This window comes from Trichosurus vulpecula, chromosome 3 (genome assembly GCF_011100635.1).
Source record: "Trichosurus vulpecula isolate mTriVul1 chromosome 3, mTriVul1.pri, whole genome shotgun sequence".
NCBI lineage: Eukaryota > Metazoa > Chordata > Mammalia > Diprotodontia > Phalangeridae > Trichosurus > Trichosurus vulpecula.
In genome coordinates, this window is record NC_050575.1 from 237,670,337 (window position 1) to 237,742,425 (window position 72,089).

General features: G+C 38.2%; 1 protein-coding gene across 1 annotated transcript; it reads right to left on the reverse strand.

Annotated features, from left to right (window-relative positions):
- Window positions 1–31,282: 31,282 nt before the first annotated feature.
- On the reverse strand, window positions 31,283–32,644 carry SOX11 (SRY-box transcription factor 11). Its single transcript, XM_036751881.1, has one exon. It carries the CDS (start codon window positions 32,642–32,644, stop codon window positions 31,283–31,285), a length of 1,362 nt encoding a protein of 453 aa, XP_036607776.1.
- Between the last annotated feature and the right edge of the window lie 39,445 nt (window positions 32,645–72,089).

Consider the following 72,089-nt stretch of genomic DNA (forward strand, 5'->3'; position numbering starts at 1 on the left):
TCTGTAACTTATCATTAACCTTTTTTGGAAGTGATGGCTTATGGGTAGGAAGAAAGGAAGGATATATTCAAAGATGAAGAGGATATAAAAACAAAAGATAATTTTAAAAACCCATAAAATCCTATATAAACACCAGCTATTCATCAGTTAAATTACCTTTGTGTTAATAGTACTGATGTTTCTCAATTTATTTTCCCTCTTAAGAGGTTCCAGGTCTCTGAAAAAACACCTTGGAGTAATTAAATGAGAGAAAATTTTATAAAGGTTAGATTTCTGCATACTTAAATTGGCCCTTTGATGGATTTGCAGTTTTGTCAGTGTATGTACTCCCTTAACTAATCCAGGTCACTATCCATCTTCACCTTCTCATGCTAAGACATTGTAATCCATATATCACCTTGTATGATTTCTAATACATTACATGCCCCACTGATTTTTTCTGTGTTCCCTTAATTAGTAGCCACACTTATAACAAAGAAAATTTGAGGAAAACAACCAATGAAATGACCATTTCGAACATTACACATAATATCCTGTACTTTAGTTTCTCAATTCTCTACTGAGAGATTCAAGTTTCCTCCTCTTTTCTCTGAGATCAAAACTGGTCATTACAATTAACTTGAATATGACACCATTTTATTGTTGTTTCTTCTTTTGTTTTCAGAGACATTGTTCTTTTGATCCTATACTCTATGCTCTGCATTAGTACATGTTTCTTTGAATTCCTCTTATTCATCATTTCTCATGACACAATGATATTCTATTAGATTCATATAATAATTTGTTAAGCTATTTAACAATTAATGGACACTCATTTTATTGACTTTATTTTCCATTCTTTTTCTTATCCAAAGTATGATATTATAAACATATATATGTATACATATATATAAACTTTGTTTTTCTCATTGACTTTTTTAGAGTATACATTTTTAGACTTATTTGGAGTATATATAGTGAGCTGGCTAATCAAAGGATATAAATACTTAAGTGACTTTTCTCGTTCAATTCCAAATTCAGTTATTTGGAAGATTTTAATTTGGTTATTGATAGCTTACATTCCTTTTTTTTGAGAAATGCTTGTTCATACTTAAGAGTGCCTGCTATGTACCAGGCACTATGCCAAGCATTCACATCCTTTGGCGATTTGTCTATGGGAGAAGGGCTCTAAGTTTTATATATTTGTGTCCATTCCCTAAATATCTTACATATCACAGCTTTATTAGAGATATTTGATGTAGAGGTTTTTTCCCCATCAGCAGCCTTCAAGACTCTCTCATAAATCGTAGATACAGAAGGGACCTTAAAGGTCAAGTCCAGACCCTTCATTTTGCAGTTGAGGAAACTGAAGCCCAAGGAGATAGGTGACTTGTTCAAAGTTGCACCATAAGGTAGCAGATCAGCAGATTTAAACCCAAGTCTTCAATTAAAGGTTCAATATATTGATTGTCAGTGAAATGAAATTTGGGAAGCAATGTTTCATTTTGATTTTTTTTCCCTCCTGAAATTCATTCCTTACTTTATTTCTGTACTCTTGTTTATTAAGGCTAATCTGGCTATTGCCCATTTTTTCTGGTGTAGTAGGAAGACTGAGGAACCAGCCTCACAGTTAAGAAGACCTCTGTTCAAGTCTTACTTCAGACATATAATGTCCACGTGACTCTTAGCAAATCACTTCTTCTTTCAGTGTTGTAGGCAACTTCTTAAGTCTACTGAAAAAAAAAACCCAAAATGAATAACTTTCTCTCTCTCTCTCTCTCTCTCTCTCTCTCTCTCTCTCTCTCTCTCTCTCTGTCTCTCGCCCTGTCTCTCCCTGTGTCTCTGTGTCTCTGTCTCTATCTCTCTCTCTCTCTCACTCTCTCTCTCTCTCTCTCTCCTCCACCCTAACTTAGAAAGAAAAAACAAAGCCCTTGTAATAAATATGTACATCAAGCAACATCAAGCAATATTATCAATTGCAGAAGAGCTGATCTTCATTCTTGCATCAGTGAAATCATGTCTCCTCCCTCAAAAAAGAAAAAAAAGGCAGAAAAAGTTCTAAAAACCCAAGTACCAGCTCAGCTTTTTGTCACTCAGTAACTAGTTCCAAGATTTTAGGCAAGTCATTTAAAGTCTTTAAGCCGTGCCCTCTTCATCTATAAATGAAGGATAATCATCTTTGCTCTACTGATCTCACTGAGTTATATTCTTTATTATATTGCCCCAGATGGTTAATAAGTATTCATAGAACTGAAGTGAATCAAATACGATAGCAAATGTAATCCATTTTATAGCTATGGAATTCGTCATTTCATTCTTCATCAACCCCATTTTTAAGTGCGTATTATGTGCAAAGCATTACGACAGGCTCTAGAGGACATTTAAAAACATTACTAACTGGTGTCTACTCTCATGGAGCTTAAAATCTAGGAAGGGAGAATACATATTTGTACATATGGAACAAAATGAAGCCATTCTATAGTGCAGAATATATAAGGTTATAGATTTGGAGCTGGAAGGTATTTTAGAATGAAACTAAGGCCTAGAAATTGGAAGGCACTTTTGAAGCCAAGGAAGCCCAGGATTCAAATCCAGTTCCTCCAACTTAAAAATCTGACCTTTTACTCCACCATGTTACCTCTCTTAAATACGATCATTTAATAAGTCCAAAATGCTGGATGAGGTTGGAAAAAGACACAATCACTTCTGTCTGGGTATAAAAGACAAATTTCATAGAAGTAATATTTGAGCTAAAATTAAAAGGAATTATCTGAAGAAGATAACAGGAGTAAAGAGGTGAGTTGTGCCAGGGAAGTAAGGACCCTTCTAGCCAGAGCGAGTAACATGAGCAAAGGCAAGTAGTCCAAGACGTGAGTGCATTTTAGAGAAAGAAGAATGAAATAAGGCTTGAAAGGTAAGGAGGTCCCAGGTCATGCAAACTGCATCCAGTTGTCAACAAGCATTTATTATGCTGGACCTTGAATCCTAGGCTAAGGAATTTAGATTTTTTATTGAGATGATTAGGTGCCATGGGAGGTTTCACATCTTTTTTTTCCCCAGACCTCAGTTTTTTTTTTTCATCTGTGAAATGGGGCTAATGAAATCTACCTATTTTGTAAAGCTGTTCTTTTGAAATATCAGCTATCATTAAGTAAGTTGATGTACCTATTTTAGAGGAAACTTGACAGAGCCCAGCTATACTCATCTACAATATCCACTTTGCACTATGGAGTTGCAGGTGTTAACGCCAACAGAAAGTTGACAGGATATGAATTTTCTTTTCTCACTTCTCAATATGCTTCACCTATTATCTTGGGGGCAGAGGGGGACAGGAGGCAAACATCCAGAAGAAGAATTATAAATATGAAAACTATGTTCATATGATCTCATAAATCCCATAGCAAAATATCTGTCAACACTGATTGAAGTTTTAAGACAAGTTAATACATCATAAGGGATATGATTCCAGCTGTTCCTGCTACCAGTTCTTTATATTGTTGAATGATTTATTTACGGTGCAAATCTAATCTCTCCTGTAGATGATGTCAGCTTTCTGTGCATGTTTCTTTCCTGGGGAGCAGTCAGTAGTGCCTGCCTTAGCATTCAGCCCCTTCTCTCACACTTCAATCTATCCTTTCGTCTCTACCCTGTATACAAACCGTTCCTTCAGACATTTCAGTTGTCACTCTGGATAGACATCATCTTTGAAAAAATGCACATGAGATGAGGCAGGAAGGAGAATTATCTGACACTGGTTTTAGGTTGCCCTTCAGTCTATCCTTTGCCATTTCATGGATATGACAAACTAAACTGTATGATAACCCTCAGAGCTAGTCTCTGCTCAGCAGATTTCCAGAGCACTTCCAAAATCTTGAAACAATTCACTGGAAGATGTTGATTCATCAGCAGCTGATTGGTGAGGTAGCATCTAATCATAACTATAGGACAATTGCATAATGCATTTGAAATGAAAGTCAGGAAGACAAAACCCCTCAATTGTATCCCAAACCAAGCATAAAAAGAGTGCGTATGACTTGCACATACCAGAAAATTTCAATTTCTATAGTTTTTAGTTTCTTGTCTATGCATGTATCCCTTTGCCGTTCCTATGATGGACTAAAATTACCATCCCCAGAAAAAATGATAGGTGTGAAAAGCATGTGGGTGCTTAGTCTGAGGTCTTCCGATAATCTTTTTTTTTTTGCCTTTCCCAGCCATAGTGCTCACATTGACCCGATTAGGCTTGCTACATTTTAATACCCTCATTGGAGTATTAAATTGGGGGTGAGGGTGGCAGGGTTAGGGAGTTTTGCCTAGGTAAAAGGGAAATAGTTCCAGGGTGACATATAATGTTTAGCATCAGAAAAACAGGAATGATGGGCTCAGAGATGATTGCTGTATATACAACCACTAAAACTAGGCTTTGCACATAGTAAGTGCTTAATCCATATTCACTGAATGGAAGGCAATGACTTACACACTAGAGCTAGTGATGTTGATTGTTTGCTCTGCAAATTTTGATAGCTCTATAGGTGACTATAGTGTCAGTCCTCTTCTCTCTTTGAATGACTGCTTAATTCTTCCTTAAGTATATTTGGTTAGGTCTTCCTTTCCCTCCCTTACTAAAGCAATTGATACTTCCTATCTTCTCTGTTCTCAAAAGATGCTCTGAAGAGAATAATCACCTACATTTCTATAGTTATAATGTTTTTTTATTAATACTTTATCTCACTTGATCCTCACAACAGTATAAGTTGAAAAGGTATGACTACTCCATTTTTCCTTCTTGATATTTCTGAATCATTTGATTCAGTCAGCTATCATCTCTTGTATCCTCTGCTCTTTGGGTTTTTTGTCAACGTTCTCCCTTGGTTCTTCTCCTACCCGACCATCCTTTCTTAGTGTCTTCTGATGTATTGTCATCCATATCATGCCTCTAAATGTGAGTGTACCCCTAGGCTCTGTACTGGGTCCTCTTGTCTTTTTCTGTCTCTGTGACCTCATCAATTAACATAAATTAAATTATAATCTCTATGCTGTTGGCTCTCAAATCTATAAATCCATCTCTAACCTCTCTCCTGACCACCAACTCCCCATCACCTATTGCTTACTGGACATTTTGAACTGAATGTCCCATGAAACTCAACATTTTTAAAATAGCACTCACTATCTTCCCATTTCTCTTTTGAACTTCCCTATTTATGTCAAAGACACCACAATCTCTCCAGAAACCTATAGTCACAATCACAGGGTCAGCCTCACTCCTCACATGGATTCACTGCTGGTATCCAAACAGTTCTCAATTCTTTCTCTGTGTGTGTGTGTGTGTGTATTCTCTTTTCTCCACCCACGTGGACACTACCCTAAGTCAGTACCTCACTTCACTTCCTTTTACCTGGACTACCCCAATTATCTTCTAATTGGTCTCCCTGTCCCAATTCTTTTTTTTTTTCACTCTAATCCACACTCCACTCAGCTGCCAAAGTGATTTTCCTAAAGTCAAGGTCTGATCATGTCACTGCTTTATTTAGCAAATTCCAGTGACTCCCTATTATCTCTAAGATCAAAAGTAAACTCCTCTTTTTGGCACTCAAAGTCCTTCATAACCAGGCCCCAACCTATTTTTTTCTGACTTTTTATGTATCTTCTGCATTCACATACACTAGGGTTCAGTCAAACTGATTTCCTTCTATTGCCCACACTCAACACTCCATTTCCTGTCTCAGTGCCTTTATACCAGCTGTTTCCATGCTTGGAATGCTTGCTGTCATTACCTCTACTTTGTAGAAACCCCAATTTGCCTCAAGGCAGGGACCCTTTCACTTTTGTCTTTGTACCCACAGCACTTAATCCAGTGCCTGGCACACAATAGGTGCTTGAGATATAAATATAAATATAAATATATATATATATATACATATATATATATATATACACACATACACATACATATATATACACACACATACATATATATACACACACATACATATGCACATATACATGTATATACACACAAATATACATGTATATGTATATATACACACATACGTACACGTATATGTTTATACATATATACCTATATACACACAGAAATATATGCATGTGTGTGTATATATATATATACATACATACATACATACATACATACATACATACTTACATACACACATATACTTGTTGCCTTCCCGATTAGAATGTAAGCTCCTTGAGGGCAGGGATTCTGAACTTTTTTCTTTCTATCCCTAACTCTTACTATGCTATCTGACCCACAGCTGCTCATCAATAAATTCTTATTGGTTCAATGATTAGGTGATTTGCCCAAGATCAAAGATTTACTTTGTGGTGTTGCTGCGCCATTACCCAAAAATAGAATCTGCCTGTCAGCTTCCACAGCCTGTGGAAGATTGACTGAGCTGAGAGTTTTTATGGAGAGACACAAGAGGAATGTTGATCATCTATATCAATTTTGAGGATTTAAAAGCAATACGTTAAGGATTTTGAGCTAGGAGGGACCTTTTAGATCATCTTACTCAACTACCATTTCACAGAAAAGGAAACTGAGTTTTAGAGAGGAAAAGTGAGAAGCCTACAGTCACTCAAGTAGCAGAACTAGGTCATCTTATTATGATCTCACATTTCTATAATACTTAAAGGCTTACGAAGAGCTTTCCTCACAACAATCCTAGGAGGTAGATAGTGTAAGTGTCCCATCCTCATTTCATGGTTGAGGAAACAGGTTCATCAGAGAGATTAAGTGACTTGCCTGGAATCAAACCACTAGGTCTAAAAGTCAGGTTTTGAATCCAGGTCTCAACAATTGTGATAAATCTGGGGTTATTTGAAAATTTTGCTTATGTCCTATGGAATCAGAAGTTCTCAGAGGGTAATGCTTTATCTTCGTTTAAAGGTAAATTGGAGGTGGTAGAAAGAGAAACATTTGCGGGCAGGTATAAAGCATGAGTTAAGCATTCAACACACATCACAAAATTTTTAAAAACACACTAAATTTATGTATTTATCTTATGCGAGAAAGAAAAAAAAACAACTCCCCCCAAATTACTAAAGACCCAAACAATATGCCATCACTTTTCAATGTTGCCCTTTAATATGAAAACCAGTGAAGTTATGAATATCGTGATGAGAGTATACGCTACATTGTAATTCTTGAACTGACTTTGATTTTTACACTGGAATGTGTGTTCAAGAAAATTATAAATACACACTATACATGAAAATTACTTGTTCAGGCTTTAAATTAATGTATAACTTTTCTGTTTGGGAAGCCTGGATCCATTATAGAACTCAGCTATTAGGTCACAAAAAGTAATAGCCAATAAATATTTTATCATTATTCTTCAAATCTGACTAATGGGGAAGCCAACTAAACATAAAGCAGTAGAAGTCTGAATGCAATTTCAGATCATTTCTCAATGGATATTATCTCCTCCTTCATACAAAAGGACTTTAGGAGTGATAATTAGAGGTCAGAGAAATCTAGTTGGTCACCATGAAGATTTTTATTTTGCTCCTTTGTAACCCCATCTTTTTGCTTTTTATCAGTTTGATTATCTACATTATATGTTCGACACTAACTTCCCAAATCTAAAAGTCAATTTATGGCTATGTTCCTGTTAATATTTCTCCAACTTATAAATGAAATGAATGATTTTCACAAATTTTGTTCAAGAACTATTAATATGAAAAACATCAGATATAATAAGACTTGCTAGAGGGTATCCTTCATCTGAAAGACTATTAAAGAACTGTACAGATTTTAAAAATGAACAATGTATAATTTGACACAGACGTATAATGGTTTTACCTATCAGCCATTTGGAAATCTTACTTCTAGGAAAGGAAGTAATCAGAGTATAGAGGAAAGAAGTATGAAAAAAAATCTATGTAGCTATTCATAAGGTTTTTAAATTGTATTGTCTTTTATTTTTGTTGTTCAGTTATTTCAATGTCTGACTTCATTACCCCATTTTGGAGTTTCCTTGGCAAAGATATTAGTGTTTTGCCATTTTCTTCTCCAGCTCATTTTATAGATGGGGAACTGAAGTGTCAAGTGACTTGCCCAGGGTCACACAGATAGTAAGTATCTGAGGCCAGATTTAAACTCAGGGAAGATGAGTCTTTCTGACTCTAAGCACAACACTCTATCCACTGGGATACCTACTTGCACATATTGTCTCTTTACCAATGTGCTCGAAACTGACTGTGATAACCAAGTGTATGACTCAGACAGAATGAGGCAAAGAGTCATCATGGGTGCATTTCCCAGTTGACAGGCAGAGACTGGTATTCCTACTGTCAAATATTCAATATAGCCAGAAAATGTCTTTAAGATAGATCATCAAGTATAAGCTCCTCATTTAATTTATCACTCCCATCCAGAAGAATTAAGTGAAGTGAAACCCATGGTCATATGGCTAGTAAGTCATAGAAATAGGATTTGAATCTAGAATAGTCCCACAGAAAGACTTCCAGATTTGGAGTTAAAGAACCTGAATTAAATCCCAGCATTGCCTCTTCGTACCTATATTGCCTTGAACAAGTTGCTTCATCTGGGAGTGGGAGGGCACTCAAATTCCCTACTGGCAAAATGAGGGGGTTGGATTAGAAAATTTCTAAGGTACCTTAGAGCTCAAGGCTATGATCCTGTGACATTCTAATTCTAAGTCCAATGCTCTTTTCAATACACTACACTTAAGCTTAAGAATTTTTCAAAGTTTTTTGTCTACTGAAATAAGAGATTTTAAAACAATGCAATTACAGTAATAGTATCATCAGATGGAGACAGGTTCTGCCTCCTCTTTCTCACCCAACTGTGTTTCAAAGTACAGTTTTCTTGCCATCCTTTACATGGAGACTTACCCAGCTATTAGTCATTGAATGGGCAAGACCCAACACACTCAGACCTGGGAAAGACTTTAATTTAGAAAGATCAAGGTCACCAGTGGAATCTTAGATCATCACCAGTCATCTTGACCTTTGTCTTGTTGCTGGATTTTGATGACTCTGGAGGAGAGAGTGAGGCAGAAAACTTTGCACAGCTCTGCCTCACTCATATCCAGTTCATTCACAAGTCAAGACACCTCTTGACCAAGACATTGGTCCTCTTCAAGAATGAAGGAGGAACAACAATAATAATACTTGGAGACTGCATCTCTTATCTCCGTGCCTTTGCCCAGGCTGTCTTACATGTCTTCATTGAGTACTACCTCATACATTAGGCTTTTCTGCAGCTCAAGCTGTTAGTGTCTCCCCACAAAAATGGGGAGACAGTTTGCTTAGCCTTATATTACATAGCCTTACATTTATTTTATATATATTTATTTTGTGTATGCTTTCATGCATTTATGCTGTCTCCTTTGACAAAATGTAAGATATATGAAGGCAAGAACTTGGATTTTTGTTCCCATAACACCTAGACAGCACAGAATAGAGTTTGTGGACTGAACGTATGGTATAGCATTGATTAAGACAGTTCTGTTTTAGTTTTTCTTACAAAAGATAAAAGGCTGAAAATGGAATTCATCATCACCAAAATAATGTAATTAGTCTGTATTCAAATCTACATTAAACAAAAAGGATTTTAGCAGGGAAAGAGGAAAAAGAAGAAAGTTGAGTAGTAATGTCCTCTTGATTACCAGTATCTATGTGACCTCAGGAAACTCATTTAACCTCTCTGAATTTCTCTGTATTCATCAGTAAAATGAGGGGTTTGGACTAGATGGCCTTTATGACCTCCTTTCAACTCTAAATTCTATAAGATACTGAGTACTTCCTGATAATATCATAATTATGCCTTAAAGGTGCTGAGACTTCCTTCTATACTAGAGCTTATTCAGCACAGCAATAGCCCAGGCTTTGGAGTCAGAAGATCTTGTTTTTAAGTCCCAGCATGGCTGCTTAGTGTCTTGGTGACATTAGGCAATCACTACACCCCTCTGTGACTCAGGGACTTGGATTAAGTGGCTTCTAAGATCTCTTCCACCTCTAAATCTATGATCTTATGTGAAAAGTGAATCTTCAGGCTCAAAGGATCATACATGGATTTAGAGCTGGAAGGGTCCTAAGGCATAATCTAATACAACCCAGTGATTATATGGATGAGGAGACTGAAATCGAAAGAGATTAAATAACATGTCCAAGTTTACATAGGTAGCAAGTAGCAGAGTTATGATGGAGGAAAATATTGTCCTTCTATTCATATCCTTTATATAATATAGGTCTTTCTCAGGCTATGGAAGGATTATTTTATAGCTAAATTGTCTAAAAAGAAAAAGTGTTATAGATAGAAATTAATTCAAGTGGAAAACAAAGATCTACCACATTCAATATTGAGGCTTCTGAGCTGCCTCAGGGTCCTCTAAAAATAACAGTAGTAGGTAACTGGGCACCAGAGCTTTTGGTGCTAATCCGGGATGAATCTACCATGTGTTGAAGAATGTCACGTCATTTCAGGGATGAAATGGGTCCATGGGACCATCTAGTCCAACCACCACCAGACAAAGTATCCATTATATAATATCCCTGACAAATGATCATCAAGCCTCTGCTTGAAGACTTCGAAGGAGGTGGGATTCATTCCTCCCCAGCTTCTACTTTTGACTCTCTGGACCTTCCCTGTCATTCCCAGCCTCATTACCCTGTAAGTCCACTCTGCCACCTGGATTTGTCACACTGGAAGTATATTTTGCCCCTGCAGCCCCTTCTTCCCAAAACTTCCATTGTAAGGGGAAAACTCAGGCCATTCATGTCTTCATCCCTCTTCCAGTTCCAACTGTGACTGCAGAGTTTCTCCGCCATGACTCCCTCCGTCCTCCAGTTTCCTTTTATGTGTTGTCTTGCCCTATTAGCATGTAAGCTCATCTGCTTGTATTTGTATTTCCGATGTTTAGCACAGTGCCTGGAAAAATAGTGAGAGCGTAATAAATGCTTCTTGATTTGACCTTAGAAGGCATTCTACTTTGGAATACCTCTAATCATTAAGAAGTTGTCCCTTACATTTTCCTGAATTCATCCTTTCTTGGAGCCAAGGAGAACAAATCTATTTCCTCTTTTCTATGATGGTCCCTCAAACACTTGTAGAGAGATAACATGTCACCCTTAAGCCTTCTCTTTTCCATCTTAATCATCTCCAATTCCTTTAACTGAACTTCATATGACACAACCTCTAGTTCTCTCCAAAATACTAGCAAAAACAGAGTAGCAGCCATTAGATACATCTCTAATTCTAATTTTCCTGTGATTTTCTGTAAATAAATAAGTGCCTGGAGTTTTCTCAATCTTTCCACTAAGTGAAAGTTAACAATCACAGTAGATAAAGGATTCCTGTGAACTCCTTGAGAGCAGCTCCTTTTGTTTTTTCCAATCCTCTGCATTATCTATTATGCTCCTTTAGTTTTATTCTTTGTCTTCTCTTAAAAAACATCTCTATCTCCTGTTTTATTTATATATATATTTGTGTAAATATACATATATATATATACACACACACACACACACACACACACACACACATATATATATATATATATATATATATATATATATATATATATATATATATATGTATGTATGTAATACACAGACTGGATTAAAAAGAGCCTCTCTTTTCCTCCCTTTTTTGTTACCAGTCAGTTTTGCCTTTCTATATACTCCTAGAACTTAGCATATAATAGGCTTTCAATAAATGTTTATTGACTGACCAACTGATCCATGTTTAATTTAAGGTAATAGTCTGACTTTGATAGGTCACTTAACTTCTATGGGCATTGGTTTCTTCATTTTTAAATGAAATGACTAGCTCAGATCTGATTGAAATCTATGATCCCCTAATTCTATTTTCACTCAGCTTTGGTCTAAGTGGATTGTTAGAAGGCTCTCATTGCAATTTCTCCTTTGTTTTTCATTCTTCTTTTTCTACTCTGAAAAATTTAATTCTTGGTCTTCACAGTCAAATTGATTGTCAATCATTTTGATGTACAGTATTATCTCTCAGCTTAAAATACAGATCTAGTCTTTTCTTTCTTATCTCTTTTATATATCTGTATTGACATCCCACTTCTGAGAAGTCTTCCATCAGATACCAGTTACAGCCTGAAGGTAAGAATTTCCTGTATTTACATGGTAACTAGATCTTTCTCTTGGTTTCTTCCAGTCCTTTGGTGGTATCTATTATGCTCCTTTGGTTTTATTCTTTGTGTTCTCTTGTAGAACATCTCTATTTTCTGTTTTATTTATATGTTAAAACATAGAATACCCTGCCGGAATTAAAGAGAACCTCCTTTTCCCTCCCTTTCTGTTACCAACCAGTTTAAAGGCTTCATATCATGCTCTGCCAGTTTTTATACCAGTTAATTTAAATCAGTAGGTCTCAAAAAGCTTTACAAATGTTAATTAATTAAGCATTAGAACACTCTTATGAAGCAAAGATTATTATCCCTGTTTTACAGGTGGGTAAAAAAAAGAAGCAAAATAAAGAATGGCTGGGTGATATTGTTACTTGACTCTTTTTTTTGAAAATTGTAGTCAGATTTTTGTTTTGTTTTGTTTTGACTGCCTATGAATTACAACAGCTCCATGACGTGACAACGTCATTATTAGTATCCCATTTTTCAGATGAGAAAATGTACCTAAGTGTTGAGATTTATTCAGTATCATGTCTCAGTGCTTCAAAAGATCAGTGATTTCACTAGTGGGAGTATTCCTTCCACTGACATGGATCACAGTGTCTCCTCTCCTTAGGAGATGGGCTTCATCAATTTCTGTGGCCGTAAAATGCATTACCTGGTGGCTTACCTTCTGGTGAAGACCTCCTCCAAATTTAGCTGTGCTGGCTTTCAGAGGACAGCTTTCCCATTTGCAAAAGCTAACACTATGCTGGGAAGCTTTTACGAACCCAATGTACCATCATCATACCATGATGAAGCCTTAAACAAAGATTTCAGTGGCCATGTCAGTATTTAATATAGCAAGTCAAAAATAGAACTAGGGCACAAATTCTGAAATGCCTATCTTCCAGATGTGCTACCTTGATTCCTGGTTGCCAATGCCATAACGGTCCTCAATAAATCACTAGAAGTTAGGGTAAATTAGATTTGAGGGTAAATAGGATGAAAAGTTGATAGGATCATAGATCTAGATCTAAAAAGGACTTTGGAGATCATTAATGTCAATGCCTCCATTTTACAGTTGAAAAAGCTGAGGTCCAGGAAAATTAAGTGACTTCTCCAAGGTCACTTTGTTCTTACCATAACTAACCCTCTAGACTTCACCTCCTTAGCAACAACCTTCCACTCTCCCCTTCTAGTTACTCTTTATATGTTGTTATCCCCTTATTAAAATGTAAGCTCCTTATGGGTAGGAATTGTCTAGTTTGCTCGTATTTATTTCCCTGGTGCTTAGCACAGTGCCTGCACTTAATTGCTTAATCTGTGTTCTTTTTATCTATTTATCTATCTACCTACCTATCTGTCACATAGAAACAGGTGGTATTTGAACCCATGTCCTCTCACTCTTCCTACAGTGCCATGTTAAAAGTGATCTGGATCATATGAGTTCTCACATTCAGACCACAAAAAAGTTCAATTAAGGTCTGATAGTTGGAATATGGATGCAAAGTCAGGACTGGGGCCATGAGGAGAAAGAATCATAGAAGCTTGGACTAGAAGCAACAGAAGGGGACCTATTATTTTTTCCTTTCCATTTGTGACACCATACATGTATTACTTTTGTCTTCTTATGATTCCCACTTGAATGCAAAAAGGTTTCATTTTTAAGGTAATATGCATTTGGAAAAGGACATCACATAGATTTTTAAGTATGTGACTAACTCCAATTTGTGCTTATGTAATCATTTTATTTAAAATTTCTCAATAAACTGATACACATTTTGCAAAGTAAGGTAGAGCTAAAAAGTTCACAAAACCATCTGAAAATAATTACATCAATATGATTTTAGTAAAAAAAAATTGCTGATTTTATATAGGCCTTTAAGATTTGTAAAGAGCTTTACATATTATCTCACTTGAATGTCACAATAAAACTGTGAGGCAAGGACTAAAAGGACTAGTATAGAAATCGTTATTTCCTCCAAATCTCCCCCTCTTCCAAATGTCCATATTATTATTAAGGGCATGACCCCAATAACCTCGGTTCCCAATCTTAGTGTCATCTCCAATTCCTCACTCTCACTCATACCATATGTCCATTCCATTGTCAAATCTTGTCACTTCTACCTCCACTGTATCTCTCACATGTTTTTCCCCTTCTCTCCCTTCATGCAAACACCATTCTAGGTCAGGTTCTTAACACTTCTCTCCTGGATATTGCAACTGCCTTCTAATCGGTCTCATTCTTTCCAGTCTTTTCCTTCTCCAATTCATTCTCTAAACAGCTGCCAAATTGAAATTCTTAAAACGCAGATCTGATCTTGCCACCCCCTTAACTGAAAGTCTTCAGTGGCTCCCTATTGCCTCTAGGATAAAACACAAAGTTCTCAGTTTGGCATTGAAATTCCTCTACAATCTATCTCCCACATATTTTTCTATTCATATTTCTTATGATCTCACTTTGTTTATTCTCTGTTCCAGCCAAACTGACCTACTAGCTTTTACCCACTCATGACATTATATTCCCTGCTCCTGTTCCTTTTAAAGTCACTTTCCAATTATGAAATGTTCTCTTTCTTCATCTCAAACTCAAAGAATACCAAAATGCTTTCAAAGCACAGTGTGGGTGCCAATTACTCTATGAGGCCTTCCTTTACACCTCCCAGTTAGTGCTTCTGATTTCTTCAGACTACTTTGTATAACTATGTATAAAATTTGTATTGACTTACCTATTTATGTATAGTACATCCTTCCCAGTTGAGTTCAGGGTTCTTTGGGATTGTTTCATTTTTTCTTTTTATTCCTAATATCCAGTATAGAGGCTTCCTGGTACTTAATTTTAAAGCCATTGAATTTTACAGATGGAAAACTGAAGCCCACAGAGATTAAGTGACATATATAAGACCACACTACTTGTAAGCATCAGAAATGGGATTCAAGCCCAAATGACTCCTTACTCCAAGCATAGTACTTTATGATATAGTAATTGATTTTTAAAATTAATTTTATTTTTAATTTAAGGAATAAAATAAGCACTTTCATGACAGTATAATTTTTTTAAAAAGATGACTTGTACATGAAACTATAAATCATTTGCTTTTCCTTTTAAATATATAATAAAGTCATCATGTAAATTTCTTTTTTTCTCTTTTTTCTTCCCTCCTCCCACCCTAGAGATGGCTACCATTAGACAAAAATATATGTATGTATGTATGTATGTGTGTAGGTATGTGTATATATGTATATATATATATATACAGATGTACACACATTATATATATATATATATATATATATATATATATATATATATAAAATCATTCTATTTTCTAGAACATACTTTTATAGAATATACTTCTATTTACCAGTTATTTCTCTTGATGAAGATAGCATCTTCCTTCATAGGTCTTTTGTAATCAATTTCTGTATTTATAATAATCAGAGTGACTTATTTGCTCAAAACTGTTCACAAAACAATATTGCTGTTTCTATATACGACATTCTCGTTTCTGCTCGTTTTACTCTTCATTATTTTGTGCAAGTCTATCCAAGTTTTTCTACAATCATCGAGCTCATCATTTCTTAAAGCACAGCAATATCCCATCACAATAATATACCACAATTCAACGAGCAATTGGCTACAGATTCAAAAGGAATGATGTAGATTTTGCCGAGTTTTCCACTCCAAACGCCTCAGAACACTATTAATGTCCAATACATTCGACTAGAGCAAAGTAGCTAAACTGCAGGTGGACTATTCACAAAGAAGTCCATACAACCTTAGGTCTAAGACTTAAAAATTAGAGGCAACATTGCAGAGTGGAAAGAATATTATACCTTTAAGAGGGATCTGGTTTTTGATTCCTACCTCTGTATGGCCACACACAGGACACAAGTGAAACACTATTCTCAGAGCTGGGGCTAAAATGTCAAAAAAAAAAAAAAAAAAAGAATTCAGTCCTCAAGGAGCTCGCTTCTATTGGGTAAAAAATAACATGTGCAAAGATTAAATACAAGATACAGAGGACAAAGTTACCAAGTAATTTCAGGGGGTGTGGTACTAGCAACTGGGGGATCAGGATAGGCCTCCTAAAGAAGGTGGCCCTTGAGCTTAATTAACTTTGAAGGAGGCCAGGGAATGCATTCCAGGCAAAGAGTAGGCCCACGGATGGGAATGGGAATGTCTCTGCATTTCATTTGCTTCCTTGTCTTCTTTGACCTGTGCACTCTGTCTTCCTCTTTTGCTAGATCCTCAATCATGTGCTCTCCTCAAGTCCTGTCTCATTAATTATAGTCCAGGCCTAAATTTGGCACCCCTTAGTTTTCTTCTTATTTAAGTTCCTCTTCCATACAGATTCTACAACAGGACTTTAAACTTTGTCTCATGAACATTCCTTTGCCAAGTCTGGTGAAACCTGCGGACCAAGCCTTCTCAGTATACTGTTTCAAAATCTATAAAATATGACATATAGGATTACAAAGGAAGCCAATTATATTAACATGCAGGAGAGAGTGAGGGGGGAGGGAGGGAGAGAGAGAGATAGAGAGAGAGAGAGAGAGAGAGAGAGAGAGAGAGAGAGAGTTCACAGAAGACCTGTGCTAAATGACTTTTTTTATATTGTTTTTAGCACGCACCTTTTCTGCTCAATAGCCTACATATCAAATCTAAGCTCCTTAAACCAGAGCTAGTAATCATTCTTCACCTTGCTTCTGTAGCTGTAATGCTGAATTGGCTCAGAATTCCCAGACTATGATTCCCACTTCCCTGTATAGGCACATTCCATATATTCTGCCTGGTATGACCTCCTCCTTTCCATCATTTCCTTTACCTCACCTCCTTTATAATAAGGCAAATGGAAAAACAAAAACAACTTTCAGGGACTTTTTCAGGAAGCTTCACCTAAACATTCTTCCTGACAGTTCACCTTTTTATTTGACAGTTAATTGACACTTAGTTGCTGTTTTCCCCCAGTGTCTTGTGACACAGTGTCACACTTGCTGATTTGTTACTATAAAAAGTGTCCTTCACTTGCTTCATATGAAAGCTCTCCAGCCTCCTGGCCTCTTCAGACTTACTCCCCCATTGCTCTTCTTCATACCCTCTGTATTCCCATACAACAGGCCTGCTTGAACATCCCTAAACTTGTCCTGTCTCCATGCCTTTACGTGGGCCTAGAATGTATTTCTTCCTCACCTCCACCTCTCAGAAGGCTTGATCTCCCTTGCCTTATTACCTCTTCAAATTGTCTAACCTATTTACCTACATTTTTACACATTTTATAAAAATAAATCAGAATTGTTATAATGACTGCTCCTTGAGAGGGGGGGTTAATTTTTTTTCCTTCTTTTTTCCTTCATGTAACTAGGGCCTAATATAGTGCCTGGCACATAGTAAATGCTTAATAAATTAAATTAAACACACTTAATTTCTTTTGCCCACCCGACACCTATTACAATGAGGGGAAATCTGCATTTATTAAGTGCCTACTATGTGCCAGGTGCTTTACAAATATTATCACACTTAGGCCTACCAACACCACTGGGAGGTAGGTGCTATTGTTTGGTTGTGTCATTTGAGTCTGACTCTTTGTGATGCCATTTGATGTTTTTACTGGCAAAGATATTGGAGTGATTTGCCATTTCCTTCTACAACTCACTTTATAGATGAGGAAACTGAAGCAAATAGTGATTTGCCCAGGGTCACAGAGATAGTAACTGAGGCTGTATTTGAACTTAGGTCCTCCTGACTCTAGGCCTGGCACTCTATTTGATGCCCCACCTAGCTGCCCTGTAGGTGCTATTATGATTCCTATTTTACAGTGTGGGAAACTGAGGCAGAAAGCGGTTAAATGACTTGTCCAGGGTCATACTACCTGAAATTATCTCAGGACACAAATGAACTTAAGTATCTCTGACTACAGGCCTACTGGGCCTCCAGACACTCTATCCACGGCACCATCTCATTGTCTTGCTGGGAACATCTCAACTCTCTGTCATTGCTAGGCAATGATCTATTCTGCCTGAGTGAATTCTCTTCAAGTAATATACAGTTTGGACGTAAATCTTTCCCTATCTTCTTAGGCAGAATTTGCTGAAGATAAACTTAACCTGTTCTTGATGACCAAGGCTCATCATTAAGAACATCATCTTCTATCTTAAGCAATGATACCTTCAAAGGCTACTGAAACATCTAAAGCCATCTGCCTTTATCCACAAAAGGTTCTCAAACTGCTATGATTTTTGTTTTTCAGTTTCTTGGATCTACTTTTTACAGCTTTTATATTCTTCATTCTATTGTTACACTGTGAGGACTGTCCACTGACATTCCTGGCTACTGTCAATGTGGCTCACTTTAACATCTTCCACTTATGATGCAGATTTGAAGCTTCTGATCTGCTATAGGTTGGGAAAGCAGATAACCACATTGTTCAAATACAATTCCATTCCCCAAACACTTATTAACAGCTGACAACAGGGAGGGTACTATGCTGCTGCTCTAGATACAAAGACAAAATCAAAAGGGTTGCTGCATTATAGTAACTTAATTCTATCAGGATACAACGCAGAGAGGAGCATGCACTGCATAAGTTGAAAATCATAACGGCATATAGAGTAAATAGATTATGAGTAAGAAGATAGAAATTGCTCCTAGGAGCTTTAGTGCATGTGTTGTTTTTGTGACATCCTCTTTGACTGGTTGTAGTTTCCTTCTCTCTTCACAGTTGTGCTCTAGGTAGTTGAGATTGATACTGATTTCCAGATAAATGGGGTATTATAGAAATAGATATACATGAAGATATAGATAGAGAATCTTAGTAGGAATTGCTTTTGTGTATGGGCCCAACTAGATAGCTACTAAGGTCTCTTCCAACTCTAAACATAAATTTTGTATCATACATTATCCTTAAAATAGCGATATTGTAGCAGTGACATGTTTGATCAGGTCTGGACTGCTGTTTAAAGGGGAGCCATTTGGTTTCCTTGCTATCTGAGGCATTTTTTAACCTTATGAAAAGTAAAGTTGAACTCGGTGAATTCTTTGGTTCACAAATTCCTCAGAGCACTCTAACCCCAAGCCTGAATCACTGAACTGGTCTGAGGAATCTAGAGTTGGCCTGGAATAAGTGAGAACTCAGTTAGACCGATGGATTGACTGGCAGAGGCACACAGGGATGGGGTGGGGTGGCCAGTGCCTGGCCCTTAATTATGGCTGTTCTCTTCCTGTTTTTCCTTTTGACCCCACTGCCTACTCTCCCTTTCTTGATACCTAGAGTTTTACAGAAGAGGCTCTTCAAGGGGATGGAAGACCACTTCTTTAAAGGGGCAAGTAAGATACTTGGCAGGGAACATATAAAAAGGTCTAGCTTTGGTGCAAGGGTAGTTTTTAGAGGCATCAACCCAAGCTCTTGATGCCTTCTGGGAATATTTTCCTGATCTAGCTCTTTGTTGTTCTGATTCTACAGGAAGAATAGAATAGTTTGTATTTTGATCTTGTATCTTTTAAAATTGGTTCTTTGATCTATTACCAAATTTTTTTAAAGTTGCATTTTATGATCCCGAAAATTCATCTTAATACATTTTAACCCTGAAGTCAGAAATTACAGGACTATTCCAGTTTAGACTTGTCCAGAACAAATGATATTGGAGAGTAATACTCTATTTGGAATTGGAAGATTACGGGTTTCAATCCTAGTTCTTACACAGGCCACAGTCACTTCACTGAGTCTCAGATTCCTCATCTGTTAAAAAGAAGATAATACTTCTACTTTCCTCCTCATGGGGCTGCTTTGAGTAAAGTTTTGTGTAGGACCCATAAATTTAGAAGGATCAGAATTTAAGAATAGTTCAAAGGACAAGCTTAATCCACTGACACTGCATTTGCACAGTTGAAATTCATAGTAGAGCGAAAATTTTTATTTCCAGATAAAATCATAATGTTGTTGTTGAGTTGTATAGAACTCTTTGCGAACCCATTTTATAGATGAGGAAACTGAGGCAAACCGATTTAAATGACTTGCCCAAGGTCACGTCCTAGTGTCTTGAGGCTACATTTGAACTCAGGTCTTCCTGACTCCAGGCTTGGTGCTCTATCCACTGCAGCACAACCTAGTTGTCCCAAACTATAATATCTACTTGCAATTATTTGTGTTTAAAGTGTATTTGCATAGATATGAGAAATTAGAGTGAAATAATTTTTAAGAAATATTTTTAAATTGTCTGTTGACACAATTGACAAGCCTGAGCCTTCCAGAAGTTACAGAAAACAAGTACTTTCTCCTTTTTGCTCTCACAGAACAAGTAATCCAGCTACTCTAGCCTCTCTTTTCCTATGGACAGAGGGGTGATGCATAAGGTGGGTTGAGCATAAGGGGCTGTGGGACCCCTGAAGGGAACAAGGATTGAAAGGGATTTAAAAATAACCTGCTATAAACAAAAGAAGCTTCATTGTTTACCTAGTGAAACTTCAAGGGTCATCTAACACCAAGTGTATTATAGTAGCTCAATTTGCAGGCATGAATAACCTGTGGGAAGCTCTCCATCCAAATGAAAGTAGTAGAATCTCTTGCACACAGCAAAAGGCATTCCCAGCTAGAATGTCACCTGAGAAACTAGCAATGCTAATGGATCTAGGGGTGGGGGGGAAGGAAATTTTTTTCCACTTTAATTTCTCAGTGTTTAGTGGTGAAATCTAACATATTTTTATCTGTTTAAACTCTTGCAAAGTATATTTTGGGGGATTTTCTAGAAAAAATCTAAAAGCAGCTTTTAAAAAATTCCCTAACCTTTTCATATCTGCTCAACAATAATGTTAATTACTCTGAGCAACATAAACTTCTCCTTTCACACCCCCCTTGATGCTCTCCTTTGTATAGTTCTTGTCCTTTTGCTCATTATAGGCTTGGAAATTAAGGCAAATCAGAAAATGGAGGGAGGGATGGGCTGGGACAGAAGGCTAGCCTCACCTTTTGCCTATCCTGTACTCCTACATGAATTCTCAAGTACGAAATATATTACATCTTCTAATTGTGATGCAATTAAGGTTTGTGATCTGGCCAATTCTTACTAGAGGGAGAAAAAAATAAATTTTCTATTATTTTCAAGTTCCATGAGTAGGTTATTGTATAAATACCATATCTCAAGTAGAAACATTTTCCTTTAATACATTAATTTGAAAGTCTATGATCTTCATCAGTATAGTTATTATATTTCATATGTTGTTATTAAATAACAGAACAAGAGGAAGTGTTCTCTAAATGCATACACTGTTCACTTAAAGATGCATATGTCACATCCTGTAGTATATGAACATTCCATTCAGGACACTGGAACACATTGCATAAGAAATTCCACTTAAACTTCGGAAGACTAAGATTCTTAGCAGACCATTGTATAAGTGGACATTTTTGCTGCAGTGTAATAACATGTCTGTCACTTTGTTAGACCTAAACAGCAAATGACATATCAATAAGGTATTCTATAACTTGTAATCATAGGGCACTAGAAGTAAATACAATGGTTTTATAATTTAATGATATTTAATCCATCCTTTTATATATAGTAAATAAAATCTGTGTGGTTGATATTAATATTATACTATAAAATGGTTCAGATTCTAAAATGTCTATATAATACAGAGTTGTACTAGCAATAACTTTGGTCTTTAAATGTTTCTTAGCAATTTTGATGATTTAATAATGCAATTTTTCATGTATACATGTTTAATATCATATGGAAACAAGGAGGAATGTTATTGTTACATTAATGTAGCATCCAAGTCTACAGCTAAGCAGTCATGACACAATAGTATTTGAATACGAAATTTGTGAGGTTTCCAAATTTTAATTTTATTCAATTCTAGAGAGCAATGTTTTAAAAGTGAAGAACCATATCAGTGATCTCAGTGAAAAGAGATTTACTTTGAGAACATCAAAATATGTGTTTGCGTTATACATGCACACGTGTATATGTGTGTGTGTATACATGTATATAAGTGTGTGTGTATGTATACGACCAAGACTAAGTGGTTTAATTCATTTATCCAACAAATATTTATTGACTCTTCTGTTTTCAAATGCATTTAACTAATGAATTAATACATTTTTCCCCATCAAAACAAGGTATTACTAAAAAGCAAATCATTCCATTCATTAATGTAAAAGCTGTCACTGCCAATGCTGGAGATGGGATGGGATGAGAGGTGAAGGGGATCAATGTAAGGCTTTTTTGTCACATGAAACCTGGAGGATAAAAAGGGGCTATTTTAAATGTTATTCAAAAGCTTCAAAAACAAATCCTATGGAGGTAAAATAGACCCTGAAATATTAAGGTATATAGCTGAAACTCTGAAGTTAGAACATAATTAAACAAAATTTGCCTTAGAAGACAAGTATTAAATTTGTTCTTTGGTGTGTAAGGAAACATTGCAAATACTTGCCCAAGAGTCTAAAAGTGTTTCTGGGGGTTGTGTCAATGTGCACTTTGAAATTTGTGACAATACAACACAAACGTTTCTACAAAACCAAATTTAATATACAACAAACACTCACCATGTAAACACATTTTTAAAAAAATCTTATTATAATATTCCAAGAATCACTTACAGGCTTTCATAAAAGCATTTTATATCAAGAATCTTAATACAGAATGATTTCTATGTCAAAATACATTTACACTGTAAATTGTTTATAGAAAAAAGACACAGAGAAATGGAGTTTGCTGGCATTGAATTCAATAGCAGCAACTGCCCCTGATATTTTTCCTTCATTTTCTACTTTAAACATTGTCTGAAAAAAAATCTCCATCATAATCTACACTTCTATAGTTTGCCTATGCGTTTGTTCATTATGTTTGCCAAAAAAACATAGTGAGAAATTACCATGATTATTCCATTTCAAGATCTATCTATCACATATGCCCAGGACAGCATTCAGGACCTCACCTCAAGGCTGGCAGCCATGTTTGTTTTGAGAGACACAGCACTTACAAAGCCTGTCAGTAACATCAGTTTGGAGACAACACTTGAGGAATTAAACAGTAGTTACCAAATGCAAAACTGGAAAAAATGCACATAAAAACCACAAGTGCAGATTGATCACACAATTTTATTAGAGTCTTTTGAACAAATGTATTCCTCTGTTTAAAAATTCTTGCCAAAGAGACATTGGAGTGTACGATTTTCAACCCTGAGCATTAACACTGCATACCAAGTACGGTAGGAAAGAAGCTGGTTAAAGATTGGAGCACTAGCACAAGCCACTGTGATATTCTCTATGTGATCAGGTTTTTACAAAAAAATACATAGTTTTCAATAAATAATGCTTAATTTTACAACTTTGATACAGCAATGTCATACACTGTTTTAACACACACTAAACTCTGCATGCTATATAGTCTACTAGAAGACAAAACTTTGCCATGCATTATCTTTTTTTTTCCCTAGTGCTATTAAACATTTCTTCCTCCAGTGCATTGCCTTAGGCAGCTTTACCCTCTCTCTGTTTCACAGCAATAGGCCATGCACTGGCATGCAAAACCTAAAAAGGTTTCCCCCCCACAAACCACTCAGACTTCTAAACAAAAGTATTTTTCAGCTTTTCCGCTCCTAGACCTAGAGTGGCTATGAAAGTAAATTTCACGTGACCTTGGAAATTACATTTTTTTTAAAGTGTCATGCTGAAAAACTGCTTTAAAACATCAGATGCTCCTGCCCAGTCACCACACAGCATTTCAGAGTACCACACAGGAAAAAGAGGCCTCAGTTTTAAAACAGCCTATTTAAAAAAAAGTGTCACAGATCTAAAGTAGAGACTCCAAACCCACAATATATGTACAAGAATAAAAATAGATAGAATCACAAATTAATTAATAATGGCATGTTTTGTTTTTTCTCCCTGTGTGAATCAAGGGATGAGGAAAGTTGTTTTTGGACATAAGCTTAATGAAAAAAGAAAATAAGTTTGTGACAGAGGGTCCTGTGTCATTATTTTTTGATCAAATTTCCTATGGTTGTATTTTACGGTTTTTTGTCTTTTTTTGTTGTTATTGTTATGTGGACATTGGAATAATGGAATAGTCAGATGGAAAATCACTTCAGGACCCTGGAGTAATTTTTTTTTTCACACACTTTAGCAGTTTTTGTCATATTGCTTTATTCTGTCAGTCTTCACAGCATGGAAAATCCAGGTTTAAGTGACTACAAAAAAGAAGTTTGATCAAACAATAAGACTGGAGCCTCCACCTTTGCACTTCCAGGTTTGCTAAAGTTGATCTTTTTTTCTCATTGAAAACCACTCAACCCAACCCGATCCTATTGCTTTAGTGGTTTGCCTTGCTTTATAGAGAAGCCATTCATTTGCAATTGCAGTCAATCAAAACTTTCTAAGAACATTTAAAATATTCCTTTCTTTGCACTGGCAGAGGTATTGGATCTTTTCAGAGTATCTCTACCCAATAAAATTATTACTTTTATACATGGAATATTATGAACTTTTGTTTCCCTTTTGTAAGTCATTTTACATTTTCTGCACCTTTGTGCTTCTATTGAGTATAAAAATAGGTCTCCTTTAAAATTCTGTTTACTTTAAGTTCACTAAAAAACTACTTGCTTGTGAAATTCTCTTACAAACTCACTGCATCCACATAAAGTAGATAAAACTAATTAGGCAGCTAATTGATATAGGTAGTGTTAAAAAAAATCAGGCTACAATGGAGAAAAAAGGGAAAAGATACTAGCATTCAAAGGAAAGGCCTGAAGTAAGTAAAATGGAAGAGAGCCCAATCTAAAGAATCTCCTTTTGATCTCTATGATGATTGAAGACTAGGGCTGACTCTAGGAAAAGAACTTAGTTGACATCAAATAGCAGAATCTGTCAGGTCATCAAATGTGAAGGGAATGTGGGTGGAAGAAACTGAATGACTTGTGAGGAATAATCAAGATTAAAAAAAATGAACTGACTATGAACAAAACATTGAAATAATTTTTTTCTATGGAGATAGTTGCTAAATTCCTGGTTTGGATCTATAAGGCTCAGTCTTATTTTTCTCAAGGGGCTCGGGCTGGACAAGGGACATTGGAAACTCAGATTCTTAATGGATGTTTTCTAAAACTGGGGACTAAAGACATATATTGGAAACCTTCCCTGATGCTGTACTAAAGAAAACTGCTCTTTTACAGATAAAATGATGAATTACTCAGTAAATTGCTTTCAACTTTCTACTTTAAGAAAAAAAAGAGTTTATATGTACCATGGAGAAGCATTAACACCAAGGTACCTGTTAAAATCAGGGGAACCAGTGGAAACAGGTTATAAAGGTACTACAAATGGGAGAGCAAAATAAAAAGCCCTCTCCAAATAGTTAATAGTATTACATATGCACAAAATTAAAACTTCATAATATATACACATATATTTCATTAATCATATCTGTGACCAGTAAATAAAAATGTTGAAATTGACCAAACAGTCAAGTTGAGTGACAACTTTAAAATTGATCAAGTTATCTGCTTCAACCATCAGTTTTACTGGACAAAAAAAAATAAATTCTAAAATAGGGGGAAATAACCAACAGATTTTCTTGTACTGTACCTGATATAAAAATGTTCAGTGTATATATGTATATATATATATATATATATATATGTGTGCGTATGTATACATATGCATATATATGTATACACACACACAATTTCCTCCCCAAAGCAAGAAAAAGGCAAACTCCAATCTTTTGACAGTATTGTTTCCTTTTACTGAAAAACAATAAAATTTTACCTGACTCTGCCATGCATGCATCTTTAAATCACTTCCCCTTGATTAATATTAAACAGAACATCTCCTCCAAGAGTCATTTTTCCCCTAGTTAGACAAGAATCATCATACTAATAATTCACCCTCTGACCACAGCCATTCTTAAGTTACAAATTCTTTTCAAAGCACAGTCTTTAAGTAAACTGCCTTTATTTTTTTTTAATAAAGGGGATGCATATCAGAGGGAAAGGACTGGATTAATACTTCCACACATCCTCTAGCAACAATTTAAAGAATCACTAAGAGAATTCTGGCTCAGTTTTTTGTTTTAAAGATGGAAACCTGGTCAAGCAATGCCATCATCATAATCTGTGAACTAGTTATAAACAGCAGGACACCCATTGGCTAGACTGCAGTGCACTCCAGTATACATTTCCCACCCCCCCCACACACACCCCCTCAGGAGAAATAAATGTTAAGATTTTAACCTACTTTGTCAATGCTTAGTTGGAAAAAAAATGACTTATAATGTATGAGACCAAAAAAATGAAAATACAAGAAACTTTTATTGAAAACTATCCAGTGCTAAGGATACCTTATTAGTCGTACTTATGTTTTAGACATTCAGAAAAGAATTAAGAATGATTTTTCACAATGCAATCATCAAAACAGTATCATCTAATAGTAGTTAATAGGGCTCACATGTGCCTCACATGGCTCTGTCCTGAGCTCTAGCTGACCATGATTTGGATTTCCAATATAGTATTTCTAAGTTTACTAGCAAGAACTTAGGATAAAACAGCTTTTATTTAGAACAATGAGTATGCCTCCCCCCCTCCCTTTTTTGATAATGAGAGCAAATTATTTACTTCACTAATTTAGAGCAGATATTTCACCACAGAAAAATCCTAGAGTCATCTTTGTTTGAAATCTAAAATACATGCAATGTATTGGTTCAAAATATTACATTTCATATGCCTTACAAATTTGGATGCAGGATTCCTGTTTTCAGCAAGAGTTTAAAACTGTAGCAGTGGGACTGCCACTAAAAATTACCAGCACAGTGAATTGTCATTGTAAACCGCTGGCTCATTTACTTGTGGACTGACCAATGACTACATTAGTCTATCATTTGGCAAAAAAAAAAAAAAAAAAAAAAAAAAGTAAACATTTTAAGAAATACAGTTCTATCTTGAGAACCATGTTCACACTATCAGTCTTTTCTTCTTCCGTGTATACTACTGAACTCTGACGGCTCATAGAAAGAAAATCTACGAGGAAGGGAAATGGAGGGAATCTTTTTTTTTTCCTCCCTGCTCCTCCCAGGGGAATGGAGGGTGAGAGATGGAGGAGGGGCGCGAGAGAGGCCAGCACACAACACCGACTGTAAAGCACGGGGGGGGGGGGGGGGGGGGAAGCGAAGCCCCTTTGGTATAGCAGCTCCTGGTTGGATTTGGACGCCTCTATTTAGTCTAGCCAAGTTTCAATAAACCTGGAAGGAGACACATTTTGGAATGATTTTTTAAATTTTTAAAAAAGAAAACCTTCTCTTAGGATGAAGGATGTTGCACTGGGTTTCAAAAAATCGTTTAAAATTTCCCTTATTCAAATCATCAGAGCTTGAGGCACAGCACTGGTAGGTTTAGCTATGCAGAGACCTAGTCTTTGCTCATGCAGTCCTCCCGAAAACACAGCCATCAAGAAAAAGCGGGAGGAGCCAAGCAGCCCCTGGTGGACCAAGTATCTATTTCTAACGAAGGCCCTGCCCACCCCAAACCCCAAGAGCTAAGGGGTGGTCAGTCAGGGTGCAGCCCCAGAAGCAGAGACTTAGGTCTAAGAAAGAAAGAAAAAAATCATAGCCAACCTTCCCTGCCCCGGTCCTCCGGCTGCAGTTTGCCATGTGGGCTGCGGAAAGCTGAGCGGAGAGCTGGGCGGGCCACGCAGGTCCCCTTAACCAAAGCAAGGACAGAGCAAAGGTGATGGGGAGGGAGGAAAAAGAAAAAAATCGCATCCGAGATGCAGCTCCTCCTGCCCTCCCCCATTCTTCCCAGAGACACAAATGCAAATATCCAGAGAAGAAACGGTTTTTCCCTAGGTTCACAGAAATAAAGGAATCTGCCTAATTTTTTTTTTAAAAGAGAGAACAGACTTAAGCAAATCTCCTTCCCTCCACGTCCTCCGTTATCACCCTCCCCTCCGGGGCCCCGAAGGTCGGTTCCCTTGGGGGGGGAAGGGGGGAGTTAGGAGCCACAGGCAAGCTCCTTCCTCCTACCAGAACCTCCACGCCTCCAGCACAGGTCTGGGGAGTTTATCTCCCCTTTTTCCTATATGTTTTTTTCTCCTCCGTTTACTCCACCTCACAGCCAACGCACAAACTGTCGCGAACCCCCCCCCCCCTCCCGGCAGCCCCACCCCTTAGAGCAAATGGTTAGCCCAACGCATCCATCCCCTGAAGCAGGATGGATGCTCCAAAGGAAGGAGGGAAGAAGGAGGCGGCCCAGCCTTACATCAGGAGTAATATCCCTCCTGCCTTTTTGAAAATTCTAAGCAGGGAGTGGAAAAAGAGGGAGGAGCTGGTTTGGTTTCTGGCCCTAGCTTTCCCCCTCCCCAGGCCGATAGCCACTGAAATTCCTCATCCATAGTCTCCTTCCCTGAAGGCCTCCTCTTCTTACCCAGAACACTAACCCTCTCTCTCCAACCCTCCAAAGATACAGCTGTGTAGAGACATTTGGTGGCTGGTTCTAAATAAACGGCGGCCGTTCTCTACTGATTTCAGATTCCAATGCTTTTCGCATTCATCCTTCTTCCTTAATTCCTCTTTCCTCCTCTGCCTAGCTCAACGCTGCCCGGTCTAATCCAGGCTCCAGCAAATGCACCAAGACCCCAGGATGCGCGCCCGCTACGGGCCACAGCCACACCCCCTCCATCTCCCAAGAGCGCTTGGGCACATTCCACCTCCCCTCCATTTTAAGGGCCGAGCCTGGGATCAGGCTACCTCCCCACCGCACCCCACCTCCCTCCCTCCCCCGCCCCAGCTCCGCTCCTAGCCGCCTTCCCAACCCTGGGCCCTAGGAGACGATAAAAGAACCGGACACCTAGAAAATGCTTTCCCTTCCCTTCCCTCCCCACCACCACCACCACCAACCACCACCACCGCCCCACAGGCAAAGAACTGCAATAAGCGGATCCCGCCGGCACCCACGTCCCTTTGCAGGGGAAAAAAATAAACTGCAAACTGAGCGCCCCACCCTGGCGGGCAAGCCTGCGGGAGGCAGCGCGAGTGGAGGGCAGGTAAATTGCTGCGCGCCCAGACTAAATCCCCACAGCCAGCTCTACCCCCCACCCCCCACTTAACAAACCTCGGGAAGTCAAGGAACGCGTCCCTCGCTCCCTCCGGCCCCAAGAAAAATACATACATCCTAATGCGCAGATAAGATCAAAATAACGTGCACAAATCGAGTCCGCTCAAAATTCGCCCCTCCCCCGCCATTTTTCAGAGCCTCGGGTGCACTTGGGTTGGATGGGTCTGGGGAGGGGGGAGAAGGCGGGAGAGCGGAGAGAAAAAGGAGAATGGGAAAGAGGTGAGAAAAGGGAGGCGGGGAGAGGGAGATAAAGAATACTACTAGGTCATTTTCTAATAAGTAGCCGAAGGAAGATGATAAAGAAACCCGGATATTATTCTCTCTCGTCAATTTAGCATTTTAAGTCTGTACCATCATCAAAAATGTATAGCCCTCGCCGCTCCCTCCCCCTTCCTTTCCCTCCCCAGGGTTCTCTACAAGCACAGAGCCACCTCTCTAGATCTCTGCTTCTCTTCGCGAGTTAGGGGCGGACAATACGTGACACTCTCCAGCTTCACTTCCATAGAGACTATTGGCGATACGAGTTTCTATCAGTTCCAGCTGATTTATTAAAATTGTCAAGATACAGACTTTCAGCATAAAAAAAACAGGCAAGGATGTTGACAGTGCATGAGTCTGCTTTGCCATCTTTTGCTACAAAATGTGCAGATGGTCTGTACTTTATTTAGATTATATTGCACAAAATGAGAAACTTTCTTTTACTATGTGCCTTTTTTTTTTGCTAAAAATCGAGAATCCAGTTTCATACCTTCCATCTGGGGCCCCATCCACATATCACAGCGTATGAGATACATAAAGACCTACTATAATACAGTACATATACAATCTTTAAACTAAGGTAACAGCTCTGAGGTCTATATCACCATTTTCAATAAATCTTTACCTACAAATATTGAACAAATCTGAACTATAGCTGTACAAAAAAGTTTTTTTTTTAAAACCACAAGGCCTTTAGATGCAAGGATTATTTAAAAATTTTAATCCTTTTAAAACCAGGACATAACGTACCAACATACTTGCATGCTAAAAACAGAGGAAAAAAAAAAAGAAATCAAAAGGGAAGAAGTGCCTGAAAGTCTTACTGAAAAAACACAGCAAGAATGTTCCCTTTTCACTGTACAAAAATACGCCTGAAAATATATTAATTTTTAAAAAAGACTGAGGTCTGTTATGTATCAAAAATGTTTCAATACCTTTTGTACTGAGGTCTAGGCTGTCTGGTATTCAATCAAGGAGGTATAAGGGAACAAGTTACAAAAAAAAGGTTGGCAAGTAGAAATCACATTTGTAAAACCCATAAACAATTTGATCTGAAAAGTAAACTCTGATCTTAAGTCAGTTCACAGTTTTTTTTTTTGTAAGCGTTTGTACAGTCTGTATTTTTTCAAGCTCCCTGCAGTTTTGTTAAGAATCGGATGCATAGAAGACATCAGTTTTCTCCCTCCAAAATAATAATAATAATAATAAAAAGTTGCAATGGTCCCTTTCGTTTTTTTTTTAAATCAACAGTTCTGTAAGATCTCTCAGGAAAGAAAAAAAAAAATCCACAAACCCCCTTGAGTAACAGTTGCGCGGCCAAAAGGCTTCTTTGCAGACCGTCTTCCAGACTTCAATCAAAGACCGACAAGCTTCAAACAGCGCCTTCCGGAGCGTTTCCCCCTCCCCCTACTCCCGCCCCCAGTCCCTTACGCCTTTGTTGCGATCACCAATTTCAGGGAAAAAAAGGAAACAAAAAAAAAATACACATTTTGGGGTGGGTGGGGGAAATCACAACTCCAGGCTGGGTTTGCAACTACCTTGAGACATGATAGGGGAGGGGGGAGGGGGAAAGAATTTAAAAAATAAAAGACAGGAAAAAAATAACCAAAAACTACTCATTTCTCTTAAACTCCACCAATTTTTTTTATCAGCTTTTCCAATTTCTTTGCGTCATCATCATATCAACATCATGAGCATCTTCTCTTTCCCCATCACCATCATCATTATTCTCATCATCATCACGATTTCCTCGCGAACCCTGCTCCGCACTACTGGTTGAGGGAGAGACAGAGGTGCCCCCTCCCCCCCCTTTTCAATATGTGAACACCAAGTCGGAAAAGTTCGCCTCCAGCCAGTCCCCCGCGATCATCTCGCTCAGCTCCGGGGTACAGTAGTCGGGGAACTCAAAGTGGGAGCCCAAGCTGCCCTCGCTGAACGAATCCAAATCTTTATCCACCAGGGACAGGGATAGATTCCCCGCCGCTGAGCCGCCCCCCAGCTGCTGCTCGGTCGCCGAGTGGGGATTTTGGGAGAAATTCAAGCTCAGATCGAACATCAGGTCATCAGCCTCCTCACTGCTGCTAGAACTGGAACTGGAGGAGGAGGAGGTGGAGACAGAGCGCGAGGAAGCTGGGGACAGACTGGGCTGCTGCAGCTGCTGGGCGCTTTGCTTGGTGATGTTTTTGAAGCTGTAGTAGAGGCGACTGGCGCTGCCGCCCCCGCCGTGGACCCCGGCGGAGGTCGCGCCGGCCCGCACCTCCTCGTACAAACTGGCCCCCTCGGTGGATTCCGCCGAGCTGCTCAGCGTGGGGCTGGCGGGCACTTTGGCGACGCTGTAGCGCCGGAGCAGCTGCTGGGCTTGCTGCTGTTGCTGCTGCTGCCGCCCTGGATGCTCCTCGTCCTCTTCCTCTGGCTCCTGCTTGATCCGCAGTTGAAGGTCGTCCTCATCCTCCTCGTCCTCATCCTCATCGTCCATGAAGACGCATTTGACCGTTTTGCTGCAGCCGCCACCGCCTCCAGCGCCATTCACTTTGAGGGTGCCAAACACCAAGTCCTCGCCTGCGTAGTCCCCGTGGTGAGCTGCTTTACCCGCTCCAGGCTTGGGGCAGGATGTGGACGAGGACGAGGTCGAAGAGGAGGATGAAGAGGTCTTCAGTTTGCTACATTTCTTGCTGGAGCTCTTGGAGTTCTTGCTGCTGCCGCCGCCGCCGCCCCCGCTGCCGCTTCCCCCTCCACTGCTGCCCCCGCCAGCACTTTTCTCAGGGCTTTGGCTAGCGTTAGGTTTAGACGAAGGGTCCATTTTGGGCTTTTTCCTGGGCCTGTACTTGTAGTCGGGGTAATCAGCCATGTGCTTCAGCCGCAGCCTCTCCGCTTCCCGAATAAAGGGGATCTTCTCGCTGTCTTTCAGCATTTTCCACCGCTTCCCCAGTCTCTTGGAAATCTCCGCGTTGTGCATGTCTGGGGATTGCTCCATGATTTTTCTCCTCTCGATTTTAGACCACACCATGAAAGCATTCATCGGCCTCTTAATGTGGCCCGATGCCGTTTTGCACCAGTCTGGGTCGCTTTCATCCAGGGCCACCGGGCTACAAGCCATGAATTCACCCTCCTCCGTGTCCATCGCCTCCCGGGGCAGGTTGACCTCACTTTCCAGGCTATCTGCCTGCTGCACCATGGTCGGGCGTTGTGCGTTGCGTTAAAATCCAAAGCAACTTTCTCTTGTGCGGCAAGCCCCCTCCCCCTCCCACCCACCCACCCCCCCACCTCCCCAGGCAAGTTGCAAAGTCCTCCGTACCCCCTTTTTCTTCTCCCCCCTCCCCCCCACCCCCTTCCTCCTCCAGCTGCACACAACGGCTGCGGCGGCTTAGGCTGCTGCTACCCGCTGCGGTCTCGGCGGAGGTGGTGGTGGTGGCGGTGGCGGCGGCAGCGGCAGCGAGAATTCCGGCCAGAGACAGGCAGCGGCGGCGGCGGCGGCGGCGGCAGCGCAGGACCCGTCTTGCTCCGGCTTGAAAGCGCTCCCTGCCGCAACCGCCGGACCCCAAGTACTCCCGGGCGCGCGCACTCCTTCTGCAAAAAGTTGAGGGCTCTCTCCCAACTAGTTATCAGGGTGTCATATGGGTGACATCACTCCCTGGGCCAGCCAATCGTCGGCTGTCAGCTCCGCCCAGCTCCCTTTATTAACTCCCCTTCTCCTCCCCCTTTGCCCCGCCTGCGGGGCTTCATTGGAAAGCTGGAGGTGGGGAAAAAGCATGTCTAGAAATGTGTTATTTTAAAATATATGCGTCTGTTATGCATCTATGCGTTCTCTCTCCTTGCCACCGAGGCGTATGTCTCCATTCTCTATGGGCTACTCGCGAAGGTGGATACACTAAGGCGGTCACAACTAGAGATATTACCCCCACGCTAGAACCATCTAGCCTATTGTACCCAGGTCACTGAAAAATTTCTGCCCTCCATCTGAATCCCCCTTTTTGGCTTCTTGTCCTTCAACACCCTCTCCCCTAGCACGCATTCTGTTAAGGGGGGTAGGGGAAGTGCGACGAAGGCGGAGGCTTCGAGATGGTGGGTGTAAAATCTCAGAGACTAGATTCTTTGATTTCCATTTGCCTGGTAGCATCAGGCTGGGTGACTTCAGCTTTCCCAGCGGCATTGCTGTATTCTGGTGGACATCGGCTTTCTCCGCATCTACACAACTGAAGGTGGCGCTTTAACTCTACAAGCTTTTCGAAGACACGTGGGGCTCTCCCCCCATCCCCCCCTTTTTCTCAAGGCAAGGAAAAAAAATCAATTCAAAGCCCAAGAGGCTGTATTTTCCTTCCTCCGTTTGCATATTATCTGTTTGGTCCTATTTCGCCTCGTTTTTATTCTAGATCGTATTTGGTGGCTTTTTTTTTTTTTTGCTTTGTTTTGCTTTGCCCCTAAAATCAGAGGTTTGAGTAACGGGTAAGACGGTTTTTCTCCAGATCAGTCACTCCCATCCAATCTGGCTGAAGAGAAGAGATGCTGCTTCTCCCCCAGATCGGGGTTGTTGTGTCATGACAGTAGCGAACAGTGGCCCCCACCCCCTTCCATTCTTCATCTAATATCTTCTCTCTCTTTCTCTCTCTCTCTCTCTCTCTCTCTCTCTCTCTCTCTCTCTCTCACACACACACACACACACACGCACGCACGCACGCACGCACGCACGCACACACGCACACATGCACACATACGGATATGAGCACACACAAAACTAAGCATCACTAATTGACAAAAAGGTAGTCTTTCTCCTGGTAACTCACTTTAAAAAAAAAAAAAGCTGAATAATATAAACCAGAGACGAAGGAGTATTCCCACCCGATCTCCGACTGAATAGGTTTTATTGTGGGGTAGTTATTGTGTGCAGTATGGGGGTTGGGCAGTGTCTATCAAATCAAAAAAAAAAAAGGAATAGGACCTATAGATTATGAAGCAGTCCATTGAAATCAGTTTTGTCCATCACTTTGAAAGGCAGAACATACCAGAATATTTTCTTCCATTTCTAAAATTTGATATTTTTAATATTTTCGATTTCTGTAATGTTATTCCTTTGAATTCCTCTCTTGTCCTTTTGTAGCAGGGAAGTATCACTAGGTTCCCAAAGGTCATGCCAGTGACATAAGCTCTGACCTATTCTAAAGCAGAGAAGGCAGGTATTGGTCAGTAATGGACAAAATGGCCATGGATCCAAGAACCAATGCAGCGGAGCCAGAAAAATATCTTTTTGTCAGATAGGTGATTACTTTTTTGTTATGAAAAAGTTTGGAGGGGTTATCCATATATTTGTGGATCCTTGAAGAATTATTGTGAAGTTCAAAGGAGATAATGTATGTATGTATACACATTACTGAGACAGTCTGGTGTACTGGCTTGGGGTCATGGGAGAGTAGATCATAGATCTAGACACCAGAGGGGCATCAATAGTCATTTAGTCCATCTCCTTCATTTTGCAGATGAGGATACTGAAATCCGGGGAAGATAAACTATTTGTCCAAAATCCAACAGGTAGAATCAGAGGGAATTTGCACTGATTCTGATTCTAGAACCCAATCAATCCTCTTTTCACTGTTTCATGCTTGTTTCTTTCGGTTTGAAGATTGTCTCTGACAATTTACTAGCTGTCTGACCATGGACAGTCATTTCGTTTCTCTGAGCCTCAGCTTCTTTATCTTTAAAATGGGCATGACAATTGCAACTACAGCACAGGCTTGTCCTGAGGATCAAATTGAGTTACATATATCACTTTATAATCCTTATGTAAATATCAGCTATTATAAATATTGAGACTCTTATCTACCTATGAAAGTATGTTATTTAAGGGAAAAAAACATAGCTTTCCATTTATCTTACAAAGACTTCTCAGGCATAAGACCCATCTCTATCTTCTCAAATCCTTCTGGCCTTAGAGACAACTTACCAGAATAAGAATAAAGCCTTTGAATACTGTCTCTAGCAGTAATCAAATGCTTCTGGCTCAGTTCAAAACATTTACCTCAGGAGGTCACACTAAAATCATGCCATGTTAATTAGACTGTATTACTCAAGGCTATATTAGAATTAAAAACAAAACAAGGTACCAGAGCTCTCTTGCATTAATCTCCCCCCCCCCAATAAAATACATTGAATTTAAGAATTTTGATATTCAACTCAATTTAAACCTTGGTGTGACTATACATCTGTTTCCCTTTACAGAGACAGCTTGACCAAAAAGGATTTACAGTAATTCCTACTGTATGACCTCGAGATTCAGGTTCTATAGAATCCAAGGCAGCGTGTGAAAATTCATCTTCACTCACTGGAGGATGCTGGGGTATCTTGTTTTTCTCTGCAACTCACAGATTTCCCAGTTATTGGGAACTCCACAGGAGTGTGGAGAGGATGGTTTAATCTAGCCCCCCTGTAGATCATGATAAATTCACACTCTAGTTAGAGGCTTCGAAACATTTTAGCTAAACTGTATTGTTTTCATGCAGAGTACTGGTCCACATAACATTTGAGGTACAAAGAAAAGCTCTGCTGAATTGTGGCAGAGTTAAATACTTATTTGTCTTCCTTAGGCTACAGTAAAAATCACTGCTAATTTGAAAATGGGTATTGCTTTAGTATATTTACACTGCTCTATTGTCCACTAAAGAAACGGAAGTCAGGACCATGCTTATTTAAATTAAGAAACAGAAGGAAAAGTAAGTTATTTTATTAGTTGCATTAAAAAAAAAAAAGATGAAGGCAATGAACTGCATGGGAATGTGGTTGTGCAAAAAAAAAAAAACATGATAAAGACAGCTAAATGATGCTCCTTGATGAATCTTTGCTCGAAGTAACCATGTTACAAGAGTTTGGGGGTGGTAAGCATATACTGGTTGTATGCTTGTGCCTATGAAGGTGTCAAATTCTTTCCTATGATACAGGCTACAAAAGATAAATTAAGGAAAAATTAATTAGTGCTATATTTTGTGATAGATCTCAAGCAAAGAGTTCGGGTTAGTAGTCATAGAAGACATTGATCAATTGAGAAAAGGAAATATACATAATTTATAAAAATGTACATATACTATATATAAAATATACTTATACATATGTATGTACACAGTACTGTGATTCCAAGTGCATGTATGTATACATGTATATATACATATTATGCAAACATTCATATTTATGCTTATTTTTATGTACGTGTATATACGTATACACACACACAAAACTTTGTAAGAGAAGAGAGTCTAACATTTTTGGAAAAGAAATTGGAACATGATTGAGACCTCGAACGCTTCATTCAGTCACAGTAGTTATCCATGAAAAACAGATGTCAGCAACAGAAGCAGTGACAAACTATTTGAAAGGAGTTTTAAGATAGCAAAGCCAGAAAATTTGGTTTTCCAGAATAGTGGTCCATCTTGAATAGCTAATTTTAATAGAATAAAAATGTGTCTATCATTGTTTTGCTTATGGGAAAATGATTGGATTAGACCCATGAACATATTTTCATAACCAATTCACACTCCATTTGTAATTTTGAGAAAAATAAGGCATGCCTTTTCCCCCTACAGTAAACATATTGATATATTGACTCGATGAGAGAATTAAAAGTACCATCTTTGAATTTCAGAGATCCAACCTTGCAAATAATACTCTCATGATAGCTTATATTCATTTGTGTGTATATGTGTTCATTTACTTATTTTGATTCACACCATTAAAAATCATAACCTCCCTGGGTCTTAATTTCCTATTTGTAAAATAAGGGGGTAGATAACCTTTGAAGTCCTTTTCACTTCTCAATCCTATGATCTTATGAGCTGTACCATAGATAATTATTGTGCTGCTTTAAAATAAGTCTTTGTAAGAAATTAAATCAGATCCAACAACAACATGACTGACAGACAGGGAGTATGTCATAAGGGATAGAGAGCTGGCCTTGAAATCAAGAGAACTTGGACTCTAGTCCTTACTGTCACATAGTAGGATTGGACCTGAGAGGCAGGGTAAAATAGTGGACGGCATATGAGAGGTGGAGGCCAGGAGCCACCTCTGACACTTACTAAGCTTTTTGACTGTGTTGAACAAGTTAATTAGCCTCTCAGATTCTCTGGCAATTTCTACCAAGTTACAAGTGAGTTGGGAGCTATCTACCTCCAGAGGCATGCTACAGCCAGGTCAGTACCTCTGTATAAGAGTCTACTGTTAAATTTTCAGTGCAAATGCTACAAAATCAGGGCTTGGTTTATCATGTTGTTGGTTGTCTAGATTTAAGAAAACGATGGAGAAAATGTTAATAAGGTGGATTGAACTTAAAAGTGTGTCATGCATACATTTTTTGTGTATGTGTGTGTTTTTCTATTGGAGAGCTGATTGTTAAATATTTATCAGCAGAAGCCATCCTTTAACTATCTACCAAATTACAGAAGCCTGGGAACTACCACCCACATTCCATGGTTTTGATATATTCTAAGTGCTAAAAAGGGCACAAAACTACATTTCCCCCCTTTAAAAAAAGTTTTATTCAGACAGATCATCCTCTAGTTTAATAGTGAGGTTTTACTGTAGTGCACATGAATAAATTAAGGCACAGGAGTAACTAAAGTGTATTTTGTTAGATGCATCAACTCATTACAAATATAGAATATTTAGGGGTTCTTAAGTTGAGTTTCTATGAATTTTCATACACATACATAATATACATATGTTTCTGGCAGCTAAACATTAATATAATTTGTTTCCTTTGTAATCTTGTGTATTTTGTGTGTTTAAAACGTTATTCTGGGAATGGTCTATATGCTTCACCAAAATGCCAATGGCACACATCCAAAAAAAAATCATTAAGCATCCCTGTAGGATGCTGTAAAGGAAAAAGCTTTGAACTGGCAGTCAGAAAACTTCAATTCCAGTCCATACTCTTCTACTGCTTGTGTGATCTTGGGAAATTCATCTTCCCTCTCAGGGTCTTAGTTTCCTTATCTGTAAAATGAGCTAGTGTGTAAAGTCACTTCCAAATTTCTCTTCTGTTATTTAATGAATGCCCCTACAAGGTTTTTCATTAGTGTTCTGTGGAGCATTGGTATAGTACCTCAAACCACTGTCTAGTATACCCACAGCATTTTAGGATCTAGCCTGTCTTCATGAAGAAAGCTGCACTTGTCTCAGCACCATCATTCTAATTGTTCTCCTGTCTCTGATATGTGGGGTTTCCTACCAGAATTATTATCCTGTATCGGTTTTTACAGTTGATCCTTTTAACTAGATAAGTGACCAGTCTTCATCCAACAAGTAAAACATTTCATCTATTGTATTGCTATTTAGGCAAAGTCTAAGTGTCATTTAGAAATTTCTTGCTTTTAAACTTCCTCCTTTGTACCAGTTTCCTGATAACTGTGTTTTGGAAGAAATTACTTTAAAGGTCATTAAATTGTTTCATTTTACAGTCGGAGAATTTGAAGGGCAAAGTAGAAAGAGTAGGTTCTGAGTCAGGAGATACCTGGGTTTGTGTTCTGTTTCCAACATTTACTAAACCTTGTAACCCCAGTTCAAGTCACTTAAGTCACTCTATGCACCTCAGGCAACTTCCTAGGACTTAACTACTGAGTCACAGACAAAAGATATATAGCAAGCTGGTGGAGAGAGTTCTCTAGGTTGACGAGATGACAGAGGCTTCAGTGTTTACTTAATTTACCCCAAAACCCATCTTTTTATGTGCTTGGTTATTAGTTTTCAAAGGCTAACGCTCTAAAAGCAAAAGAGTCTGGAAAATGGAATTACCTGCAGGCAATGCTTGATACTTTTAAAAAAAGCCATCAACAAAGGAACAGTGTGAAAAAAGGCAACAACAACAACAACAAACAATCCTTACCCTAGAATGTTGCAAACTTAAAAAATAATCAAGTATCTTTTTTCACCATTGCTTCTGCAGTAAGAAGAAAACCCTTATTTTTGAAGCATTGTATCTTTTTTTTATCAGCTTATATGTCCATAGTAGGAAAAAAGTAGCATTTTGTTTTTGTGTGAGCATGTGGGGGGGGAGGGGGGAGGATGTGCTTATAAACAAGAAAAAGGCTATCTTGAAGTGTTTAAATATATATATATATCCATATTAGTATAATGATCCTTTTTTTACAGACCATATCAAATACTAATATATAATTTTGTAACAACCTGCAGTCATTAATATACTTACAAAGGAGAGTTAATTTGAGGGCATACAGTGTTATGTATATTATATGTTGTTGTTGTTCAGTCATTCAGTCATGTCTGACTCTTCATTACCCAATGTACCATAGCATGCCAGTCCCTTCTACCTTCTACAGTCTCCCAAAGTCTATCAAAAGCTCATGTTTGTTGCTTCCATAACACTATCCATCCATCTCATCCTGTGCCATCCCCTTCTCCTTTTGCCATCAGTATTTCCATCAGGGTCTTTTCCAGTGGGTCCTGCCTTCTCATTATGTGGCCAAGTATTTAAGCTTCAGCTTCAGCATTTCACCTTCCAATGAATTATATGAATTAATTTCTTTTTAGTATTGATGGATTTGACCTCCTTGCTGTCCAAGGGATTCTCAAAAGTCTTCGCCAGCACCACAATCTGAAAGTGATAATTCTGCAGTGCTCGGCTTTCCTTATGGTCCTGCTCTCCTAGCCTTGTGGTTATTGGAAAAACCATAGCTTTCGCTGTATTGACCTTTGTTAGCAAGGTGATGTCTCTGTTTTTTGTACACTATCTATATTTGCCATGGCTTTCCTTCTGAGGGGGAGACATCTTTCAATTTCATGGCGGCAGTCACTGTCTTCGGTGATCTTTGGGCCCAAGAATATAAAATCTGAAACTGCTTCCAGTTCTTCTCTTTCTCCTTCTGAATGCAGAATTCCAGAGAATAGCAAGGAGAGATAAGGTTTTCTTATTTTTTTGCATGCAACATTCCCGTGACATCTATAGTGTTCTTGAAGAAATTCCTTCTTTCTCATTCTATTGTTTCCTTCTATTTCTTTGCATTGCTTTTTAAAGAAAATCTTCTCTCTCATTGCTAGTCTCTGGAATTCTGCTTTCAGTTGGGCATATCTTTCCCTTTCTCCTTTCCATTTCAATTTTCTTCTTTTCTCAGCTATTTTTTAAAGCCTACCAGATATACCTATCTACCAGATCTAGTCCCTTAAATCATTACTTCCACTTCATATTCATAAGGGAGGTAATTAGGTCATGATCCAATGATTTTCTTCAATTTATGGCCGAATTTTGAAATAAAAAGCTCATGATCTGATCCATGGTCAGCTCTAGGTTTTGTTTTAACTCAGGGCTGTCCAACCTTAGATTTTTTTCTTTTTCTTTTTTTTTGACAGGGCAATTGGGGTTAAGTGACTTGCCCAAGGTCACACAGCTAGGACATGTGTCAAGTGTCTGAGGCTGGATTTGAACTCAGGTCCTCCTGACTCCAGGGCTGGTGCTCTACTCACTGCACCACCTAGCTGCCCCGTTAACCTTAGATTTTTATTGAAACAATAGACAACATATTTTGATTTGCCATTGTAGTGAGAGCTCTGTGGTAGCTTGGCTTCATTTACTAAAGCATTTATGTAAATTTCTATGCTTGTAGGCTGGCTGGGGGCGTCATGCAACTCTGGCTGCATTTTGAACAGCACTGTTTTAACTGATCATATAGAGCTTTTTCACCTTTGGCTGCAAAGTATATAATCAATCTGATTTCTGTATATATCTGTGTATATCTGGTGGTTTCTGTATGTAGCATTGCCTTTTGGGCTGTTGAAAAACTGTTTGCTATGACTAGTGACTTGACAAAACTCTTTTAGTCTCTGCCATGCTTCATTTTGTACTCCAAGACCAAACTTACCTGTTATTTCAATTATCTTTGATTTCCTACTTTACTATTCCAATTTACTGTTATTAATGTGATTTTTTTTGGATATTACTTTTAGAAGATGTTAAAGGTCTTGGCCTTTTCAGCATCAATGGTTGGAGCATAGACTTGTATTACTGTGATGTCTAATGGTTTGCCTTGGATTCAAACAGATATCATTCTGTCATTTTTGAGATTATGCCCCTTTACTGATTTTCTCACTCTTTTATTGACTATGTGGGCTACTGCCTTTCTTCTAAGGGATTCTTGCCCATAGTAGTATGTGTAGTGATCACCTGAATTAAATTCACCCATTCCCATCCATTTATGATATACCATGTAGCATCTCGTGCATATGATAGGCATTGTGGGTCTATAGTATACTATATTCCCATTTATATGCATATATAAAATGTGTAATCACAGAAGGACCAGACATCTTAGCTGAATAACTCAATCTAAGCAAACTAGAGATAAATAAACCTTAGTTTAAGATAGGATCATAGGAATTTTGAGTCATTGGATAAAGGCAGATGATACTACAAGAAAATATCTTGTTATTGGTTACTGAAAATCAGATCATACCTGTTGAGCTCTATATTAAAACAGCAAGCTAGTTGAGAGATAAAGTGCAAGAGGATTCCAAATTGAAGAGCTTGGAATCTCAGACCCCTGAGAAAGAATCGCTCTTGTAGGGTCGATTAGAGTACCCTTCCCCCTCCCCCTCCTCCCCACTGGTTCCTTGCCCATTCATCAAGTCCCTAGAAGACTGATCTAGTAGGAGACAATGCACATAGGTGGATAGGTGAAACAACAACTGAATATCCAGAGATGGTATTGAAAGGGTTTAACCTGACTTTAGAATGTCACTGTCAGCAGAGTTGGTAGCAGCATCCTCAGAGCAGCAGTGGCTAAAGACAGTGTCTGCATAAGAAACCAAGAGACATATCGAGGATTAGATATACTGAGGAAAGGCAGCTTCAAGATTCTAAAATGATGGCAACCCTGAGAGCCTAGCAGAGAGTTATACCTAAGAAGAACACAAGGATTCTATGAAGGGGGTGGGGGGGGTGGGGTGGGGGGAGACTTTCCATGATCAGGAGTTGTGAGTTACCCTTTTGACACAGATGTTCCATATATGCATGCCTCACTATAACTTAGAGTCCATTCTCCCCAGTAATTGTGTATGTACAAGGGGAGAGTGGGACCTCAGTTTGTGTGAGATTCACTTGCCTTCCCTTCACTTCCCTTCCCTTCCACTTCTCCTTCCCCTTCCCCTTCCCCTTCCCCTTCCACTTTCCCTTCCCTTTCCCTTCCCTTCCCTTTCCCTTTCCTTTTCCTTTTCCCTTTCCCTTCCCTTTCCTTTTCCCTTTCCCTTTCCCTTTCCCTTCCCTTTCCCTTTCCTTTACCCCTTCCCCTTTCCCTTTCCTTTCCCTTTCCTTTTACCTTTCCTTCCTTTTCCCTTTCCCTTTCCCTTCCCTTTCCCTTTTCCTTCCCTTTCCCTTACCTTTGCCTTCCCTTCCCCTTTCCCTTCCCTTCTCTCTCCCTTTCCCTTTCCCTTTCCTTTCCCCTTCCCCTTCCTCTTCCCCTTCCCCTTCCCCTTTCTGTTTCCTTCCCCTTCCCTTTCCTTTGCCTTTGCCTTTCCTTCCCTTCCTTTCCCTTTTCTTCCCTTACTCTTTCCTCCCCTCCCCTCCTCTTCCTTCCTACATTCCTTTCTCTTCCTTCTTTCCTTTCTTTCCAGGCAGTTTTTCTGTCTTCTCCTGGCTGGAAATTCAGTGGTCACTCACAGGCCCAATACCATTGCTGCTTGACTCAGAAATCAATCAGGTCTAATCAACCTAGGCTGGCTTTTTTTTAGGCAATCTGGCAGGCTACCCACCCTGCCTCTGAGGGGCTCACCATAATGGTGCCAGGTGTATTATGGACACTCAATTGACTTCAGCTCTGGTACAATTCAGAACTCCTGAACTCAAGCAACTGGCCTCAGCCTCCTTTTGTATGCAGGGATTACAGGTGTGTGCCTCTATGGCTGGCTGGGGGATTATTTCTGTAACAACTGCCCTTGATGTACCTGCTTAGTGAATACCCTTTTTAAAAACTAATTAAGTCTGACTAATAATCACTGGGCTCCACTCCAGTGAAGACTCCTGAGCAGTAGTATTAGAAAATTCAATCCCATCAGCATTTCTCCTAGAGCTCTAAGGAGAGTAGTAGTCTGCCACTCTCAAGGGAACCTGCCAACCAATTTAAATGTGAGTTGGTGAAATAGCCCAAGAAGGGGTACTGTATATATGACATAATTGAGTATTTCCTGGTATTTCCATGTGCATATTTTTATATGTGAGTCAATATTGGTGTTGTCATTTAGTGGCTAGGTCTGGAGTCAGGAATATGCAGGCTCTAGTCTTACCTTATAAAGGTCAACTAGGTGTTGCAGTGGATACAGTGCTGGTCCTGGAGTCAGGAAGACTCATCTTCCTGAGTTCAGATCTGGTCTCAGACATTTCCTAGATGTGTGACCCTAGGCTAGTCACCTAACCCTGTTCGCCTCAGTTTCCTCATCTGTAAAATGAGATAGAGAAGGAAATGGCAAACCACTCCAGTAGCTTTGCCAAGAAAACCCCAAATGGGGTCACAAAGATTCAGACACTATTGAAAATGACTGAACAACAAGTCTTACCTTTTATGCATATGGTCAAAACACTCCATTTAACCCTTCAGTGCCTGATACAACTCTCTAAAGCTTCTCTACAACGGTGAAGGGAGTTTCTGTACCAGTCAGTCAATAAACATTTATTAAGTGCCTATGTGCCAGATGAAATCATAGGTCAGGCTTCTTTGTATGTATGTGTAAACTGCATATATGTAAAGGATAATGAGGGGGAGTGTAGAGTATAATACTTGTATAATTTTCTGCATATAAAATGCAGATGATATATCTATTATACATTATATTATTATGTTTATAAAATTTACAGATAATACTATAAACTCTCAAAAAGTCTCCTCTTTACATAGATATGAATACCCTATATGTGTGCATGTTGATGCATATACACAAGAAAGCACACACATGAACCACTAACCCCATCTCTTCAAATAAATATGCTGTTCTTCTTTGTTCATTTTATTTTTTTTCATTTAATACATCACTGTGTGTGTGTATGAATATGTGTAATTGCTGTACTGTAGGTGATGAGGTCTGAGAAACAGTGTGAGAGCTAAGAGCTATCAAGCAAATGAGTGTCCTGTAGATTTCAGGAATCTGGTTAATGCAGTTGCATGAGGTAGCAGCCTATTAATAGCTCTGACTGGGAAAATGAACTCATTGGTTATGCCCAAAGCAGTTCCTATTACCTTTTTTTTCCTGTTAGTGGGATGAGGTAAAATTCTATCCATCATGTTTTATGACTAAGCGGTTAAGCTGCCTTCCCCCCACCCCCCAAATGAGCCCAATAACCAACTAAATCTTCTTTTAATTGATTCTTTTGAAGCTCAGGTGTTTAATTGCTGTTTTCTTTCTTGGCCCTTTTGCTTAACCAATTCTTTCTTCCTTTCTCACTTCATGATCTTGGCAGTTGAGGATTTTTAAATGAAAAATTTACATTATTAGCCCTGTGGGAAAGAATAGTAACTATCTCCCTAGCCTGTACAAAGTTGAATATAGTCTTAGAAATTATTAATTGTCAAATTAATCATAGCATTAGCAAGAAATAGGATCATAGACTTAGAACTGAAAGGGACCTTAGAGGTCATCCACTCCAACCACTTTATTTTACAATGAAGCTCATTGGGAAGTGACTTGTCCAAGGTCATATAGGTCATAAATCACAGATCCAGAACTTGAATTCGTGTTTTCTGATTAGATGAAACATTCTTTTCATTGTGACAGGCTGCTTCTTCAATTTCTTAACCTCTGTGTGTCTTAGTTTATTTATTAGCAAAAGAATTATTAACAGTATCTTTCATCCCACGTGCCCTAAACATCTGATTATAAGTAAAACTGCTTGTAAAGTACTTTGAGCTCCTCAAAATAATTATTTTAAATATAAGGCATTATTACATGTGCATCTTACAAATAACATGGTCGCTGGGGTCTTAGAAGAAAGATTTGAAGATTTTTTTTCTGCACAACCAGTCTTATGAAGGATTTTTTTTTCCAAAATGATAGAGGGGTTGCCATACCAAAGAACTTAACATCTATCTTGATCTAAAGTGTGGACATTGGTGATTATTTTACTTCCACTTACTTTCCTCTTATATTTTATATCATTAGAGTAGTGTTTCTAGCCACTCTTTCAATCTTTTTTTGTACAAAGTTTGCCCATTCTTAAAGGATGAGCTTAAATATCACTACTCCCTAAGAGCCTTCCAGTAAGTTTTAATCTTTGTTAATAACTCTATTATGCACTTATGTCATTTTGTACTCTTATTCATACATGAGCAATATCACCCATAATGATAATAATAACTGATATTTATATAGCACTTTTAAAACATTCTTTCATTGATCTTCACAATAACCCTCTGAGGTAGGTAATCCAGATATCATTCCCATTTCACTGAGTAAAATCTATAACTGAGGTTCAGAGAAGTTGTGACTTTCATATTAATCCAGCTTATGAATTTTCAGAGCAGGATTTGATCCAAGGTAATGGGGTGGGAAGAGCATGGAGTTTGGAGTAACAGGACCTACGTTCAAATACCACTTCTATTTAATATTTACGTGGCCTTGGGCAATTCACTTAACCTCTGTGGGTCTCAGTTTCCTCAGGGTTAAGTAAGGGGAGTTGGATTAGACAACATCGAGGATCCCCTGTGACTATCTAGGTCTCTCTTCAAGTTGAACATGCTCTCCATTGTACCCTACTGACCCTCTTATGGGGTGGGAGGGTGGGTGTCAATAACTTCTGCAAGGTAAGGGACCTATCTAATGGTAGGTTTCTTATTTTCCCCAACACCTGATTTAGCATTTTGCATATAGTATATGCTTTAAAAATATTTATTGAATCAAATGAAATAGACTTCTAGGACGCAGGTGGCATACATCTATCGAAGTAATAACAACTCACATTTATGTTGCATTTCAGGTTGTAGAGTGCATTGCAGTACTGAATAGTTATTGTGGAGAAACTAAATAGCATTTCAAAGAGGTCTAAAGGGTATATGGGGGTGGGGGTCATATACTTTCATACTTGAAATAATGACTTATTTTTAAATTTTGACACCTATACTTTTTTTTTTCAGATAACACATCTCCAGGTTTCTTTGAGAAAAATTTCCCCCCTTGGAAAGGTAAAATTCAATATATAGAAATTTATTTTGCACAAAAATCTTCCTAAAATATGTTAGTTCACTGTGTTACAAGCTATCTGTATGCTTTTTAGTTTAAATCATAGACTATGGATTTGTAATCAATAAACTGAGTGAATTAAACAGCATTTATTTGGTGTTTTACTATGAGCAAAACACTGTGCTAAGCCCTGAGAATACAAAGATAAAACCAAGACAGTCCCTGCCTCAAAGTAGCTCACATTCTAATAGAATGGGGAGAGGGGAAAACACATATAGGAAGTTTTAGCTGAAAGCCAGATGGAAAGGTCTTATGGTCTTTGGGGTGCGACGGCAGAGTAGATGGTAGAGCATCTTCATTGATGTTATTTGCACTGATAAAACTATTCATTTCTGATGTTGAGCCATTTGACATTACTTTGGACTTGATGGTGAGAAGTCTTCAGTAGTTGACACAGTTGAGAAGGCAGGGACTACAGTCCCTGAAGAAGCATTTGCTGGGTCACATCTCCGTAAGAGTTGATTTCCTTTATGATAGTTGCAGAGTCTGCACTTGAATCAGGGCCAGTGATCTGGGCGGAGGGGAGATGTGGCACTGTTATTTCCAGAACAAAAGTGTTCTCTAAATCTGTCTTCTATAATAGTTGTTTAAAGGTGGACATGGATAAACTGGAGTATGTCCAGATGACAATGATGATGTTGAAAGGTCTGGAAAGCATGTCATATCGAAATCAGTTGAAATAACTAGAGATATTTATTCAACTAGAGAAGACAAAATTTAAGAAGAACATGACAACTGTCATCACACATTTGAAGGTCTGTCAAATGAAAGAAGGATTTGACTTATTTTTTGTAATTGTAGAGGGTACAGCTATGAACAATTGGATGCATTACAAGGATGCCAATTTTGGATCCATGACAGATTGACTTTCTAACAGTAAGAGCAGTCCAAAGATGCAATGGAGTGCATGGTGAGATAGTGAGCTCAGAAGATTTTCTAGAAGAGGATAAAAATAGAAATGATTCCTAGATTAGGTGGGAGGTTGTATAAGATACCTCTAAGACCTCCTCCAATTCAAAGATCCTTTCTTTTTAGTCGGGTATCCTAAGTAAATACCCCTATGTATATTGTGGGTATCGAACATGACCTCAGGAGGGACATACTCAATTTGCAATCATTACAGGTTTTTTTTTATTCTGCATAGTGTTTCCACTGTTAGAATGTGAACTTCTTGAAAGCAAGAACTATGGGGTTTGCTTTTCTTAGTGTCCTCACTCCTTAGCACAGGCTTGGCATAAAATAAGCACTTAATAAATGCTTGTTGAGTAATTGACTAATTTCTTTGGAGGGTGTACAGCCAATACACTATAACTCAATTCCTTAAACGTTTGCTAAACTACTATATTCTTGGAACTGTATAGGCATTTGAAAAAAATTGTAAGACTAAATTACATAATTAAGATCAGCAGGAGGTCTTTAAAACAAGTGTTACAAAAAGGTGGGAAGATGTTCTAGGATGGAACTGACACAATGCCAGTCCCCTGATAGCGTATGTCAAATCAAGTCAACAAGCATTTATTAAATGATTACTACGTGCCAGGCACTGTGCTAATACAAAAGTAGGCCTTACTCTCAAGGAGCTTACATTCTAATTAGGGAGAGAACATGGAAAAACTATGCACAAAAAGACATATACACATATACATGAACATATTTACACACATAAATATGTGTATCATACATATATGTGCATATATATGTATGATACACATATAACTTATATGTGTATCATACATATATATGTATATGTATATATATATGTGTGTATATATATATATATACACACAAACATACACACATACACACATACAGGATAAATTGGAGATAATGTCAGAGGGAAGGTATTAAGGTATTAAGGGGAATTGGAAAAAGCTTCTTGCAGAAGGTGGGATTTTAGCCAAGACTTGAAGGAAGCCAAGAAAGCCAGGTCAATGAGATGAGGAGAAGGAGAATTTTAGGCATGGGGGACAGCTAGTGAAAGTGCAGAAAGTGGGAGTGTCTTGGGTAAGGAATAGTAAGGAGGCCAATGTGATATTGTTTGGAATGAAATGTGATAGTCACAGATTATTCATCAATTAACAAAAGATTTATTTAGCCAAGTAGGGGAAGGTTATTCATTAAAGATGTGTATAAAGGACACCAGGAATTGATTCATCTGAGCTTCCCTGTCTTTGAGCTGCCCATTGTGGTCCACCAGTGTAACATCAGAGATCTCTTGGACCATCTTCTTCTGGTCATTTTATACTCAGATGACCAGAAAATGATGTCAACAACTCAAGCTTTTAGTCCCCTAAGCTAATTAAATCTCAAGGACAGTTTTAAGGAAAAACTAGTTTAACTTGCTTAGGAGTGGAAGGTTAAGATAGTGCTCTAATCACAGAAGAGAAGACAAAGAAGAAAAAAAAATAGAGTAGGGAGACCATTCAAAGACAAAGTGGTTAAAAAAAAGCAATATACCAAAGAAAAGCAGCATACCTGTTTCAGACATCTTTTTGAAAATTGTATTTACCCAGTGAGAGTAAAGATCTTTTCCATGGCAGGAGAAAGTGGGCTTCATTAAGAAGGACCTTAGAAATGAAGTTGAAAACCTTGTCTTTTGCTGATGTAAAACCAAGATGTACTATGCTTTGAATACTAAAGCCACACTTTAAAAAATAAAAAAAGATGTAATGAAGCTAGGAGGGGTCTAAAGGCTGGTAATTGAAATTGATGAAAGGGAATGTCACAGCCTTTCCATAAGAATTGTCTTTTGTTTTAAAAGACAAATGCTGAGGGTATGTTGATTGTGATCAGTGGAATTATTAGAGGTATTTTAAAAAGGGTAAAAATGTACACAGATATAAGTACAGATATAGATTTGCCAAATTATTAAGTACTAGAATTAGGAGTCCCCTCTTGAAAGTTGAACCAGGAAATAGCACTGGATTGTCTCAGGCAAAGGACCTGAGGTTGAATATTGTCTCTATTTACTATTTATATATGTCCCCTCTGGACGTTTTGGTTTCCTCATTTGTGAAAAGAAGACAGTGAAAAGTTTTCTGAAAGCTTTCATATAACTTCAAATCACATAGCCCTAAAGTGAAAAATTTCAGAGCAAATTAAACAGGATGTGCCATTTTATCTGGTGGGTAGTAAACAGAAGAAAAAAAAAAAGAAAACAACAAACCTTAGCACATATTGTCCAGAGAGATAGGACAGAATGAAAGTATAAGCAGAGTTAGAAATGAACTAGATACAGTTCTTGAAATTTTCTTTTTGATCCAGAGTTGTGATTTCTTTGGTGTAAGAAACTTCAGGTATGAATGAATTAATGAATGAAAAAATATTTATTAAGTGCTCACCATGTACCAAGCACTGTACAAAACTCTAGAGATACAGACAGAGAATAGAGAGTGTCTAATATAAAGGCGCTCACATGCTATGCTAACAGGATAAGACTATCTATCTACATATATACAATATACACAGACATACACATATACACGTACACACACACGCATACACAAAAATGTACACATATAGTTCAGGTGCAGGTCAAATGGAGAGACCCAGTAGTCTTAAAGATGCAGCAGCAAATTAGATGTCAGTGTATCTTCTTTTGTCAATACATCATTTCAATTGATAATATCATATCCATTTCTGATGCTGAGGTTTTTGACAATGCCAAGAACTTTGGTGTTGTGAGCTCTCTTTTCCAAGTCTTCATGAGCTATGGCTAATGAAAAGCCGTGGGCTGAGCACTTGTGAAGGAAGTTGGTGGGTCAGGTCCCTTGAGAGGTTGCTGCTATTGATGGCTACCGAGACACAACTACAATCTTGCCCTCAAGAAGTTCACCTTCAAAAGAGAGGGACAAGGTGCAAACAATTAAATACATACTGAAAAATCTGAGGTAATCTTAGAAAGAAGGGAGTAAAATTAAGGAGTTCTAGGAAAGCCATCTTGAAGAATGTGTGTGTGTGTGTGTGTGTGTGTGTGTGTGTGTGTGTGTGTGTGTATGGAATGCTTCACAAACTTGTGTATTGTGTTGGCTTTAGAGTCAGTCTGAGGACCTGGCTTCCTGATAATTCCCACCTGTGTGATTTCAGGCAAGTCTCTTCCCTTCTCTGGCCTGCAATTTTCTAATCTTTCAAATAAGAGGATTGGGACCAGATGAACTTGAAGGCCCATTCTTGCTCTATGTTTTGTGATCTTGGCCTGACTCAGGTTGACACTACTCATTGTCCTAAGGGTCTCTGTGCCATCTCCACCTAATGTTTGAAAGAATTCTCATAGTTAGTTGTTTTCCCCCAACTCCCTGGCTAGCTTCAACCATGGCATATTTTGTCCATAAATCTTCAGTGTTTGTTGCTGATCAGCACTAAAGTTCTGGTCTTCTTAATGCTCTGTGACATGCCTGTGCTTACTCCATGCAAGGCCTGTAAGGAGATGCTTTACAGTATGCTGGATAAATAAATGACATGGCAAGTAAACTATTGGTGTGTGTATTTTTGGTTTGTAGCAGTGAAGAATAGGATATGAGATATGAAAGGGAGGTTATTTATAGTATTTCCTGGTCATACATATGCTGCATAAACAGCTTCAGCTGAAGTATGTTTATTGTGTTAATGCTAATCACAGTTACTCTGCTGGGCTATGTTATGCCCAGTAAAGAAATGGTTAGAAAGGCTGTTCTAAATTAGATATTCAAGGCCCTGCACATGGCCAACATAAAAAAAAATATAAGTATAGACCTCTACATAGGCATAAGTGCAGGTTATATTCTAACCATATTTTCCAGAAGCACAGATATGAAAACCATGCAAGTGGCCCACCCACAGAGTTTTCATCTCCGCAGACTGAAATCCAAAGTTAGAATATAGTATCTCTTTTTCATGTCAGAAAGTGATGGAGTATTCATTAATCAAAGAAGATAATATCTGCAAAGTGATTAGCACAGTGTCTGGCACATAGTAGGTGCTTAATAGTTTATTCCCTTTCCTTTTCTATTGTATTTGTAACTTTATGCTTTATTGATTCATGGACCAAATTTAGATACATTGCATGGCTCTCAAAAATTATTTTCTGTTAATACGGGATATCCCCAAAGTCTTAATGCAGTTTAAAGCTTATAGCTTAAAGTAAAATAACAGCCAAAAATAAAAAACAAAGTAAAAAAAAACCCTGCATTTAAGGTAAAATTTGGGATAAGCATTCAATTACATGGTAGCTGAAATGGGTATAAATGTATTCCAAAAAAAAACACTAAATAAATTTATAGCTGGATTGGGAGGCCTTTCCAGTGGGAGACTATTAATTTAAATGGGGTACAGAGGCAGTATGGAGCAGCAGACAATGAAAATCAAAGAAGACCCCAGTGCAAATTCTGCCTCAGTCACTAGCTTTTTTAACTCTAGGCAAGTAGCTAAGTGGTGCCATAGTGCATAGAGCCTGGAGTCAGGAAGACTTATTTTCTGGAGTTCAAATCTGGCCTCACACACTTATTAGCTGTGTGACCCTGGGCAAGTCACTTAACCCTGTTTGCCTTTGTTTTCTCATCTATAAAAATGAGCTGGAAAAGGAAATGGGAAAACACTCTAGCATTTTTGCAAAGAAGACCCCAAATAGGGTCACAAAGAGCCGGACGTGACTGAAAAATGACTGAATAAGTAACTTAACCTCTAAAGTGCCTTTAGAGACCCCTTGGGAGTTATATGGTTGTGACATCAGTGAATAGAACCACCACAATAACAGTTCTCCAGGTTGAGGAAATGACAGGCACGTCTTTAACAAAGGATATAAGGTCTCATCACATTTATTTTCCTGAATGGAACAAGGGCAAAATTTCAGTTGGTATCACGGATTTGGCCATAAATAATTATTATTTCCACAGCAATTTATTCACCACAACTTTGAAAAGTGGGTTATAGGAGAGGCAGTGGGGTGTTGTGGGGGGACCTGAGCTCAAACTGTGGCCCCCTGTGTGACCTTGGGCAAATTGCTTCCTCAACTCCAACAGACTTTTCTCTCTTTTCCTTTTAGCCTGATTAGAACTATTGCTGTTTGGGTATTCAGTACCTCCAAGGACTCATTGAATTTGAGGTTTTCCTAGCACTAAATCATACGGGGATGAGAACTTTACTACACCAGCGTTCAGCGTTTTACTTGCATGTGTGGGACTCTGTAGTAAGCTTTGATAACTGATTGGTTGTGTCAGCATGGCTGAATTCCAAGTTTCATGGAAAAGATGTAGTTCTAATTATTTTTACAACTCAATTAACATTTTAGCTTGTTTGGAATTCCTTAGTCTTTGCTGAAGTAGTTCCAATCAGGAAAGCTCTCAGTTCATGGGAAATAATCCAGTTTTTACTATTACTTTGAAAAATATCTTGCAAGTCAGAAGAAGGGATCAAGACACTGATGTATCATAGAAATAACTGGGCTTTTTTTGGGCTATTATTTCACTTCAAGGGAGCAAATTTTTGAATAGTATCTTCTCCTACTAGGCTATTTTTCTCCCCTTTATATGCAGCTAATTTATTTATTTATTAAGAATCACTATGAGATTTTTATTTTATGAAGGCAAGGCATGAGGATCACAGGACCATAGATTTAGAGGTAGAAAGGACCCCAGAAATCATCTAGAATAACCCCCTCATTTTGCAAAAGAAGAAACCGAGCCCAAAGGAGGTTGAAGTTATTGTCCATGGTCTCATGGGCAGCAGTATTTGAACACAGATCCTTTTATTCCTCTGACTAGAATCAGTGCTCTGTCCACTGTGCCAAGGTACCTGCCACTAGGGTCATTTAAACATAAATTGACTTCTTATCTCTATGCTCTCCATGAAAAAGACAACCTCAAGTGTGGGAAGGGCCTGGGTTTGTGGTTGCTTTTTTTTTTTTTTTCCTTCTTTTAAGCCATACTTTAATTCTTCCATTAAAGACTATAATTATCCTTCAGCCAAACAGGTGATGAGCTTCTCTGAATTTCAACTACACTGTTCTTTGGACAGAAACTCTACCAGGCCCCTACTTAAAGGTTTTCTAACTTAGTTACTACCTGACAGAACTTACACTTTACTGGTTGAGACTTTGAGAACTTGGAATGAGGCAATGGAAAAGGACATAGGAGTTAATAAATCTTGGAAACAGAAAACCCTCTGAGTGTTAACACCAGTGACCACCAGTTCCCACTTTCCTTTGGACTGCTGTATTGTGTAACTCAGAACACTGAGTTGATGCCAAATGTAAGGTTATTATTGACAAGACGTGCCAAGATGTGGGAGGCCATATAAAAAAAAGGGCTTCCTGACATCTGGTTCCTGAGGACTGCTATACAGCCGGGGAAAAACTTCTGAATGAGCCCCAGAAAATGCCTCCTGTAGGCTGTTGGTACCCCATCCACAGCTGGGGCTCAGTTTGAATGTCCCATTTCAACATTCACTTGATACAGATTTGATTGAATGTAATATTATTTCTGCTTTAAAACATGTTTTAAAAGACAGCTTATTATTCTTCCTTGATATAAACCCATTGTTATTTAATTTTTTTTAAAAAAATAAGGAAAATAGGAGTGTTTATACATGCAGGGGTGGGTGGAGGTGGAGTATAAATTCTAAGTGTTTATCTTGTGTGCATTTTCTATACAGCAGATAAAGCTCTCTGTGTGTATTAAGATACCCCTCTTCCAAGTTCAGGCCTTGCATAAGTGTGCATAAAAAAGAAAAAAGAGAAAAAGGATTTGAAAGGACTGGGAGAAAATTTTCATTATAGAGTACTTATGAGAGGCAACATACATGGTGGGTAGGGAGAGTTAGCTTCAAAGTCAGGAAAACCTAGGTCAGAGTCATACCTCTGAAATATACTCTTTGTGACCCTAGGCAAATCGTTTACCCTTGTAGTGTTCCAGACAACTCAGTAAGACTCTACCTTGCAATATAGCTGTTGCTCTATGTTTGGGAATGGACTTTAGTTCCAGAGAGTTCTGGACCAGAAATTTATCACATACATTTCAGTGATCATGCTGAGATTAAGAAAAATGGCATCTACTAGGAATGCCTCACTCACATTACTGAAGGCTATTTCTTTGAGCATTTATTTCCAACCGCTTCTAGATAATAAATTCATTTAATTCCTTTAAAGAAATAGTTTGAATAAAGAAATAGTTTTTTTTAAAAAATAAAACCTTAACTTTAATGTAATCAAGATCTAGATGAATGGGGTAGGGGACAGGGTGCATATATGGCCAAAGAAAAGAAATTGACCAACTCTTCTTTTGTCAACCACTTCTTCCTTTACTTGGTAGCTACTCCTTTCGCCATTAACCAAGCTCTATTTCTGGGGTAGTTACCTGTGCCTTCCCAGCCCCCTTTTCTTCCAGTTCTTCTGTATTCTCCCTCCTCACATATACACACTTTGTTTTGGGCTCAGCTGCTTTTCAGACTGCCCTCGACTCTGCCCTGGTCTTACATAAGGACCCACCCATATTACTACCCTACCACCTGCCTAAGCCACAAACCCCTAAGGACTCCTTCTATTAAAGCAGCTTCTGCCTTATGTCTTTCCCACTGCCAGCTGTCTCCTCCCTCCTCCTCCCCTAGCCTCTGACACCTGCGACACCACCCTCTCCGTCATCCAGCACTGCAGCACCATGCCCTCTCTTGAAGGCTGATGGACCCTGTTCATACTGTTGGGGACAGGCAGGTGTTCAGGCTGTAGGATATAGTGCTGCAGGTGGGAACTGAGCCAGGTGCTTCATGAGGATTGAAGCATTTGGATGCAGAAAGAGCCAGCAGTGAGAGGCACTGAATGGCAACACTGGGAGCATGCCAGGACTCCCTGCAGGGACTGAAACAGGAGTCCAGACAATGCAAGGGGATCTTTATAGGGAATTCAAAAGATAAAAAGGTGGAATAGGTATCTGGGGATTATAACCTTTCTGGAGATAGAGGGGCCTGGGGATGGGAAAGGGGACTGAGGTCAGAAAAGAAATCTGAAAAGGTGAACAGAAAGGTACTGGCACACTTGGAAATACACCATTTTAAGACAGTGGCGTAGAGAAAAAAAGCCCTCAGTTTGGAAGCTGGTTTGAATTCTGGTGTCGCTATTTGCTAGCTGCAGGGCCGTGGAGGAATTGCTACACTTTTCTGAGGCTCAATTCTTTCATCTACAAAATGTGAATAACTTTACAGGTGCCTCCAATGTCACAGGGTTGTTCTAAGCTAAGTTCCTTGCAAAATGTGAGGTGCTGTAGATGTGTGAGTTTAAGAAAAATAATTTCTGCTTTTTCTTTTTAGAGTGACAGCATGAATAGGCATTGAAGTAAGATATCTCCTTTCTGCTTAAGATGAAAATTGAGTTGTTTTGTGCCTAGTGGGCCTCCCACTTTCTTTTGAGGGTTAGTTCATGAAATGCTATAGACTGAAACATAAGCTGATGCAGTTATAGTCACAGAACGATAAGGGACCTACAACTGCAGTCTCATTCACTATAGAATTGTAGACTGTGAAGAACCTCAAAGCATCCTTCCCCCTTGCTTTTAGGTAAGATTTCCTGTAACTCAGTTTTGTGAATAAACAAGGACATGTACGAGCTTTTGAAAACTGTTTGCCAGCCAAACCAACCCCACCACTCCCACCCTACTTTATACCCCCGAAAATTTTCTGAGAGAAAAACAGGTAAGATTATTAAAAAAAAAAACTTAACATCCTTTTTAAGGTTTTCTTTCAATCCTGGTAAATGGTTAAATAATTAATTCTTAGGCCAGGGTTATAAACCCAAGTAGTTATGGCTAATTGTTATAGTGGATAGAGCACTAAATTTGGAATCAGAAAGATCTGAGTTCAGATTTTTCCTCAGACACTTAATGTATGACACCAGGCATTTATCCTTGCTGTCTACCTCAGTTTCCTCATTTGTAAAATAGGGATAATAGTAGCACTTAAATCCCAGTGTTGTGTGGATAAAATAATAAAATATTTGTAAAGCTCTTTGAAAACTTTGAAGTGCTCTGCAAATGAAAGCTATCCTTATTAAAACCACCTAGAGATAGAGATTCTATACCTCGAGTGTAGTCATGTGTAGAAGTCTTACAGTCTTTATAATAAGACTGTGCATTTCTCCTGCCGCCCCTGAAACTCCTTCCACAGGATCTGAGACCTGCCTCTCACCCGTGGCCTGCACTAGCCCTTCAAACACTTAGAGGCTCAGGTACTTGTTCTACTCTTCCTTCTTTTCACTGGGTTCAATAGCCCGATTTTTAAACTTTAATTAAAAACTAATTCTGCCTGATTCTTGACAGGGCACCTAGTGAAGTTTCTTCTCTATGCGATTCATGTGGTAGCAAGGCAAGCTTCAATTCAAATGTCTAAAATGGGGATTAAAGTATTTGCAATCTATTCACTTATACGCAGGAGGCATATAAGGATAAGTGAGTTTATGTTTGTCAAGTGCTTTGGTGTATTCATTGGAAAGGCTGTGTGTTATAATGTAACATTTCTAATCTACATAAAAAATTTAAGAAATGTCACAGATCACAGTCCAAAATATTTTATAACTCTTTTGCTGCCAAAGATACTGGAAAGAATAACTTATATTTGATGCATGTTATCTAGTGAACTATGTTTAATCTAAGTTAGTGCTATGTTCAATCTAAGAAGGCTTTGGGTATAGTTTTGTCTTTTACTGGTGTGAGATAACTGAACCCAATTGTTTTGCTTTAAATGAAAAGAATCAATCATGTCCATATCAGTTAACATGTAGAGTTCAGTGCTAAGGTCTTGAAAGGGTAAGTTAAAAATTACCTGGAAGACGGTGATAAAATTGCCAGATTTTGGCAATTCTGTTGCTAAAAATCTTTCTGCAAGGTGTTCATGTTAGTGCTTCACTTAGTACAGTAGAATGAATACGACAAAATCTAGTTCTGAGCACAATAGGTACTTGATGAAGTCTTGCACAAATATTTTTTTTTAATTTTGAGTTCCACATTTTATTCCTCCTCTCCCCATCCCTCCCCAAGATGGCATGGAATCCGATATATCTTCTACGTATAACTTCGCATTGTACTTATTTACGCACTAGTCAAGTTGTGAAGAGGTATCGTGACCAATGGAATGAATCATGAGAAAGAAGAAACAGAACCAAAAAAAAAACCCCAAAAACAAAAACAAAAGAAAGAAAAAAAAAGGAATAAAAAAGGTGAGCGTAAAGTGTCTTGCACAAATTTTTGATGACTTAGAAACTAGTAGGGCATCAGGATACTGGAATGATTGGGCTAAAAGGGACTCCAGGCTAGAGATATTGGTGTTCTTAATTTTACAGATGAAGAAACATGCCCAGAGAAGCAGATCTTTTGCCAAAGGTCAGCTGAGCAGGATCTAGAACCCAGATTTCCCAGTTCCCAAGTATGTTGCTCTAGCCTCCATACCATAATGACTCTGAACAATAGGACTGTATAGATTGCAGGCCAAATGTGGCCAAAGGCAATACTCTCAGAGTTTCTATGCATGTAGATACTCTGAACATCAGTTCCCATCATTTAGTTACTTCCTCCTCTCCTCTCCTCTCATGTCCTCTCTTCTCCTCTCCCTTCCCTTCCTTCCCTTCCCTTCCTTTATTCTTTCCTTCCTTCCTTTTTTGTTGTTCAGTCATTTCAGTCATATCACCCAATTTGGAGTTTTCTTGGTGAAAATACTGGAGTGGTTTGCCATTTCTTTCTCCAGTTCATTTTACAGATGAGGAAACTGAGGCAAAAAGAATTGTGACTTGCCCAGGCTCACACAACTAGTAAGTGTCTGAGGCTGGATTTGACTGTCTTTCTGACTCCAGGCCTGGTACTCTATCCACCGTACCATCTAGCTGCCTTTCCTGCTATTTCGCTAAGCTAGTTACTATAGGACCTACAAAGATAAGAACAATTCCTACCCTCTAAAAACTGACAATCCAGTGGTTTAATTACGTGAAATCCCTGATATGTGTGTTTTATTGTGAATTGCTTTTTTTAAAACTAGTTACTTGAGACTTCTAATTACTTGACCTCTGGTAAACTGAGGCCATAAATAATAAACCACATAACAGTTCCAGATTTGCACAAAAATACCTCAGATAATCTGTAGTTGCCAGATACACCATCTTCATCAGCAAATTTCTTTGAAAATTTGACCTATCAAAGTTAGTCTAGTACTCCAAAGGATTTGTGATCTCCTCATTGAGCTAATCCTTCAAATGATGCAGATCAAAAATCCGTCCAGGTCTTTCAGTCCTATGTGATATTTGTCCCATAATTCCATCATCCAAGTTCCGCCCAATGTCCTGGAGTCCTTATTCTCTTCAGATTGCTTAGATACCAATGGGGCATTCAGGCAGTCCATTGATTGTCCTTCACTCCTAGCTCTATGACAAGTCCATCTTTCTTTTTACATGTTTGCCTGGTGATACTTTATACAACTTATGCATAATTCTTAATCTGCAATGTGGTTCAGCCTGTTTGAGTCCAACGTGTGCCATTCAACTATCATTGGTTATCACATTCAATCATCCCCTGTCTGAATCTGGGTCAGAGTCTTGTTTGAATAAAGGTTATTGAAAAGCATTCTGGGGATACTTCTAAGGCTCATGTCATATAAAATATTCTTTATAGAATTACTGTTACCCTTATAACCACAGGATAGTAAAAGACAACATGGAGAAATAGTGCAGCCCTAATGTTCAATGGATATCATGAAGGTTTTTCAGACCTCCTAAAGGGGGAAGCAAAATAATAATTTGCTTAATATTTCCAAATCACTTTTTCTTAATTATTTGAAGGTAATCATCCCTCTCTACATTGCCTTAGTTCCTTACAGAATAAATGCTATGTACTGATATGGAAACATCCCCTCAGTTGGGATGGACTTTGGGTCAAAAAGAAGAGATAGACCTGTTTGTTTTTTTTCTCTCTCTCTCAAAAGGGGTAGCTCCCCACAGCCTGTTTTTATACTCTATTAACCAGCAAAATCCTTATTCAAATAATCAGGGTGTTTTGCCACCATACGGAGCATGGCCCTTTGTCTTCTCCCACTTCGCAACAACCCAGAGTTGCTCCATCCCAACCCCAAATTTCCTACAGTGTGTCATGAGGCTGATGGAGCTTAATGAGATTCAGGACTGGGAGAAAAGAGCAGCTGCCATCCAGGTGGTGTTCCACAAATGCTCCCCAGCACCCAGCAGGAAGCTGTATAAGTTTAATTCAGTGAAGCAAATTTAATCATTTGCCTCTTTGTAAATGGGGGCATAGGGAAAAAAAGATTTTCTTCGGAGAATTCTAACAAAACAACTACATTTGCTCACAATGCCAATGCTTAGATTTCTCCCTCCTTGTATATAGCCAAGTTGCATGATTTTCCAATAGCAGACACATCTTACACTAGTACCTCCTTAGAGGCCTCAGTCTATAAACATTCCCATTCTTTTCATGAAGAGTTGAAGGCTTTGGACACATGTGAAAAGAGCTTTTTTCTTCCCCTTTTCCAAAAGCATATTTTTCAGTATTTTTCAGTGGGGAAAATGGAAGAAAAAAGAAAAATAATAAAACCCAGAAAGTTTAGAAAATTTTTGAAAAATTTGTTTTAAGTTACCTGAGGATCCAAAGAAGATAAGAAAAATGGGTTATTTTATGGCTCATCTTGAAGAAAATGACAAAATATTAGGTACATTATGAAAGAAAACTGCACTTGCATTGGACGTGATACAATACATTGTCACTTTGCTGAATTTAAACTGGCTACTAATCAGTGTTGCCTCATTACTTAGCGGAAGTTATAAGAGATTAGACGTGAGAGCTATTTTGTAACAAGGTCAAGGAAACAATAATTTATAACCAACTTTGTTCAGGTATGTGTTCCTCCTCCATTCTTGATGAGTTTAGCCTTAATGTATGTAAATGAATAGTAGTAATGGTGTTCATAGAATCATAGACATAAGAAGGGATCCTAGAAGCCTTTTTGTCAAATCCCTTCACTGTCACCTCCTTAGAATCCTTTCCTTGGCATTCAAAGCCCTTCATATCTTTCCTATCTAATCTTTCTTCAGACATCTCAATTCCCATGCAGTTGCTCTCATTTTGAACTTTGAATTCTCTGGCAGCATTCATTTTGGATTTCTTGGACTTCTCCACCATTTCCTCTCACTGGATACCTTCCCTCCCACCCCCAACTTTTCAGCTTTCTTTTGGTGTGTTCTCTCCTCTTCCCTCTTAGCTTGTGAGCTCCTTAGGGGCAGGTACTGTCTTCCTTTTTTGTATTTCCATCCCCCCTCCCTCACACTTAGCAAAGTGTCTGGCACAAGGAAGGTGTTAAATGAATGTTTATGGAATTTATTGACCATTCCCTCCCACCCCTGCTTTTTCCAGCCTTCTTACAGCTTACTTCTGCCCTCATCTTTACTTCAATGATATTGACCTCCTTGCTATTCCAAGAACATGGCACTTCATCTCTTCACTCTGGGCATTTTCTCTGGCTTTAGTACAATGCATGGCACATAGTAGACATTTAATGAATGCTTATTGATTGTCTGACTGACCACTGACTTCTAGAAATTTCCCTTAGAAAATCTACCCCATGCTTTGAAAGCCTTCCCTTAGTTCTGTTAGTATTCTGAAGAAACCAGAGTAGTATAGTCAGTTCTGCTATAACTAGACTTACACATTCCGAAAAATTTTGAATTCAAAATCACAAAATAAAACCACAAGGCTTATGGGGAAATGGGGTTTTGCAGGCACAATACTCAAAAGCTTCATCAGTGACACAGTAAAAGAAAAAAAGTGAGGAGCCTAATAAAAGTGGTAGCATAGTTTTATATATGTTAAATGGTTTAGAAATATATAAATACAACAATGAATACTGGAGTCCTTGGGCTGTTTAGCATGCTCCCTGGTTGCAATGAGGCCTGACTGGCAAAGTTGACTGTTTAGAGGGTGCCTCCTTGGGCTTTATCTCCTGAATGTGATTGGGTTGCGGCTTGCGGTGGTAGGTAGAAAGAAGGTGAGTAGGTGAAGAAAAACATGGATAGACTTGCAGGAAATAATGAAGAGTGAAATGAGCAGAACCAAGAGAATACTGTATGTGGTAACAGCAATATTGTTTTAAGAACAACATTGAGCAAATAAGTCATTTTGACTATTATAGATACCCAAATTAACTACAAAGGACATATGAAAGAAGATGCTATTCGTATCCAGAGAAAGAACTGACAAGTAGAGATGTATAGAATTATTCTACATATGTATACACACACACACACACATATATACACATACATACATCCATGCATATTTGTGTCTAATGGTAGCAAAAGGGGAAAAGAAATTTGCATGGTAATTATTATATATTTAAAAGGAATAGCAAGTTTCACATAATAGATTTGCAGTTTTATGTGCAAACATATATCATGTTATATTATGTTATGTTATGTTGTACTGTGTTGTGTTGTGTTATATTATATTATGTTAATATTATTAACATATTATTTTGTAGAAATATTTGTTTTATACCATAAATTAAAAACAAATTAATTTTTAAAAAAAGAATGCGAAGGGGTAGAGTGGTGGGTATAGAGCAGGTAGGTATGGACCAAACCTCCTTCAAGTCATATTACCCTAGGAGACATAAATATGACACTTTACCTTGAAAAAGACCTCCCTATGGACGTGGTTGCCAGAAGGGTTTCAACTTGTAAGTTATTGTGAAGTGGTGCTGTTTTCTGCATTCTGCTGTTTCTTGGGATGAAATTATGCATAAGCAAACACAAAATTATTCCCTAATGTATCAATCATGTTAGAACAAATTAGCATTTTCAGAACAAGCATTATAGCAGAAATGACTATACTCAGGCTGTCTACTCATTGTCTCTAATACTTGATACTTTTATCACCATATGCTTTTCTCATCATTCATATCCTTGATGGAGATGTTTTGCCACTTCTCACATATCAGCCATGATTTATAATATGCTATACTCTATCTGCACCTTCTGTGCATCATTACATTGTCCTTTGGGTCAGCTGCACTTGTACACTTTCTAAGCAAATGTGGAGTTCCATGATTTGCTGCCATGTAGCATTATCAGGAGAATATCGTGTTAAAGAAATTGGTGTTTTAGGATCATTGAAAGTTCTGTTCAATGTTTTTCAAATTTGGTAACTCTGATCTCTCCTGTTAAATTCTAGACCTAGTTCTTTTTCTAGACAAAATATACCTATATTTATCTAGGTTTATAGATACATATCTTTATAGATCTATAGCAAAGGTGTTTATACATATCTATCTCTGTGTGTGTGGTGACACCTAACAAGCTTTATTAATATGGACAAGTTCCTTAACTTCTCAGTGCCGCAGGCAACTCTTCAAGACTCGAGATTGAAGATGAATTGCTGATAGACATCAACAGATGAAACTGTAGGTCCAGATAGACATATATGTATACATACTCAGATGTATATAGACATAAATATACATATACACACATATATATACATATGCACATATACACTTCTCTATATATGTATAATAGAGCTATATATGCATATACTTCTATATACATACTAGCATACATATGACAGAAATCCTGAGCTATGATTTTTTGAGAACTCACTCTGGGAAAAAATAGATGCAAATTTATATGTGTGTGCCTGAAATTAAAATGTGAATATGATATACATACACATATACATTTTGTATTAACTTACTTTTTCTTTTTTTTCCAGTAAGGATGGTTAAACTGAGTTCTTTGGACAACTATGGATTTCACTGAGGAGGTTTTGTAGTATAATAGGGATTCACATAATTATTAAATATAATGTATTAGTAAGAATATCTTGAGATGTAGAGAATTTGTTTCTTATTTATATACTTCACAGACAACTTTCATAACACTGACAAATACATTAAGGGATCATTCCCCACTTCCTACCCCCAATTTGCTTTGGTTAATAGTCAACAAGTCATTGAACAAAATGATCTCCTCATTTGCCTCTTAGACTCTTATTTTATTTGAACTTATATGTGAGAAATAGCTTGTTTGAGAAGAGCCTTTCAAATGGACTTTTATCCTACTGAGCTGAATGCTCTTTGAAAATCAGTAGTAAAGTTGGATCTTATTTTCTTTACACCTCTTTGTTGTATGACTGTAAAGTTGCCGGCTCCTCCAGCAAACTGTCTTTAAAAGCCTATAATGTTCTATATAGAGGTCATTTTCATGGAGATTTTATTGATATGGAAAATTGCCTTATACAGTTTTTATTATAGATACACTATGATCATTTCCACCCTTTTGGAATCCTCCTGTCATTGAAATGGGTTGAAAATCATTCTCTTGTGTCTTGTGTCACTCAGCACAGATTTCTTCTACGAGTAGTGGGTTGGGTCCAGGTTCTCTTCCCCAAATTCACTTGCAATGAGTCATTTCCTATTCATTAAGAAATAATACATTTCACTTTTGCAATGTCACTAGATGCTTGGTCTACTTTATTCCTTACAACTTTCTTCTTAAAGAAAATATACACCATGTCCTGAAGTTCCTTAAACAATTTATAAAATTTTGGCTTAATTTTTAAAAAAAATCTGATCCACAATTCCTAATTCCATTCTATCCCATTACACAAACATTTATCCAATAAATATTTATTAAGCAACTACTAGGTACAAGCCACTATGCTTGGCCCTGGGGATACAAAAAGAATTGAATAAGTCTCTGCCCTTAAGAATCTCACATATTACATGCAGGTGGGAATGAGGTAGGATATACCTCTATAAATAAATATGTTAAAAGGAAGGAAGTGAAAAGTCAATAGAGACAGCTTAACTGTCTGAGTTATTGGGGAAGGTATCATGAAGAAGTAAAAACTGAGCTAAAGTCTTGAAGGGAGATCAGGATTCTGAATGGCAGAGAAGAGAGTGACTGTATTTCAGTCACAGGGGATGGCTTATGTAAAAACACAGAGGCAGAAGACAGAATGCCAATTTTAGGGATCAGCTAGTACCACAAATTAAACCGGACCATAGAATATGTAAAGTGGAGTAGTGTTAAAAAGATTGGAAAGGTGTATTGAAGGCAGATCAGAAAGGGTTTTAAATGCGTACAGAATATTGCTTTTATTTTATCCTGAAGGCAATAGGAAGCCACTGAAGATTTTGGGGCAGTTGAGTGATATAGGTGTTTCTTGACTGTAACAAAATTATTGTCTAAGCTCAATGCAGAGGATGAATTAGTGATGTGGGAGAGAGGAGGGGGAAAAAGATCAATTAGAAGGCAATTGCAAGAGTTCAGGTGAGGTGAGGGGGACTCAAACGAGGGCAATTGTGTGAGTAGAGAGGAAGAGAAAGATGTGAGAGATGGCTGTGGAAGTAGAATGACTTTCTGTCTCCTTTTGGGAGCACTTTTGCATTGAAGACACCAAATCCTAGGTATATGTTGACAATTTGGAGGATTATGTCACATTTATTGTATAATTTTCTTTTTTCTCATTTTCTAAAATGGAAATTGGTTCATAAGCTGCAGTGTTTTCATAGTGATACATTTTGTGATATTTCTCATGAGCAATGTGAGCCAAAATGACTAAGTGTCCATGTTTCTAATTTTCTTTGGGCACAGGATGAAGCCAACACATTCTGCTCCTCTCCAAGGAGATGCTATGAGCCATCCATCCATTTTTTTTTTTTTTAGGGTTTGTGAATATTTTGTAGTTAAGTCCCTATAGGAACATGTCACCTGGTTGCTTATTGGGTAAATACTATAGCTCATGAATATAAGCAATTAAAATAATGTTTGCAGATGGCCTAAGGACTATTTTGCTTCTTTATATCCTCTGAATTCTTTTCTTCTGCTCCATTGACATCACTGGAGAAATGGAAGGAGGCAACACAGGCCTGAAGGCCATTTTGTCCTTTTTGGGGGGTCCATTCCTTGGATCATTATAGGGCCCTCAAATTTATCAGCTGATGACCAACATTTTGGTGAAGAATTTCATAGTTTTCCAATCTGATCTTTTAGACAGAAGACAATCAGCCATGAGGTCCACACTCAAAAGTCCTTACAGCCTGGTGAGACCTCCCATAACTTGCACTCTGCTCATGAATAAAATTTGAGAACCTAAGGTCATCATCACCACGCAAAAATCAGGCATTAAATAATGCCTTTGTCAAAGAAAAGATTTAGGAAATACATTTTTATTCTTCATGTGGACAGGTAAAAGGTTGAAACAGGCTTAAATAAAATGTCATAAAGTGTGTACCAAATGATTGTTTGAGGCCAAGGAAGTCATCTACTTTTGGCAATTTTTTTCTTTGCTAATTAGAAGCAGCCCCACTTCATTACCTTTGAATAAATTTATGGATTTTCAATTTATGCCTGCTTTTTTGTTTCAGAAAACTGCCTACAAATTAAATCTGCAACAGCAAACCTGCCAGGCCAGAAAGCCCCTTCAATACTAATTATCCTGTGAGGGCATAAGATTCAGAGTAATCTTTCATAATCACCATCAAAATTTATAACTGGTTTTATGACTACATGATTGTATAAATCCAGCAGATATGCAGTCTTCCTTATTAATGCTGTATGTTTGTGCCGAGTGGTCATGGGTCACACAGTGTTTTCATTTCAAAGACCTATTTTTAAGGAAGGTTAAAATGGGCCTCTAAAAATTCTATGTCCATTAAAAGACCGAGGGAGTTAGTCTTCTGGGGACAGTATGAAATGCTTTTTTGTTGTTTTCATAGCCTGTAATGGATGGGTTATTACTTTTGCCTTTTGGTAGCAGGAGAATCATAAAATCAGAATTTTTGAGCTAGAAGGTACCTTATCAAGGCAGCATAGCATAGAAGACAGCATGCTGGAATCATGAAAACTTGGTTCAGATGCCACCTGTAAAACTCACAGTATAACCCTGGACAAATCACATTATTCTCTGAGCCTCAGTTTTCTCATCTGTAAAATAGGGATAATAATACCTGCAGGACCTCACTCAAGAGGGATTGTGGCAAGGATTTAATAGGATAAGGTTAGTAAAGTGCTTTGCAAGCTTTAAAATACTATATGAATACAAGTATGTAGGCTTTAAGTGTCTAAGTAAAGGCCTTAAAGTGCTATATAAATGCAAGCTGTTATTATTATTATTAATAAAGATCACTGGGTTTGAAGCAGACCTGGGTTGAAACCCCAGCTTTGCCAATGTTCCCTATGTGACCTTGAGTAAGCTGTTTACCCTCTCAAGGCCTTAGTTTCCTTATCTGTTGGGGGCTGCAATTGTAAATGGTCAGAGAATCTAAGTTGGTGGTGAGTGACACAGTAGATAGAGTTCTGGGCCTAGAGTCAGGAAGACATGAATTCAAATCTTACCTCAGATACCTACTAGCTATGAGACCTTGGACAAGACATTTAGCCTCTGTTTGCCTCAGTTTTTTTCAACTTTAAAATGGGAATAATATCACCTACCCTTTAGTTGTTTTGAGGATTAAATGAGATAATACATTTAAAGTGCTTAGGACAGTGCCTGTCACATAGTAAGCACTACATAAATGCTAAATATTATTATTTTTACTAGTTTTAAAAGGAAGACTGTATCCAAGATATAAAGTCATATTTTAAAGAGTGTTCTAAATCACCAATAATTTTTCAAATGCAAATTAAAACAACTCTGAAGTTTTACCTCATACCCATCAGGTTGTCAAAGTAGACAGAAAAAGGAAAATGACAAATACTGGAAGGGCTCTGGGAAAACAGACACATTAATGCATCATTGGTAAACCTGTGAATTGGTCCAAACATTCTGGAAAACAATTAGGAACTATGCCCTAAAAGTTACTAAACTATGCATACCTTTTGAAACAGTAACATCACTACTTGATATATAATCCAAAGAGATCAAAGAATGTAGAAAGCACCCATATGTACCTCAAATATTGATAGCAGCTCTTTTTCTGGTGGCAAAAAACTGGAATCTTAAGGGAGCACCCATCAATTGGAGAATGGCTAAACAAATTGTGGCATATAAATCTGATGTAATGCTGTTCTCCTGTAATATGGAAGGAGATGGTTTCAGAGAAACCTAGGAAGACTTGTATGAACTGAACTAGAGTGAAGTAAGCAGAAGTAAGCAGTGAAGTAAGAATATTGTAAAGACAACTTTGAAAGACTAAAGAATTCCAGTCAATGGAATGATCAACTACAATTCCAGAAGCCTCCTGATGAAAATACTGGCCACCTCTTGACAGAGAAATGGTGGATTCTGAGTGATAATGAGACATACATATGTAAGTGTATATTTAGGTATATATGTACATATCATATGATATATGTGTATGTGTGTATATATATATGTATATGGATATATACATATATATATATATGTATATATATATACATACATACATATATTTGGACATGGCCAACATGGGAATTTGTTTTGTTTGACTATATGTATTTTAAAAATGTTTTTTCTTCTTTTTTTCTCAAGGTGGGGATGAGTTGGAAGGAGAAAGAGCAGATTTTCATTAATTAAAAAATTTAATTTGAAAACTAAATAAAATGATGATGTTATACCAAAAAACCTCTAGAATCCTTTTTTGCTCTAGATGCAGGAACCTATACAGATGACCTTTTAAGATCCCTCTGAGTTCTAAATGTATGAGCCTATCTAGCCAAACCTCTTTGCTTAACTAGTGTGCTGGATCTGGAATAGGTAAGACCTGAGTTCAAATTCTGCTTCACACCCACTTAAAAGTGACCGAGGGGAAGTCATTTAACCTCAGTATGCCTCAGTTCCCTCATCTATAAAATGAAGATGATAATTGCACCTAATTCCCAAGGTTGATGTGAAGATAAAATGAGATGAAATGTTTAAAGCTCAATTAAAATTTTAAAGAATGATATAAATATTGAGTATTATTTTAAGTAAGAAAGTAGTAACATTATCAGTGACAACAGGTCCAAAGAGATTGAGGGATTGTCCCAAAATTTCCCAACAGTGTATTGGATTTACCAAATACGTTGCCATTTCATTGAAATAAATGATTCTCTTTAAATCTCAAAATGAAAAACTTGACGTTTTAGATGCATGGTGCCTGCAGTTGAATTTTGGCAACATTTCAAATTTTAAAATCTAATAAATATAGATACAATTGACTTCTATTTTCATTATCATCTAGAAACTTTTATTAAAAACCTCACTTTTTTGGGGGGGTGGAGCCAAGATGGCAGCTGGAAAGCAGGGACTTGACTAAAGCTCTCCCCCAGGACCCTCCAAACACCTATAAAATGGCTCTGAACAAATTCTAGAACGGCAGAACCCACAAAATAGCACAGGGAAGCAGGGTTCCAGCCCAGGACAGCCTGGATGGTCACTGGGTGAGGTCTATCACACCACACGGGGAGCAGAGCCCAGCGTGGGTCACTCCCGGACCAACCAGACTGGGAGCCAGGCAGAACAGGCTGTAGCAACCTGAATCAGTGAGCTGTGGCAGTTACCAGATTTCTCAACCCACAAACACCAAAGACAACAGAGAAGGGTAGTGGGAAAAACTGCTGGAAGAGAGTGAAAGGAGTTTGTGGTTTGCCACCCCATTTTCCAATGAGATATTTCACATTATCTTCCATTTTTTCATTCCTTTGGTTCCGTTTTATAATATCTTGATTTCTCATAAAGTCACTAACGTCCACTTGCTCCAGTCTAATTTTTAAGGTAGTATTTCCTTCAGTGGTCTTTTGGATCTCTGAAATGGAGAAGGGACACATTCCAAACTTTTTCTGAGATTGTCAGATCCTTAGGAACCCAAATTTGAATAGTGGTTTGAGGTCTAGATAGGTTTCAGGCTCCCCAGATTCAATTTTGATATTTAAGAACAAGTAAAGAATGGAAAGCACATTAGACTCAGAGTCCAGGGGTCTGGGTTTGAATTGCAATGCTTCTTGTGACCATCACAATTGTCTGAGCCATAGTTTCTCCTGCTATACTAAAACATGCATGATAATGACGGCACTACCCACCTTAGAGAGTTGTTGTGGGAAAAGCACTATTCAAATGTGAGATAGTACTGTTAAAAATCGAAGCTAGCTAAATAATCATAGCTTCGTGCATGCAGGACCTCCCTTGCGGTTAGGAAAATTTGGTTTTGAGTCCAAACACAAGCACATACTTGGTACTTGACTATGTGCAAGTCATTTCTCTCCTCAGTGCTCTGGGTTACTCTTTTTTTCCAAGGTTCTTTTTTTTTAATCTAAATCTTTGATTTGCAGTTTACATTTGAAAGTCATCATTCTCTTTTCTGGAGAAAACATCTCCCAGTTTTTACAGTTTTTTAATTTAATGTTTTAGTTTTCAACATTGATTTCCACAAGATTTGGAGTTAGAGATTTTCTCCCCATTTCTACCCTTCCCCCCATTCCAAAATGGCATATATTCTGATTTCCTCATTCCCCAGTCAGCCTTCCCTTCTGTCACCCCCTTCTCCCTTCCCCTATCCCTTTCCCCTTACTTTCTTGTAGGGCAGGATAGATTTCTGTGTCCCATTCCCTATATATCTTGTTTCCCAGCTGCATGAAAAAAAGTTTTTTTTAATTTTTTTTAAGCACCTGCTTCTAAAACTTTGAGTTTCAAATTTTCCCCCCTCTTTCCTTCCCACCCACCCTCCCTAGGAAGGCAAGCAATTCAACATAGATCACACATGTATCATTATGAAAAATACTTCCATAATGCTCATGTTGTGAAAGGCTAACTATATTTCCTTCCATCCTATCCTGTTCCCCCTTATTCAGTTTTCTCCCTTGACCCTGTCCCTTTTCAAATGTGTTTGCTTTTGATTAAGTCCACCCTCCTATCTGCCCTCCCTTCTATCACCCCCCGCTTTATTATACCCTTCCCCTTACTTTTCTGTGGACTAAGATACCCAATTGAGTATCCTTCCTGTGGACTAAGATATCCAATTGAGTATCCTTCCTCAAGTTGAATACAATGAAAGTAAGCTTCATTCATTCCCCCTCACCTGCCCCCTCTTCCCTTCCTACAGAACTGCTTTTTCTTGCCACTTTTATGTGAGATAATTTACCCCATTCTATCTCTCCTTTTCTCCCTCTCTCAATATATTCCTCTCTCACCCTTAGTTTCTTTCATTTTTTAAGATATCATCCCTTCATATTCAACTCATCCTGTGCCCTCTGTCCATATTCCCTTCAACTCCCCCAATACTGAGAAAGGTCTCCTGAATTACACACATCATCTTTCCATGTAGGAATGTAAACATGACAGTTCAACTTTAGTAAGTCCCATATGAATTCTCTTTCTTGTTTACCTTTTCATGCTTCTCTTGATTCTTGTGTTAAAAAGTCAAATTTTCTATTCAGTTCTAGTCTTTTCCCTGAGAAAGCTTGAAAGTCCTCTATTTTATTGAAAATCCATATTTTGCCTTGGAGCATGATACTCAGTTTTGCTGGGTAGGTGAATCTTGGTTTTAATCCTAGCTCCATTGACCTCCAGAATATCATATTCCAAGCCCTTTGATCCCTTAATGTAGAAGCTGCTGCTAGATCTTGTGTTATCCTAAATACTCCAATTATTTCTTTCTGGCTGCTTGAAGTATTTTCTCCTTGATCTGGGAGCTCTGGAATTTGGCAACAATATTCCTAGCAGTTTTCATTTTGGGATCTTTTTCAGGAGGTGATTGGTGGATTCTTTCAATTTCTATTTTAGCCTCTGGTTCTAGAATATCAGGGCAGTTCTCTTTGATAATTTCTTGAAAGATGATATCTAGGCTCTTTTTTGGATGATGGCTTTCAGGTAGTCCAATAATTTTTAAATGATCTCTTCTGGATCTATTTTCCAGGTCAATGGTTTTTCCAATGAGATATTTCACATTGTCTTCCATTTTTTCATTCCTTTGGTTCTGTTTTGTAATATCTTGATTTCTCATAAAGTCACTAACTTCCACTTGCTCCAATCTAATTTTTAAGGTAGTATTTTCTTCAGTGGTCTTTTGGACCTCCTTTTCCATTTGGCTAGTTGTGGCTTTCAAGGCATTCTTCTCCTCATTGGCTTTTTGGAGCTCTTTTGCCATTTGAGTTAGTCTATTTTTCTATGGTGTTATTTTCTTCAGTATTTTTGGGGGGTCTCCTTTCGCAAGTTATTGACTTGTTTTTCATGATTTTCTTGCATCATTCTCATTTCTCTTCCCAATTTTTCCTCTACTTCTCTTAGTTGCTTTTCCAAATCCTTTTTGAGCTCTTCCATGGCCTGTGCCCAATTCGTATCTTTCTTGGAGGCTTTTGATGTAGGCTCTTTGACTTTGTTGACTTCTTCTGGCTGTATGATTTGATCTTCTTTGTCGCCAAAAAAGGAATCTAGAGTTTTGAGTTTGAGTCTGAGTCTGAATCTGAGTCCGTTTTCACGGCCTGGCCATGTTCCTTGCCAACT

Coding starts and splice junctions, on each gene's coding strand:
- SOX11 (XM_036751881.1), bottom strand. CDS start 32,644: ATGGTGCAGCAGGCAGATAGCCTGGAAAGTGAGGTCAACCTGCCCCGG.